General features: G+C 56.4%; 2 protein-coding genes across 2 annotated transcripts; both read left to right on the forward strand.

The window, feature by feature from the left end:
• Positions 1-22,533: 22,533 nt before the first annotated feature.
• On the forward strand, positions 22,534-31,291 carry MLN (motilin). The gene is made up of 5 exons (XM_012658422.1): positions 22,534-22,588; positions 25,229-25,352; positions 27,244-27,360; positions 30,329-30,410; positions 31,136-31,291. Exons 2-5 carry the CDS (start codon positions 25,236-25,238, stop codon positions 31,144-31,146), a joined length of 327 nt encoding a protein of 108 aa, XP_012513876.1. The 5' UTR covers positions 22,534-22,588; positions 25,229-25,235; the 3' UTR covers positions 31,147-31,291.
• Positions 31,292-37,382: 6,091 nt separating this feature from the next.
• Positions 37,383-54,175, forward strand: LEMD2 (LEM domain containing 2). The gene is made up of 10 exons (XM_012658455.1): positions 37,383-37,541; positions 37,578-38,154; positions 39,859-39,899; positions 42,164-42,239; positions 45,424-45,500; positions 46,331-46,410; positions 48,062-48,207; positions 49,219-49,320; positions 49,399-49,501; positions 52,698-54,175. The coding sequence occupies exons 1-10, from the start codon at positions 37,383-37,385 to the stop codon at positions 52,846-52,848; spliced, it is 1,512 nt and encodes a 503-aa protein (XP_012513909.1). The 3' UTR covers positions 52,849-54,175.
• The last annotated feature ends 15,030 nt before the right edge of the window (positions 54,176-69,205 follow it).

Here is a 69,205-nt window from a genome sequence, read left to right on the forward strand (position 1 = left end):
TTTTAACAGGACAGACAGTCGGGGCAAGGGGCAGGAGGCAGGGACACCCGGTAGAAGGCTGTTATAATCTTCAAGCAAGCTAGGATGCTGGTTGGATTGTGGATATACTTAGAAGACAGAGCTGACAGGATCTGCTGACAGATTGGATTTGGGATGTGTTCCAGCTATCCATTGCCGTACAACAAACCACCCCCAATCCTTGGCGGCTTAAAACGACCAGTCATTTATTTTGCTCGTGAATCTGCAAAATGTGAGCAGGGCTCAACGGGGAGGGCGCCTCTCTGCTCCACGTGACATCAGCAGGGAGGGTGGCTGACAGAGTGGCAGGGCCACTTGCCGAGGGGGTCACCACACAGCTGGCAGGTGTGTGCAGACAGACTGCGGCCGGGGGCTCAGCTACTGGCCCGAGGTCTCAGCCCCTCTTTACGTGGGCCTGTCACGGGGCTCCCAGTTCCAAGAGCAAGCACCCCAAGAAACCAAGATGGAAGCCGCGAGGCTTCTTAGGATCTAGTCTCGGAAGTGCCAGCACTTCACTTCCACTGCCTTCTACTGGTCAAGCGAGTCACCAAGAGCAGCCCCATTCACGGGGAGGGAGGTTAGACTCCACCATCTTTCAGTGGGGGCAGGGCGGGTAGCTAAGAATTTGTGGCCATCATTATCTGCCACAGGGTGTGAGAGAAGGGAGCAAGTCAAGGGTGACTCCAAGATTTCTGGCCTGGGACACTCGCATCCTTGTGCATGCCACCGGCGAGGTCACCTGCGTCCAAATTACCTTCCCCGCCAGAGACAGAGCAGGGTAGCCTTGTCCAAGCCCCATCCCTCAATGGACCTGTTTCTTCCTGTCAAATAAAGGGTTTGAATCAGAAGACAGCTGTCCCTTCCAGCCCTGGCACACTAGCCTCCAGGCTGGACGTGGATGCGCACCACCCTTGCCACAGTGGGCCGGGTGCCAGGCCAGAGCCACCACGGTGGCCTACACTCAGGAAAGAGGTGGACAGGACCAGCCCGCTAATGCCAGACTGTCGTTTCTGGTGTCTCCAAGCCTTTATCTATCAGGGCATGATCAAGGGTCGGGATACCCAAAGGCAGTCGGCCAAGCCCCTTCCCACTGCGGCCCCTCGTCTGTGCCCAACAGCCTGCGTGGGGGCTCTGACATGCTCTCCCGGACACAGAGAGGGGTGGGAGAGGGTTGCTGCCGGTGGCTGTGAGCACACAGCTCCAGCCTGTCTAGCACATCACCCTGTACACACATCCAGGATGGCCAAGGGATACACAGTCCCTCTCCTGGAGGCAAGACTAGCAGAATGTGGACCCCTCCACCCCCGAGAAAACACTCTAACACAAACTCTCATGTGCCCACAAATCTCCCAGGGGAAGTCGCTAAAATGCTGAATGTGATTCAGAGTTTCTGCATTTCTAACCAGTTCCCAGGTGATGTGGGTGCAGCTGGTCCACAGAGCGAGAGTCTGGTCTAGGCCGGGCGCGGTGGCTCACGTCTGTCATCCCAGCACTTGGGGAGGCTGAGGCAGGAGGACTGCTTGAGGCCAGGTGCTTGAGTGCAGCCTGAGCAACATATCCAGACCCTGTCTTTACAAAAACTTTAAAAATTAGCTGGGCGTGGTGGCACATGCCCATAGTCCCAGCTACTCGGGAGGCTGAAGCAGGAGGATTGCCTGAGCCCAGGAGTTTGAGGCTGCAGTGAGCTATGATAGACCAGCACTCCAGCCTGGGTGACACAGTGAGACCCCTTCTCTTAAAAAAAAAAGAAAAGGAAAGAAAGAAAAAGTCTGGTCTAGCCAGACCTGTGGCTTCCCAAATGGTCACCCTAGGGGACTGCAACACAGACAACCTGGCCGAAGGGATCACTGTCTAGCCCCATATGTCACAGATGACAGAACAGCAGCCATAGCACACTGAGCACCTATAACGTCACCACTAGGAGCACAGCCAGGCTCTGGAGCCAGACCACCCAGGTGGATGAGCTGTGCAACCTCTGGGAAGTTCCTCCATCCCTCTGGGTCTCTGCTCATCTGCAAAATGGACAGGCACCTGGGGAGTGGGAGACAGAAGGAAGGGCTGAGGGAGGGGGGAGAGGAGAGATGGGGAGGAGTATTGTACAGGAGAGGGAGTGAAAAGGAGAGGGGAGGGGGGAAGGGAGGGTAGAAAAAGAAGGGAGGGAGGAGAGGGCAGAGGGGAGGAAGGCAGCAAGGAACCCTGAGGACAAGGGGGCTTAGCAGGAGTCATAGCTGGGAGGCGGCACTGAGAAAGAGTGTGCTGAAGGGACTGGGGGCTAGGGGCAGGGGGTGGGCGGGGAGGTGGGCCCAAGGGAGCTGCAGCCCTCTCATCCCGTCCCAAGCTCTAAGGTACTGGGGAGAAATGAGATTCTAGCTGCAACCCTCTGGGACACGTCCTGCCTTTTCGTTTACGGGGAATAGTAGAAAAATGACTGGGGGAGGTGCCACTACTGTTTTTTTAGGCAATTGCAGCAAAAATGTCTCCGCTGGGAGCGTAAAGCCCATCGGGATGGTTACGTAACAGCCTGGCCGCATCCCTCGGGCTCGGCACCCACAAGCCTCACTCCCCAGGCCCAATTTCAGCCCAGGGCCCTGCGGCCCAGGAGTGCCTGCAACCCTGCAGTGAGCCGCAGGGCAGATGCGAGACACCAGCGCTGCGCGTCTCGCTGGCAAGCCTGGCCCTTCTGATACGAGATCCGGGACCGTCCCACCTCAGCTCTACAACACAGCCCCACGTAGGGAAACTGAGGCATGGGAGTAGTCTCAACCCCTCTCTGGACCACCACACCTGCTCATTCGTACTGGCATCCTCCAGCCATTCAGAGGCTTTTAGGGACCACGGTTGTCTCTGGGCTCGCGGAATGACAGTTTTGGGGCCTCCTTGAAGAAAACAGAAATGGATATCTGTGCCTTCCTGTAGCTCACCACCCCCTCAAATAAAGATGTTCTCTTTTGATTTTTGCCCAAAACAGTTCTTTGTTGAGTAAGGCTGGGAGGGGATGGGAGGATGGGGGGAGGGGTACTTGGAGGAAACAGAGGAAAAATGTCAACATGCTGCCAAGGGCAGAGGTTGGCATCGTGGGGCTTTAAAAGGTGCCACAGTGCAGAGGGTACAGTGTCGTACATACAGGGTGTAATAGACTCTGACCAGGCACTGCCCAAGCTCAGGCTGGAGGCCAGGGCAGCCCATGCCCTCCTCCAAGGGCAAGCAGCCCCTGCCACGTCTCGGCTCACACTGTACCTTGGCCTGGGCTGCCCGCTCCCTCCCATGCAGCTGTGAGTTTGCTCACACTTCAAGGCCCAGCACAGATGCCACCTCCTCTCAGGAGCCCACTCTGAGCCTTCCAACCTGCTGTTTCCCACCTTCCCTGGCTGCTGGAAGCCAGCCAGAAACAGAATCCTGTCCGCAGAAGAATCACACGGCGCCCCGGGGCTGGGCTGGTCGCTTTCTCTAAATACAAGAGAAGCTCTTAAGGGCAGAGCGGGCCCTCGCCCTTGCGAACCTTTGAAAACGCCTCTTCCTGTTTCACAGGAGGGGCCTGACGACCAGGTGTGCCGAGTGCCACTGCTTTATTACTCTCTGTGGCCTGTGTCCCCCTCTGACACTCTATAGTTTAGTTCTTTGTTTATTGTCTATTTCTCCCACTAGAATGTAAAGCCCTTCGGGGTGCTATGTTTGCCTGTTTTCTTCACTATCACATCACCAGCATTTGGAATAGTGCCTGGCACACAGTAGGTGCTTAATAAATGTTTGCTACACCCAGTTCTTCACAAAGAGGAATTTAGGCAGCAGAGTTGCTCCTTGCCTTGACCCACAAACGTGCAGCAGCTGATGGGAGGGAAAGCGCGGGGGCGAAGCGAGGTCTCATGCCATTCGGGAGTCTCGACACTCTCCCTTGAAAATCTTAACACTGGTAGCATCTCCCCATGTAATTCTCCTTATCCAGAGCACAAGCCCTCAGCTCAAAGAACAGATATTTTTTGCTCACATATTTTGCCTGGACACATTGGAGAACACCCAGAGAACAGCACCTTTTTGAGAGTACAGTGACTTCCCTGATGTCACTCACCAAGTCACTGGCCCAGCCAGAGTCCCACTCCCTAACCGCCCCCCCATAAGGGTGCTGGCCACCCACTGAGACGGAAAGAGGCAAAAGGCCAGGAAATGAGCCAACGCTGGAGTTTTGCTCCAAAACACAATTCAAGAGTCTGTGGTTCAGGCAGCACCTGCCACACCTCCCCTCCTGGCTGGGCTGGGGGCTCTGGGGACGGCCCCAGGTCCAGAGCTTGGGCACTAATGGAGCTGGTTCTCCGATGGGGAACCAGACCGCCTGGGCCAGGGGTCCTCTCCTGGGGGCTTGTTAGAGCACAGCCTACCGGCCGGAGCATCAAAGCCAGTAGGTCTGGAGTGGGGCTCAGAACCTGCATCTCTAACACACGCTGACACTGAGGGGTGGCGGGACCTGCTTTGGAAACCACCGGCCTAGAGAAAACACTCCCAGCTGTTTACCGCTCACGCTGCGGAGTTGGACCGAGCCGGGACGCGTGAGGGACGCTCGCTTTTCATTTCTCACCCAGGTATTGTTATGAACTTTTAAAAACTGTAGGGATTATTTTTGTAATGATTTTTAAAGTTTTAAAAGAAAACGAGCAATTCATGCATGGTGTGAATGGCAATTGTCTATTCAACCTAACAAGCATTTATTGTATGCCTACTGTGTGCAGAACAAAGTTTTAAATGAATAAGACATAGTCCCCATTGTCAGGACACATAAGAGCCACGATGGGGAGCTAGACAGATAAAATAGCATTACTAGAAAGGAGGAGGAAGCACACTAGGGGTGTCTATAGGTACAATGGGAACACGGTGACAATTAATTCCACCTGAAGAGTCAGGAAAAACAGCCAGAGGGAAGGCGGCACTTTCACTCGGCCTTGAAGGACCCCAGCCAAGGGGACCAGCAGGGACAGAGCCTGAAGAAAGCCATACCCGCATTTGTGGGGAACTAGATCACAACCCCGGGGCGCTGGGCGGCCTCCGGATGGAGGCTGGGAAGGCACTGGAGGCAGTGCCTTCCCAGGGGGAAAAAGCAGGGGCTGGCAGGTGGTGAAAGTCCCTATGCGGCTGTGACTTCCTACAAAGCCCTCAAAGTCCTGAAGCAGAAGGAGGAGCCGTCAGACCGCACGTCCGTCCGAATGGCGGCCTGGTGACTGAGGGTGGAGGGTGCGGGAAGAGGAGGAGGAGGAGGAGGAGGGCGGGAGACCAGGGAGGAGGCAGGTGCGGATGTCCCAGGGAGGGGTGATGGGGTCCTGGACTGGGGACAGTGGGGCAGCAGCACGGAGGCTGAGCGTTGTCGAAGCCTGGCCCAGGTAGAGGGCGCCGTTCCCTAGGGTCCCCGCCTGGCCACAGGCTGCGGCAGCTCTGGGGTCGAGATCACGTGGTCCCGGATCCCGTTCCCTCGCCACAGCTGATTGGTCCATGTCCAGGCACGTGATCCAATCGCGCATGGGGGCGCTGAGATTCTGCCGGAGTCGGGTTCTACGGGACTTCTTGCAAAGTATGTGTAATGAAGGACTCTGCAGTGATGCCCCCACCGTCCTTGTCCCCGTACAGGACTGGGCACTCAGCCCAGTAGTCAGAGAAAAGGAGGGCGGAAGGGCAGGTGCAGTCCTGGGGACCTACCTCCTAGAGGGAAGAGCTAGATTTGGATGGTGGAGGGCAGGGCACAGGCCCAGGTGGGCCGTTCAAGTGCTGCTCCCCTTCTGCCGAGAGGAGCCCCGGTGCAGCCCTGCACCTCCGGGAGGGAGGTCCAACTCCCCTCTCCCCAGCGCTCTGGCCTGGGGCGCCCTCTCAGCCGCGGGGAAGTGAGCCCAGGGAGAGCAGTGTCTTAGCCCGTTTGTGTTGGGGCAACAGAGTACCGCAGACTGGGTGATTTATAAACAAGGGAAGGTGGTTTGGCTCACAGTTCTGGAGACGGGGAAGTCCAACATCAAGGTGCTGGCATCGGGTGAGGGCCTTCGGCCTTCCTGACCCCGTGGCGGAGGGAGGAAGGGCAAGGCAGCGTGACAGAGCAAGAGCAGAGGGGCTGAGCTCACCTCTATGAAAAGCTCACGCCCGAGATAACTACCCAACTCCCACTATGACAGCACTAATCCATTTGTGGGGCAGAGCCCCCATGGCCTCTTACTAGGCCCCCCTCCCACTTTTGGATTGAGGATTACATTTCCAACACATGAACTTTGGGGGACACATTCGAACCACAGTAACTTGCCTCAGGTCACACAGCCTGTTAGTGGCCCTGCAGGACCCCAAATCCAGGCCTCTTTCTGCCGGGGAGGTGATTGGGCTGGGCAGAACGCCGTGTGGCAAAATCGCCCAGCCTATATGGGACAGGGGGGACTAGCCCAGAAATGCTGACTCAGAGCCCTGTGGGACGGCTGTGGCACTGAGCCTGGGAGGGCTCGGCAGACCTGGCGTGCACCTGCCCAGAAATTCCTTAAGCTCCAGCCTGGAAGAGGAGTCTGGGCCTGGTCAGGAGGTTAGCAGTGCTGTGGCTTCAGAGCCTCAGACTGATGCCTTCCTGCCCCGCTTCTAGCTACCACCCATCCGGCTCGGAGGCTTCTCTAAACCCTCCCTTGGAGCATCAGCCATGAGCTGCCAGGCCACACGGGGAAGGTGGGAGCAGGGAGAAAAGAGGCTCTGCTGGTGCCAGGCCAGGTGCCTGTAGAACGCTCCTCAGTGGCAGGGATCCCAGTGGAAGAGACAGCAGTGCCAGGCACCAGGTGCCAGACCCGCAGATCAATCCGTCGGGACACAGATGGGTAGAAGTGTGCTACAGCCGAAGGGGGATGTGGATGCCCCTACGACTGGAGGCCTCCCAAACCAGGACTAACCCTGCTCCTGCGACAGCTCCAGGCCTGGGTGGCAGCAGGAAACCCAGCTCCTCCATTTCCTGCCTCGTCTGTATCAAACTGTGTTCTCCCCCCAGCACACATTCCGTCCTTCTCTTTTCTCTTCTTTCCGTCCTGTTTTCTTCCTCCCTCCCTTGGCTCCTCCCCTCCCTCCTCCCCTCCCTCCTCTGCCCCTCCCCTGGCCCTCCTCCCCTCCCTCCTCCTCCAGAGCTGTTACTGCTTTGAGTTAAGCATTCTGCTCCTCCTGTGTCCTCTTTTTAAAGGCCCCAGGGGAAGTACTCGGGGCATTTCAGTGACTTCCCTGAAAGGAGGCAAATGAGAACACAAAAGGGGTGGGTGGATGAGGAGCGTCTCCCCCCCACCCCCAGTTCCCATGTGGCCTCCTTGAACCCACTGGGGTTGCAGTGACAGGAGGAGAAGCCAGACAGAAAAGGTGAGGCCAAGAAGCTGAGAAATCATCAACACCTGCCCAGGAAGGGGTGGGGACAGGCAGGGGGAGAACTGGGCTGACCCCAAATTTCAACCCCAGAAGTACCCAGAACCCCACCCTGGCAGGGGCAGGGACCTGGTAGGGCCATAATCCTCCTCATCCCTGGCTCTTCCCTGGGCCTGAAGAGTGCTTGCCACCTGCCTAATGGGATGCAGCAAGTGGAACTGGGTTGCGAGGTGCAAATGAAGCCATTTCCCGCCACATGCACAGTGACCAGATGCAGCAGGTCCTCAGCAGGGACGGTCGGGCGGTCCACTGCCCCTGTCACCCCTGAGAACCATGGAACCCATCCCCCACCCAAAGAGCCTTGGGTCACCACTGCCCACTCTCCAAGTGTGTCCTCAGCCAGCCCCCAGATGGCTCTAGCACTGTCAGAGATTTCCTGCATTGCACGCCAACCGAGCGCAGGCAACGGACGGAACGTATTGTCCCACACACTTGCCCTGCCATTTTTCGAATGTCTGAAGATGCTATTGTGATTAATAAAATGCAAATTCATCCAGAACGTTCCTGAGTCCGTAGTGGATTTTCATCACTGAATTTTCTACGCAATGACAGATACTGAAAGAGCAGTTGAAGGTTTTTGTTTTCAAACAAAGTGATGCTGGTTTTTATTCTTTTATTAATTTTCTTTTTAACATTTTTATTATGGAGAACTTCCAAAAAAGACAGAAGTGCAGAAACTAGTCTAAGGCAGCCGAGATACCCATCACCCAGCTCAGGGCCAGTCTCGTTGCACCCACACCCCCGGCCACAACCCTCCCCTGTTAGCTTGAGGCCAGCCCCAGCTCTCGTATCACTTCATAGGACAAGATTTCACTATAGATCTCTAAAAGATAAGGACTCTATTTTTAAACAGAGTCAAAATTCACGTGCAGTCGGTGTTCAAAGCTGTTGAGAGTTTTGTGTCAATCATGCACCCTTATACTTGGAAAGGCGGAAGACACTGGGCTGTGTCTTCCCTTCAATTGATTGTAACTGTGCCCGCCTCTTATTCCCCACGCAATCTCCTCCCCCTACACAGCAGGTAGGAAAAATCTTAGGCCAGAAACCGAGTCAAAATCCTCTTCCTTCCCAAACCCCTGGGGGAGAAGCGAGCAAGGACCAGCATCTGTGGACCCCACAGTGGATATTCCGTAAAATACGTTCAGTTCCGATGAGCCGCATGTTTATGCTAGAACACAGGTGTAGACCCAAGGCCTTAAAGCTCAGAAGGTAGTGAAAAGCAGTGGGCACCCCACCTCCAGCAGAAGCAGACCCACGAGAGGGGGTCCGGGTCCAAACACTGGGGTGGGACATTCGGCTCCCGCTCCAGCTTTCCAGAGCAGAGCCCGCACCCCCGGCCATTCCGCTGGGGCCTTGCCCACCTGACGTCTCTCCAGCTCCGTCAGGTCTTGTGAGAAACTATCTGTGTGCACCCTGCTCTCCACTCTGCACCTAAATGCCACTTCCTCCAGGGAGGCCCCCTGGAGCCCACCTACCACTGAAGTTCCCCGGATTTTTGTCCTCTCTGTCCTCTGGATGTTGCCTGGGCCACCCTTTCGTGAGGCCAGGGGTCATTTGCCTCCCTCCACTGTAAGCTCTTAGTAACTGCGTATAGCTGAGCAGGCGTGGACCGTCTTTCTGCTCTGAGATATTCCTTCTCCCTCACAGCTGTACTGATTCTCTCTACCCCTTTGGTTATTTTCTTGCTTTTTAAACCTGGGCTTCTCCCCCACAAGTCCATTTATTTCACAAGCTCTTAATGAGCACCACTGTGTGCCGGGTGCAGGGCTAAGCAGTCATTCCCTAAGGGCGAGGGCAGCGGGGCACGAGCGCAGGTGTGCGTGCTCGCAGCTTCTCCAAACCCGCTACACCCAGATGGGCGCCACATCCCCGCGAAGCCTGGCCTTCCTCACACCCAGGCGTTGGCAACTCAGACCTGAATCAGACACTTAGGCCCATCCTTGGTGGAGATGACACTTCAGTTGGAGTAAAATTTTCACATTCGCTCATTAAATTCTCAGGCCAACCCAGGAGGTGAGGGATTCGGGGGGACTAACATGCCCGGTTGTCGGCTGATGAAAGTGTGACACGTAGAGGTTGTGCCTTCTCTGAAGGGAGACAGCCTGGGCCTGGACCCAGCTCTCAACACATTTCAGGGGCCCGAGGAGCCGACCTCCAGGAGCCCACGTCCACAGTGCTTAGTCTGGTCCCCTCCAAGCCCTTTGTTGTCACCCTAAAAAACTTCCCTCCTCCCTGTGTCTAGAGCTCAGAGAGTTAGGAGGGAAGTCTAAAGCCCCCAGAATGGCCACCCCTCCAGCCCCTGGCCAGCTCCTTAGGTTACAGATGAAGTAACCGAAGATGGGAAAATGCCTCAGCATTTATTGAGCACCTACTGTAGACACCAGGCTCTCCACATCCATCGTCTATTCAATGCTCACAGTGCCTGGGGGAGGAAGACTTTATGACACCACTATTCACAGGAAAAGGGGCTCCAACCAAGCCAAGCCCCAATATTTTTGCAACCTCATTGACCAGAAATGGGAACAAACTTCTGTGTCAAAGCTATCAGCAATTCTCTGATTCATGTTGTAGAAAGAGCTCTTTTGTTCCGGGAAAAATAATTTAGCAGATTTTTTTGTGCAAAAGCATAGCCAAACTCCTCTTCTGGATGGGAGCGGGTGGATCCAATGAGAAGAACATGCTTTGGGAGGCAATGTGGCCTCTCTCAGCTCAGCAGAGGTTGGGGGCCTAGACTGTGGGTCACAGGGCTATGGCCAAGGCACTCTCATTAAAGGTATGAGTGGCCCCTTGGCGTCAGGTCCAACCTGAGGCGAGAGCCGCCCAGCAGGAGAGAAGTTAGGAGGTGCCCATGGAGGCACAGGGCCCTCAGACTCCAGGATCAGGGCACCTGCTAACCAGTTTTTCTTTACGCTGGCTAAGCCCTAAGTAAAGCTTGCTTAAACCTCAGAGCCTGGTCTTAGCCAGACTTTGCAAATTAAGGGAATTAGGCATGTGTTCCAGCTTGGAGGGAAAGGGTTTGACGAGAAAGGAATTGGCCTGAAAATGCCCACAGTGAGGAGGTGGTAGGCAGAGCCCAGGAACAGCTGTCAGCCGGAGCAAGATGCTGGCAGAGCCGCCACCTCGGATTTTGGGAGATGTGCAAGAATTCCTTGGGGATCCCAAGAACTGCTTTGCAGGGGAGCCTGGACAAGACTGGACTTCTCACAGACAGCAAGCAGGAGAGGGGCTCAGAGTACTGTCGCATTGGAGGAAGCACAGTCCCCACAGACTGGAGAAGACGAAGGCATCTGAGTGACTGCAGATGAGTAAACCGAGGCCCTGCAAGGCCAGGCGGGTTGCCCAAGGCTCCCCCAAAGCCCCTGCCCTCTTGCCTCAGCCCTGCCAGTTCCTCCCCCGCTGAGAGGTTGCTTGGCCCAGCTCCCCTTGTCTCTCAGTCAGCGCCGCCACCTTGAGAGGGGATGGGGTTCTTGGTGGCAGCCAGCCCTGACACGCGCGTCTGCCCTCCACGCAGTCTGATTGACTTTTCCCTGCCCTGCCCGTCCAAGCAATAATTAGGATCCCTTTTCCGTGTTAAGCAGCTGCTGTCATCACCATTTCACAGCTCTCCTAACCACATTTCTCCTCCTCTTTATCCTGCAGGCAGGTTTCTGACAAGTCCGCTGCTCCCATTTCCCTTCGAAAACAGCAGAAGGATGTTGGAGACGAAGCCTGGAGGTGGCAGGGGTGGGGGTGGCTTTGTTAGAATACGGACAAGGCCCATTCTGACTTCCAGGACAGACCAGCCTAGAAGGAACAGGTCACACCCCGCAGGGGAACAAGGAAGGACCTCATGACCCCCTGTCTCCCTGTCCCTGATGCTGAATCCCCTCATTGGAGATTTATCCCTTTGCATAGGGCTTATTAAAATACAGACATTCCTGGAGTGGTTTCTGGCAGGCGTCTGTGCTGACCCCTGCCTCCCTGACAGCCCTTCCCGCCCTGCTGTGGGTCACAGAGGGCTGCCCCCGCAAACTACATTTCCCAGGCTCCTAGCCTGCTGGCTTCCTGTCAGGCTGGACCAATGGGAGCCATGGCTGAGGCCTGTGGGCGGGAAGAGGAGAGAAGCCAGGGTGTTTCTTCCCCTGTCTCTGGTTTGTGTTCTCTACGGGAAGCTGTTTATCTGCCTGTTTGTCAGCTTCCACGGGTTGCCCTCCACAGTTCCCGTTCAGCCTGGGAATCCCCCAGGCAGCCCCTTCCCTGCACCCCGACTCCCACTGGGCAGCCAGCTCCGGGGCCCTGGCCCTTGTTCCTCCATCCCAGGGGGAGCAGGTTCCTGCCATTGGTAGTCTCTGGGTCGCCCGCTCATACCATGTCAGCTCTTCCAGCGCCCCAGCAATTCATTGTGCATATTATATTTCTTTAGTGAACTCCCTGGCAAAAGTCCTGTGTTCCTGCTTGGGCCCTCACTGATACAACGTCTCACACTTAAAATATTCAACACAGGGCCGGACGCAGTGGCTCACGCCTGTAATCCTAGCTCTCTGGGAGGCCAAGGCGGGCGGATTGTTTGAGCTCAGGAGTTCGAAACCAGCCTGAGCAAGAGCGAGACCCCGTCTCTACTAAAAAAAAAAAAGATAGAAAGAAATTAATTGGACAACTAAAAAAAATATATAGAAAAATTAGCCGGACATGGTGGCGCATGCCTGTAGTCCCAGCTACTCGGGAGGCTGAGGCAGGAGGATCGCTTGAGCCCAGGAGTTTGAGGTTGCTGTGAGCTAGGATGACGCCACGGCACTCTAGCCTGGGCAACACAATGAGACTCTGTCTCAAAAAAAAATATATATATATAAATATTCAACACGGAACTGTTGACTTCACCTCCCCAACACGTGTCTCTTCCTTCCTCAGTTCTCTCCAGCTCAGTATTACCACCACCATCCACACCATAGGCAAGCCAGAAACCCAAGCATCATCCTCGCTTCTTTTATCACCAAATCCGCTTCCAAGTATGCATCTTGAGTCCTTGGCCCCCATCATCCTCCCAGCTCTCCCCTGGCCCACGGCCTCCCAACCAGTGTCCCTGCTTCTCTTCTCACCTCCCACAATCCACTTGCCACACAAAACCTGGCACGATCTTTTAAAAACATAACTCGGACCACGTGCTCCCCTGCCTGGCGTCGCTCAGTGGCATCCCATTCAAACTCCTATCCACGGTCAGTCGGGATATGTTCATGCATGTGTAGCAACACCCGTTTCTGGCTATCTTAAGAAAAAAGGGCTCTGCTGGGGATGTTGGGGCCCTCGAACTGATGACAGGAGACTCTTGATTTGAAAAACAGGTGAGAAGCATCTTTTGGCAGGAACAGCCTGGGCACGACACGCCCAAGGCATCCTCCTGTCACCACCGAGAGGGAGCCTGACTTTCTTTCTATCACTGGCCACTTGAAACTCAAAGTTCAGGCCAGGAGTGAGCGGTTGGCCAAGCCAGGCCACGTGCTAAATCCTGGCTGAGAGAGAGAGAGAGAGAGAAATGAACCTGTCCCTCTGGCTTCCCTCTCTCTGCCCCCACATGGGAGGAATGGCTGCTGACCGTCAACGCATGATAAATGTCCTCATGTGGCCTCCAGGGTCTTGTGTGACTGCATCTCTCTCCTTCTCCCCACAGCTCGTCCACCTACCCCAGCCCCGGGCTCACTCCATGCCATGCTGAAGTGTCAGTTTCTGGAACACAACCAAACTCTCTCTTGTCTGCACAGTCTCCGACAGGGCGGCCCCTGGCAAAGGAGCAATGCCCATGACCCTGGCTGTCCACAGTCCTCTCTTGTTCCCTCCACCTTTCCCGCTGGAGGGGTGGGCGAGCTAACCCATGTCCCACAGGGGCCAGGCCATGCTCCAGTCGGCTGTGTGGGTGACCCTAATCCAGCCTCCAAGGCCAGTACATGTGTGGACCCTGGGTGTTGTCAGGGCAGCTTAGGGCTCTGGCTGCTCCCCTTGGGGGAGCATCCTCTAGTGCCAGCTATGCCACCCCCAGGTCTGGGACCTGCCAGCGGGGCATCTTCCAGATGCAGGCTCATTGTCAGTGGAGGTGGAAATCCTGTCCCTCTGTGTCCCATCTCCGGAATGCATCCCCTCCTGCCTCCCCCACCTCCTTTGCCACCAACAGCTGCAAAATTTCAGTGGCGAGCATAAAAGACAGGTGCTTGTCTTTGGCTTTATTCTTTTAAGAAGAAAAACAGTGAAGAGACAAACCCTAGGAAATCGAGTGGGGAAAAAAACCCAACCCTGCGTTCCGAGGAAATGTTAAATCAGCGAGTTGAAATGCAGAGATGAAAGCAGGAAGGCCAGGCGGGGCCTGTCACATGGGCTCTGACAGCCACAGGGTGGTGACAGTGGGGGGTGGTGAGACGTGACGTCAGCACCCATGCTGGGGGCCTAAGTGCCCTCCCTGTGGCCCCCTCGACGTTCCTGACCCCTGGGCTCTCACAGTCTCACTTCCTCTAGCAAGGCAGTGTGGTCTGGGGGAGCTCTCTTGCCTCAGCCGCTCCCGTCACCCATATGACTAAGTCCCCCACCCCCTCATCATGCAGGAGAGTGCCCCCTGCTGGTGGCCTCAGTGAGTTGGGCCATGAAGTGATGGCCTCCTTGGCTCCCCACAACTGGCCCCTCCATCTGGACCTCCTGGAGGGGAAGCACCCCCCACACCAGAGCTCTCAAGGAGGTGGACTGCATTCCTGTCTCCCAGGGTACTGACACTCAGCCACCTGGTCAGCGACTTGTGACCTTGCATCTGCTGGACACGGGAGGGTTCCAGCTGGCTAAGCACGCAGGGGAAGGGGAAGGACAGAGAGGGAGGCGGCCGAGGTCTGTGGGGAGAAGCCCGGGAGCAGCTACTCAGTGCCAGGCTGTGAGACGGGTGTGAGGGAGGAACAAAGAACAGAAACCCAGACGGGCAGCCAGCAGGATGGAGTGGGGTCCCCTGGGAGGAGAGGGGAGGCTGTGGGTACTATCCGTGGTACCTGAGCTGGACCTAGACCTGAAGGGGCCATGCAGGACCTCAGGGATGGCAGCCTGTGGGGTGGAGGCGGAAGGAAAGTCCTGCTGCCCACTCCGTGTGGTTAACGCTGTACCTAGACTCTCCGGCCTCTAATGAGCTGTCTTCTCCCCGAGCAGCATCTGCCCGTGTGGTTCTGTGCGGCGCCTCCACACATCAAGCTGGCTGGGAGAGTCTTTTAGGACAAACTGGGGCCTTCTCCTTGGCATAGCATGGGGCCTGTCACCAGGAGCTTTGAGGAAAAACAGTCGGGGGACAAACTGGACCCCAACAGAGACCTGACAAGGCCAGTGGCTGAAGGAAGGAGAGCTGGGCTTGTCTTTTCAGGGTGCCCCTCCCTTGAGAGCTAATGGCAGACCCTGCCCCCCACAGGAAGGCCACAGCTGAGCCGGCCCACACTCCTCTCTCCATCTTCCTGAATCTCTTGTTTTCCTGGGTGCCCTTGAATGAGGCGTAATCATTCCAGAGGCTCAGCTGGGGATGCTTTGCTGCCCTTAGGGAAAAAGGAAATATGTCCAAGTCTATTTGTTTAAATTATTCAGCCCTCCACGTTTCAAAGCTGCATGGAGTGCCCCAGGGTGGCCAGGGACATCAGCACCACGGACAGCGCACCCCGGCCCAAGCGGGCAGCTGGGAAGGGGGTGGCTCTAGGCCTAAGAAAGCCCAGTTCTCAAGACCCTGAGAGCATGTCCCTTCCACTGCAGCTTGAAGGGACATCGGATAAGGAATGTCACTGCCGGGCCCAGTTGCCTGGTGATCAACCATTCTGAGTGCCCTGCATGGAAAGGCAATTAAAGCAAGAATTAAAAAGCCATTGCATCATTTAAAATCCAATAACACGGCTGGCCTGAAATGTGTCCTCAGTCTCTGGGGAGGGTGGAGGTGGGATATGGGAGGTGCTGAGGGCAGAGGGATGCGACAATGAGGGAAGAGGCAGGCAGAAAGGGAGAAGGGATGGCACAAGCTTGGAGGTTTCTGAGGCTGCACGCCTTCCCACCATGCGGCTGAAGTCTGCCCATCCACCCCCTCTCGCGAGCCCTCCCCGTGACTCTGGCCTTGCGGATGTTCTCTTCTGCGGAGTCCTTCAGAGCTTGCTGCCCATGCTAAGTGCCATCTCGTGGCATTCAGCATCGATTGCCGGCCGTTCCTCTTTCCCTCTCAGGCAGAGCAAGCGCACCTGCCGGGCGGCCGAGCTTGCATCACCGGCGTGCGCATCCCGGCCCAGTGCCTGGCTGGACACTGGCTGGGTCACCGTTAACTGCTCTCCGATGGGTTCACTGGCTGCAGCTTTTACTGCCCTGAACTAAGCACGGTCCGGCCCTGCCTGGCCTTTCCTCGTCACCGCCCAGCAAGGCTGTGCCGCAGTGAGGACCACAAAACTCGTGATCCTCATGAGTCTGTGTTTTATGCCCAAGACAAACCTGGCCATTCCCCCTCTCGTTTCCAGAGTCTAGAAAGGGTTCCTGCACATCCCTTCGTGTAAAAGCTCGGAATTTGCTTCTTACTCCTAAGACAGCCAGAGAATTTCTAATCTACTGAGATGACGTTAACCCTTTTCACATCAAATAAAGCCCTCCTGCAGGTAATCTTCCTGTCACTAGCTGACTGCCTTGATGTGACTTGGAAGGGAGCGGGGATGCTCCATTCCCTTTCATTTTCCGCCCTTCTTAGTAAAATCTGAAACGGGGAGGATTCCAGTTTGATTGGAGCTGTTCTTGCAATTTATACCTCCTATCCCTTGAGGGCTTACACGTGTCTATTTTAAATAAAGTCCCTTTTTTTTCTCTCCTTTTTACAAAGAACAACTGCAAATCCTCTCTGAGGAGAGCTTTTCTTCGGGGTGGAATTCAGTTCTGACAGTCAAACATTCGTAGGACCATGCCCTGGGTGAATAATGATTAAATGAATTATCTCTGGGATGGGGTCTTGCCTGAGAGCTGCAGATACTCTCTCAAAGTCCTGCGGTGTTTTTGGCTGTAGTTTCCTAATAACTTGGCTGCATTTTCAAGAAAAATCTTATTCTAAGAAGTGGAGAAGGAAGAAAAGGAAGGGATGCTGTCAGGGAAGGGACGGGTGAGCTCTAATGCCCCCTGTCTTCGGAACTGCTCTGGGCGGCTCTTTCTTGTTTTAGATCTAGGCGAGGTAGCTGAGGCCTGCCACTATCTAAAGCACTTTCTCCAGATCCATCCTGCCTACGCCCTGCATGCTGCGGCGTGAACACAAGATCATCGTGCCTCTGGCTCCACCCTTCGATCCTGCCTGAGATTTTAGGACCTGCCCACTCGGTGCATATCTCAGTTAGAGGCGGCACACCAGAGAGCACAGGGATGAGCGACTGAGCAGCACGCTCGCTCATGGTGGCAGACCAGGCCTCCGCTCAGCCTAGGAAGGGACTGGGGCCTGAGGTCCAGCAAACTGGAGCTCTGAATGGCCCCCGGGCACCAGACCTGACCAGAATTTCTGGGTGAACTCACCCTCCTTGTCAGCCTCCCACATCTCCCCAGACCCCACTCAGCCACCCGGCCCTAGCCCTGGACCCCACAGGAAGCAGGTCCCTCCCCCTTCCCCTGCCACTCCAGAGTGGGCTGGTAGAAGCAGGCCCCAGTGATTGCCACCCACAGCCGTCACCAGCAGAGGCTGCATGTGGCCTGCTGTTTCCGTATGCAGCCGCTGGCAGCCCCCCAAATCCAAAAGCCATCAGCCCAGCAGATGTGGGGAAGTCGACGGCTGAGGTTGCTGATGCAATGGAAGAGAAAAAGTTTGGACAGCCAGCACCTTTTACCTGAATCCACCCTGGATAAGGCTGACATTTGAAGCAATTTTGGCTTCCAGCCCCATGGTGTCAAACCTCTACCAAGACTTCTTTCCTTCTTAAAGATGAAAGTGCAAACTTTTCTCCACCACAGACTTCCTTAATCATTTATGAAAATGTGTCAGCTGTTCCTGCCTCCTTGTTCTAGTGCCTCGGGTGCCCTCGGATCAGGGAGCCAGGAGCTGCCTGCCCTGCAGGGATTGAACAGAAAGGGGAGGCTTTGGCTTAACAGAGGCCAACCCTTCCTTAGAATTACTTCATCACTTCCAAAGCCATCTGCTTTCTCTTCACACACTTCCATCATCTCCATAAAAATATATGTACGTATATTTAAAATTCAATTAAAAGGAGATCTGGTATCACACACTCAATTCACGGAAGGAACAGGAAAAAAAAACCCAAATCCCACAGCAGTCCAGCCCACAGACCCTGCTCTTAGCACCCACAGCCTGGCCCTGGAAAAAAAGTTATGTGACCTCTTCTTGAAGTTTTATAGCAGCAGCTTTTGCGATAAACCCCCGTAAATAGAAAGGAAACCCGGAAGCAATTTGGTGATGGAGACATTTCTAGCAGTATTTTAACCACCCGGAGAAACATTGACCAGGAAGTTGGCAGGGAAGCTATTGTAAAACTCAGCCGCGTCCCTAGGTTGTGTGCACACTGTCAACAGTCCACACGCTGAACTGAAAAGGAAAGCATTTTATCGGATTGTTTCAGGTCCAGGTTGTTGGTGCGCATTGAGTGAACTCCACGGGAAACTGGAGATGCAGGAATATTAATCTGAGTAGCAGATGTAACACACAAACAAGAAGCTCAGCAAATTGGAAGTTAATTCTGGATGGACCCACCGTAGGTCTGTGTTTTCGTCTCCATTTGCACCGTCTGTACCATGGGGTTCTCGGTGTATGGTTTCTGCTGTGTATCATTTCTCAACAAATCATTTGTGATTTCTGATAAAAGACCCTGAGCCATAGAAGGAAAAGAATATAAATACCCCACAGGTCACCAAAGCCTTTGTCCCTCGGGCCGGGGCACAGTCATTGCCCAAAATACATCTCTCAGTGCTTTGCTTGACCTAGTTTTAAATGTCGTCACCATTGGCTCGTGTTTTTGCTCACGAGTGCAGTCGCACACTTCCGGCCTCTGTAAGGGACATCCAGGACCTTAAACACGGGGCTTAGGAACAGCTCTTTCTCCTGGGCCCCTCCTTCCCGAGGCTGGTTCTCTGCCTGTCCCCGGCCCTCGCTCACCAAGAGCAACACACACTTAATTCTTACCGCGTTCTGGGCAAGCCAGCCTTTTGAAACCTTTCATTTGTCATTTTTATTCCTTCAGCTTTGACACTCCCAGAAATCCCTGGGCTATATCAGCTCATCTGAACTCCGTCTTCCTTTAGCCGCCGTCCTCTGCCGCTCTGAGGGAGCCATCTGGAAAACAGGGCAGTGCCCGAGTGGCCCCCTCCCCTGGGGCCCCCAGTTGCAGCCTTCCTTCTTCGCTTGCCCCTCTCGCCCACCCACATCCTCCATCCTGTGCCCTCGGGGCCTTGGTGACATATGTCCAGCAGCTCACCTGACTGTTTCCAGCGCATAGTTCTAACCTCCCGATGTCTTCTTGTATTAGATCTCTGTCCTCCCTGATGTTCGCTACATCTCCCAATTTAGTATCATCTGCAAATTTAATTAACATGCCGTTGCCTCCCTGTTCCGGGCCGTTAATGAAGACGTTATGGCAGAACCCAGCAAACAATATTTTCAAGGTCACGAGGAGAGGAGAGCGGAACTGCTAATACCTCTGCCCAACAGGGGGAAGGAGGCCATCGAGTGCCCACGTGCAGTTTGAGCCGTTTCCTCCGAGCTTTGCGAACTTCCTTTCCCAGACTCGGCTTAGGTCTTCAGGCCTCCCTCTGCCTCAGCTGCGGCACATCTATGGCGGTTCCCGTTTGGAAACGGAAGAACACCAGGTTGTGCCTTCCTTTTATTTTTGTCCAGTCTCTGCAGGAGAAACAGCCACTAATTGAGTATTTGTAGGCAGAGCCGATGTACGAGGTAAAGACGAAGTGGTCATTATTAGGCTTGTCACCGCCCAGCTCTGTGTTTCTAAAGCGCTGGCTGTGCCGTGGAAAACACCCTTGGAGGACCCAGGCACGTGGCAGAGAAGGGAGAGAAGATACACCTGGTGACATGGTTCCTCAAGGGCTGACCCTTCACAGACCTGCGGCCCACAGGGGAACACGGGGAGGCCACTCCATCCCAGCAGCTGAGACCCCAGAGAAGCCCGGAGCCTCCCGTTAGTTCACCCTCCCCTCTTGCATTCCAGGGAGTAGCTCACGGTCAACCCTGGTTTGCCTTCCGTCCACACCCAACTGCAGATACCATGCTGTAGTGTTGCGAGTTCCTTGGGTCAGAAACGCCGAATCACGGGAGAGATCCCTGGACGGTCCTGCTCACGCCCAGAACATTGATCCCGGCTTATTTACTGCTTCCACACTTCCCTTCTCCCCAGCCCTCGCTACAGACCTGTCTCGGGTTTGGAGGCTCCTGATCATTTCTCAGACAGCGTCCTGAAGGCATGTCTGGACCAGAGCCCAGACTGGCCCAGCAGAGGCAGGACACGGCTCCCAGAGCCCGAGTGTGGTGGGGGCGGGGAGAGGCCTAAGGAAGTGGCTTCAAATGTCTCCTTGTGCTCAGTGGACAGGCCTGGCTCACCATCTGCAGCCCTCCTCCCAGTCCAGGTCTGGCTTCTCCAAACCTAAGGACACACGAGAACAGCCTGCACTCGTCCCAGCTGGTCAGCTCACACTGCGTCACGCTCAGACACCTTGCAGGGGTGGCTAAGGAGCCAGTGGCAGGTTCGTGGAATTTGTAGCAGGCCACCGTTTTGTGTCTTCCCCAGCTAGAGACACCCATACGCTCACTCACCAAAGGCTGAGAGACAGAAAGGTATAGTGGCGAAAAGCTTTATTCTGAAGCCAGATTCTCTGAGTCTGAATCCTGGCGCAGCCATCGTGATAGATGTGACCTTGGACCGGTTGTTTCACCTCAGTTTCCCCACGAGGAAAACAGGATATAACCACCCGATGTGGTGTGGTACCAAAAGAGCTGGTACGTGCGCTATGTGGCCGCTGCGGACACTGCTGAGGTCAGGGGCCAGCAAACATTTTCCACGAAGGTCCAGATAAGCAATACTCTCAGCATCGTGGGCCGTCAGGTCTCTGCCACAACCACCTAGGTCTAGCTGTTGGAGCCCCAAAGCAGCCATGGGCAGCACGTAAATGAACGAGAGGAGCTCCGTCCCAGAGAAACTGTATTTATGGATATGGAAATTAAATTCGCATGCCACCAAATATTATTCTTTTGATTTTTTTTAATTATTAAAAAAAAAAAACTATCCTTAGCTCACAAGATGTATAAAAACAGGTGGTGGGCCGGATTTGGCCACGGGCTCTCTTTTGCCTGCCCTGGTCTGGGTGTTAGAGATGCAGGTGTTAGCGGCCCCACCCTAGCAGCCCGCGGTGCAGATGGCGCCTCCTCGGAGCTTTCCCGAGCCTCAGGAGTTGGCAGGCTGCTTCACGACCCTTGAGCAACCTCGCCCCCACCTAGACTTCAAAGCCCCTCTTGAACCCGGCAGCGAAACTCCAATGAAGCCCAAGGTTGAGGGATGGCAGCTCAGCGGCAAGCCCTGGAACGTCAAGCTCTAATTCCTCTGAGGTAAATCTCGAAGACTTCGGAGCCACACTGCACATGTGACAGCAGTCACCGCGCAGCGCACAGGAGGAGCAGAGTGGAGCGGAGTGCAGCGCGGCACACACAGGCCCTGCCGGCGGGACACGAGGACACCGAGCTGCCGTCTGTTCTCGTTAAGCCTTGCTGCGCAGGGAACCTAGAGGTTATCTGTGTTGGGCTGAAGCCCTGCAAACATTTGCTCCTGTCTGAGCGGAGAAGCCACGGCAGACCAAAGGACCGACAGGGTGGGGTCTCCTGGGCAAGAAGCAGCCCACGTCTGCATGTTTGGGGGAGCCTCTCTCGAAGGCGCCAGCAGCCGCTGCCCACCCAGACCCTCGGGATTTCACGGCCAGACACTGCTCCCCACCTCGGCCTCCCTGCTCCAACACCGGCAGCCCACCATCGAGTGATCTTCCGGCACGATGTTTTTGTCACATCATCCCTTTCAGGGTGTCATGAGGACCCTGCTATTCCCCCGTCACATCTAAATCCTTCTGCTTGGATCCTGAGGGCCCCATAATCAGACCCCACTGAGCCACTCCCGGCCCACACAGGGGGCCGCCTGGAACACCCCATCCTCCATGCCATCTGTGCCCCGTGTCCCCAACTCCCCCGCCCCCGCCTCTGCTGCACCTGACCATGTCCAGCCTGGACCCTTGGATGCAGAGACCTGGCAGTGGGGTCACAGATGAGCTATTTCACTGTGCCTCTGTCTCTTTGTCTGTTCAATGGCACTGTTAACAGGAGAGCGCTGTCAAGTGGGGGAAACAGAGGCAGCAACCTCACGGGGTTGCTGAGTGTGATTAGGACGTGCATGTCGAGCATTCCCTGAGCAATGCTGTGTTCTGGAAACAGCACCGGCCCGCAGTGGCAGCGAGTGGTCTGACTCCAGGTCACATTCGCCTCTTCCCTCTTGCCTTCCCGAATCTTTAAACTGTTTGACTCCCGTGATCACCATAAACCTTTCCCAGATAGGCGTCCAGTCTCCCTGTTTAGGCTACAAATGTGTAGACCGGCCATGCCGCCACCCTTACGCGTTTCCTCAACCCCCTTGCGCATCTGGCCCCGCGCACCCCTGGGTCATTTTCTTTTCATTAGTCGATCGAAACGCTGCCACATTCTCTCGAATGCTTTCTCTCGTGAGGAGCTTCAGGGGAAGACTGAAGAGAAGTTATCTTTCTAATACAGAGCTCCGACAGGCTTACAGAGAATCTGATCACTAAAGAGTTGGCCTGGAGATGCTACACAATGTCATAAATTTAAGGAACAAAAAAGAAAAGGCTTTTGTTAAAATGACCCCCTGAGCGGCAGCAGAGTTCTCAGTGGACAGGAGAATGCCACCTGGGTGAGGCTGGCTCTGCTGGTCCCTGACTTTCTCGCACAAGAGGCCTTCCAGGAAAGCCCTGGAAGCCCATAGCGTGGTTTCCACGAGCTTCAAGAATCCAGGCTCCCCAACCCAGGGCCCCCAAAGGTGTGGCCAAAGGTTAATGGGGTCCAAGGGGAGCTCCAAGGGATGGGAGGTATATAAGGGCCCGTCAGACCAGCCGGACACCAGAGGACAAGCGGAGAGACTCCTCCAGGCCCACAGAGCACGCTCACGCTGTAAGTAGCCATCACAGAAAGCGGGTGAAGGGGTTATCAGCAAGACGCAGAACCACGCAGCGAGCCGGAGCCAGCCGGTCCAGAGCTGTCTGGGGCGAGCAACCCGCTCCTGTGTCCCTCTGCCACCTCTGATACCCAGAGGGGCTTCAGGCTGAGCGCCTGAGCTAATTCCCAAGGGAACAGGGGAATCGGTTAAAGTTGCAGAGTGAGCAGAAGTAGGGCTGAGGCTTATTTTTTTTATTGATTGATTTTTGTTGTTGTTGCCCGGGCGTCAGCCTAGCTCACAGCAACCTCCAACTTCTGGGCTCAAGTGATCCTCCTACCTTGGCCTCCCAGAGTGCTAGGATTACAGGCATGAGCCACTGTGCCCAGCCAAGGGTTCAGGCTTAGAGGCTGGAGGGAGGCAGGCGGTATAATTCCTGCAAAGCAGAGGCTGTGTGCATGGGTCTGGCAGGCCAGGAACCCAACCAGAGCTCAGCAGGATGCAGGGCCCCACTTGGCAGGCAGCTCGGCCCTGGAAAGTTCAGAAACAGCAGGTCTCATGGGGGATCCCATGGCAAGGCAAGACCTGCCTGGCTGGCGCCGCTGCAGCGCAGGGAGGCGGCCCCCTCAGCAGAGCTGAGCACCTGCGGGCTGGGGCCCTGCCCTCGCAGTGGGAAAGGGAGGTCAGCCCCTCGCCATCCACTAGAAAGCTGCCTCTCCCACGCCCAGCTCGCCAGAACGCAAATGAACCTAGGTGACACGCCGGTTGGATCAAGAAAATGAGCAGCAATTGGATTTTGCCTTTTTTTATTTTAAATTTTTATTGATTCTTATGGAGTGAATTAAACAAACGCCAGAATGAAAAGGGATCTATAGCATCTCCGTGAAGGAAATGGGACGCCATAAATGTGACATCCGTCTTCTCTGGGCAGAACACGGGCCCTAGAGACTCTGCAGGGAAAGGACGGGAAGGAGGGGAGAACGGTGCTGGGGCTCACCTGCCCCACTCATCCTCCGTTCGGCACAAGCTCCTCTGGGGCTCCGCACAGGGCCTTGGCTTCCCAGGTGGTCTTAGGCGAGCAAGTGGTCCTTCCAACCTGCCGGGAATTTGTATGCGGCTTGGATGGGGAGACTCTGGCTGCCTGAGCTCTCGTGTTCTTTGCTTATGGAGTTTGAACCAAAGGAAGAGAGAAAGCAGGAAGCGGTAGGAAGAGAGTGGGTGAGGCAGAGAGAGCAGGAATGGCAGGAGGCAGAAGGCTTGTCTGCTAGGTAGAAGTGGTTTCAGATGGCTGAGAAGACAGGCCCTGGCTGAGAGGCAGGATGCAAGCTCACAGCTGGGAAGGTTCTCTTCAAAAGGAGAGCCGGGCTGAGACCTGCAGAGAAGCCGCGAGGCCAGCCCAGAGCACAGCCTTCTCCTACCCACAAATCCAGGCTGCCGGGGGCTGGGAGAGCTCTTTATCTGAAACCCGGTAACTACCTCCAGCCCCCCGCTACTGCCACGGAGGCCGCCCTAGTCTCCCCTCCCTGCTCTGGAGGCCTGGCCCCTGCACTCAGCAGTCCACCTAGAGCAGGAACGGTGGTGCCCAAGATGCATTCAACAGGCCTAACCCCTTCGATGCCCTCCTCCTCCCTATGGGCAAAGGCAATGTGAAGTTGGGTATTGGGGAGCATGCCAGGCCTCAGAAGGCCAAGGCTCCAGCTCCTGCTGCCTTTGAGTGAGTCAACTGAGGCTGGCACCCAGCCAAGCGGTGCCATCCCTCCCCAGGACCACCCTGTCCCTGCCCAAAGTCTGCCCAACAGTCCCCCCTTCTCAAGCCTGCAGTCACTGCGCCAACATGTTCCCTGGCAGGACCTGAGCCCTGAAACCGCCCCACGGTCTGCCATCCTGCCAGCCATTCCAGACATACCCACACATGCCAGCGCCCCGTCAGTACTCACCATGTCCCAGGGTATCGGCGTGCTTGCAGAGAGGAGGCACCCTCCCTGTTGTTTCTGGACGGCGGCCAGTAGGGAGCTAGCTGCACTGGAGCTGGGGAGGGGCTTGTTCCACAGCCAGCGCTAGCCCCTGGGGTGTGGGGGCTCTAGGACGCAGGGCCACACTACAGATTTCCATCTGCTCCTCCTCCACATGGGCAGAGGGTCTCAGAATTTTCCTCTACAGACCCAGGGTCTTGGCCTGGTGCTCCCAGGTAGAGCCCTGCTCATCTGGACTTGGGTCCATCCCTTTCATCATTCTAATCGGCATATGGAAAAGGGAGGTCTCCCTGGGTCTTGGCACGTGGTTCTGTTGAGAATCTAGGAGTTCTTTCTCTGAGAGATGAGGTTCCTTGGTATGACCCCAGCTGGCCCCAGAAGACCTCTCCTGTAACAAAAAGAAGGGCTGACGAGTGGAATGATTCTTCCCTGGTGTGTGGCGGGGGTCTGGGTGGCCTTTCCCAGGAGCTTGGTCGGCTGTCACAGCTCTGAGGCAGGGAGGGTGCTCAGAGCTCATCTGGTAAAGCCCTGATACTAGACCCAAGTCCAGAGAGGCCAAGGTCTTACTAAAGATCACACAGCTGTAGGTGGGGCATGGACCAGAGCTGAGGGCTCCTGCCTCCAATGCTGCAGTCCTCCACTGTGCCCTAAACCTGGTGACAAGAGTTCCTTGTCATTGTCCAGCTCCAAGATGGTGTCCCACAAGGCTGTGGCTGCCCTGCTGGTGGTGCACGCAGCCACCATGCTGGCCTCCCAGACGGAAGCCTTTGTCCCCATCTTCACCTACGGTGAACTCCAGAGGATGCAGGTAAGAGATCCCCACTGCCCACCTCGCTGACACGGCTGGGGTAACTCACAGCCCCGCTCAGCCCTGAAGTGGTTGGTGTCTCTGAAGCATGCATGCTCCTTTGCAGAGAGGAGGCACCCTCCCTGTTGTTTCTGGATGGCGGCCAGTAGGGAGCTAGCTGCACTGGAGCTGGGGAGGGGCTTGTTCCACAATCAAGCCCGCGTTGATTACCTGCGCCAGTGACACCAAAGAGAGCGGAAAGAACCAGGACCCAAGACCCCCCGGGCTCCAGCCGTCACTCTGGCCGCCTCCACTCCTTCACCAGCATCCCTCACAGCTGTCAGTGGCAGCATCTTTCTCACCCCTGCCCACCCTTTAGAGGAAATTTTAAATTAACAAGCTGATGAATATTTACTGAGCTTCTCTGCAGTACAAGGGGCCACCCCGGGAGATGGGCCAGAGCATGCATGGAAACCTCAGCACCTCCCCGTCTTCAAGGAGCAGGCTAGGGTGCCATGACACAAACACATGAAACATTAACTAACAGTCGCGTCGATGAGAGATGTCACAACAGGACATGACGAATTGCCCCATAAGCGATGCTGATGGTGAGCGCTCAGGTTCAGAGGAAGGAGAAGTCACCAGGGGCTGGAGCTTGTTTGGAAGCCTGCAGGGGAAAGGTGACACCCAGCAGGGGGCCCTGAGAGACCAGGAGTGAGGGGCCAATGGGAGCCAGCGCCTGGAGGTGGGACACAGGGTGGCATTCCATGTAGCGGTGGCAAAAGCCTCGTCTTCAGAGCCCAGAGCAAAGCAAGGCAGGCCTGCTGGAGCTGAGGCAGCGCGGCCTCAGGGGACTGGGCTGCTGGCTCTGTCTCCCCAGCACCTTCTCCTTTGGGCTTTAGGGGACGCCGAGTGTCTGTGCAGACGTTTGTTTCCCTTTCACCCAAGGAGATGAAGACATGGGGGTGTCGTGCCCCACCGGCCTGAGACCCAGCCTGCGATAGGGACGAGCACACAAGTTAGCTCCCTGGGAGGTGGCAGGCTCTGTGGCACAGTCTGCCTGTGGCTGCACGGGGGGTTCCGTCTTCCCAGAGAGCAGGGCCCTGCTCGGAGGCTGAACCCAGACCCCCTGCTTCAGGGGCGGACGCGGGGCCTGGGGGAGCCGCTGCAGCAGGCCCTACGCACCTCCCTCCATGCTGCCTCACTCTCCCCAGCAGAGTCACGTCTCGGGGCAGGCCCACAGCAGGATGCCAAGAGAAACCAAAGGAACAGGGTGTGTCTAGTCTCTGTGCTCAGGGACCTGGCAAGCAGCACGCCAGGCAAGACTGGGGGCTGGACAGGAACAGTCAAGCTCAGTAGAATATACACTGGTAAAATGGCAACCAAAGGACACTTTGCATTAATCTGCTCCTTGGTTTTGCTGCTCATAATTGCCAAGCATGGGGATTTTTATGAAGAAGCTGCAAACTCCTTCCTCCGTAATTCATCTCCTGTCTTGCCTCTTATAAATCACCTCCCAGGGACTCTGAGTTCCCAGGCCACCCCACGGCGCCCTCGCAGGCGAGGCTGTCTTGCTACCTATTTTATAGGCTCTCTGCTAAGAAAGACACATTTTCACACTTAATATGCACGAAGCATGGCCATAATTTTCAGCTCTTTAACTTAATTAACAGTAACAATCTGGGCGCAAAGAATGGGCTCCTCTTCAAGTTGGCCCATTGGTGGGCAACCCCGAGGCCATCCTTAAGCCCCTGGCAGTCTGAGACCCTCATGCGGGGGCACCTGGGGAGGGGGTTCCTTCAGCCCGTAGGAGCTCCGCGCAGTTCGCACCCTGGGCGGACGGAGACGGGCGAGGGGCCAACTGGGGGGTTGAGGGAGGGCGGTTTCGTGCAATTTCATGCTCTGCCCCCAGGAAAAGGAACGGAATAAAGGGCACAAGAAGTCCCTGAGTGTGTGGCAGAGGTCTGAGGAGCCAGGTCCTGTAGGCCCCATGGAGCCCGCGGAGGAAGAAAGAAACGAGGTGATCAAGGTGAGCAGACAGTGGGGACAATGGCGAGAAACTCGGCGTAGGACGTGGCTCCCCGGCCTGGCCAGGAGGCAGGGCCCACGAGCCACCATCGGCCAGGGGGTGTCCTACAATGGAGCAGTGAGCGAGACACCCAGGCAACAAGTGCCATCCTAAGAGGGAGAGACGGACACCAACGGTGGGGCAAATCGATCATTTTAGGTACCAAATGAGGAAGTAGGACAGAGGGAGCCTGTGTGGGGTTTGGGCACTGCTTTGTTTGGGGGTGTGGTCAGGGAAGGCCTCTCGGAGGAGGTGGCGTTCGATTTGAAACCTGAATGAAGAGAAGGAGCCACCTGTGCAAAGGACTGGAGCAAGGGGAAGGAACAGAGGAAGGAACAGAGGAAGGAACAGCGAGTGCAGGGCTGTGCTCAGGAGCACCTGGTAGGTTTCCGGCCCTTGTGGCAGGGGTGCTAAGAGAGGGCAAGAGGTGGGCAGGGCCTTGGGGGCCACCGGGGGTCCAAAGCAGGGAAACCACTGATCCGATTTAGAACTGGGGCAGCACGAGTGGAGGCAGGAGGCAGCCACGGTGCTAGGGGAGAGGTGGCGAGCACAACAGTTCCCCGCATCCTGGACTGGAACCCAGGAGACAGCTGCGGGTCAACGCTCCGGACCCAAGTTAGGACACGTGGGTTGTCAGGGCTGGACAGAGCCTTGAGTTTGTCCCGTCCAGCTCCTTTATTTCACACACTCATTTATTCGAGTGATGAATAAATGAGTCCCTACTATGTACGAGGCACTTTTCCAGGCACTGGGGACAGAGGAGCGAACAAAACAGACAAAATCCCTGCCCCTGTGGCACTCACGCTCCAGTGGGCAAGCAGAAACAGGATCCCAGGACCAGGAAAACACCACAGACAAGGTACGCAGAGCGAGCAAGCTCTGTAGGACGGCAGGTGGTGACAGGTGCCATGGAGGGGACAAAGCAGGGCCAGGATAGGAGGAGGGCTGCAGTTTTAGACAGGGTGACAGTGCAGGCTTCACAGGGAGATGGGATTAGTGCAAGACCTGGAGAGAGCAAGGCAGTGAACCAGAAGGACGTCTGGGCGAAGAGCACCCCAAGCAGCAGGCAGACTGAAGGGATAAAGGCAGAATTAGGGAAAGCGCTGAGAAGGCTGCTCTAGCGTAAGAGAAGCAGAGAGAAAGAGAGGGAGGGAAAGGCCCAGCCTCAGGTGGTCATGGTGGAGGCAGGGCAAAGTGGTTGGATTTTAGAACTATTTTGGAGGTAAAAGCTCATGGGATTTGCTGAAAGAATGGATACAGGATGTGAAGAAAGAGAATAGTAAAAATTGACTCTAAGGGTGTTGGCTGGAATAGCTGGAAGGATGGATTTGCCACTAACTGAGACAGTTTAGGTCCAGGGTTGGTTGCAGGTTGTCAGGAAGAAGATCAGGAGGTCCGACTGGACCTGTGAATTAGGAGATGCTCTTGGGCATCCAGGTGGAGGCACTGCATAGACAGGTGGACAACCAAGTCTGGAGCTCAGGACAGAGGTTAGGGCTGGAGGTGTAAACATGGGAGCCACCAGCGATTGGATGGAGTTTCAAGCCAGGACTGGGTGAGCTACCTAAGGGAGCAGGTGCGGATGGAGAAGGAGAGGCCCCAGGCCTGCGTGTGGGCACCTCCACGTGAAGGGGCCTGGGGGTGAGAAGACTGGCATCCAGAGAGATCGAGGGCCTTGCCAAGGTCACACAGGAGGCAGGGCAGAGCTGGGCCGGACTCCTGCCTCCTCCCACTGGACACTCCGGCCACTGACCTGTCCTGGCTGGCAAGACATGGCCCAGATAGTGACCTCAGTGCGGTCCCTGCACTCAGCGGGGTGGGGCCCCTTTCCTCCCCATATGCACCCTGACCTCCTCGGGCTCACGAGGAGGGAGCTGGGAGTGAGTCCTGCGGCCAGCAAGGGGGAGCTCTCAGAATCACTATCGCCCTCTAAACTCACCGGAGGCAGAGTTTGAGGCACTAACTCCAGGGTTTCCATGGGACATGATACATCCAGTGTCACCTTTTTGGGGGAGGTTTGGGGAGCGGTACCTCTCCTGCCCTTTCCATCTCCCCAGAACCATGACTCATGGGGCTGGAAGGTCCCTTCTGGACTACCCAGTCCAGCCCCCCATTGTAAAGTGGGGACACAGAGGCCTAGGGAGAGGCAGAACTACAGCAAGGGGGTGGCACAGGCAGGACTCACACATACTGAGCCCCCGAGGGTCTAGAGGACCCATTCCCCACACCCAGGGGGCCCGGCGGGAGCTGGGGAGCGGGCGCTGGGACTCCTCCATGCAACTCTCCACAGGCAGGGAATCTCCGAGTCTGCCAGCTACTTCGTGCAGCAAGACCACTGAGCCAGGACGCTCGGGGGGTGACAGGGAAGTCAATCTGCACCCTGGCCTCCCCCTTGAGGCCGTAAGAACCCCTCCTGGAGGAGAGCCTCCAGACAGGGAGAGAAAGGTAGCCTGGTGGTCATGGGCACAGACCCTGGAGCCAGGCTGGTACTTACTACCTGTGTGGCCTTGAGCAAGTTACTCAACCTCTCTGTCCTCAGTTTCCTCGTCTGCAAAAGGGGAAACTAATAGTCTCTACTATTAGGCTATTGAGAGGCTTAATATACATAAAGCATTTAGAATGACACCGGCACATGGTAAGGCTCCTCGATGTTAGCTATTATCATTGAGGGGGGAGCAAGTTCCCTCCCCATATGAAAAGCCAGGGGGGTTCCAGCCGCCCCACCCCTCCTGTCCCAGCTCCCCATTAGGGGAGGTGTGCGGATCTCCCGGGACTTGCAGGATCCACCCCTCTGCTTAGAACTGGGGAGAGGTGCCAGAATTCTCAGCGGGCCCTAGAGGCCAGATCCCTCCCACCACCTGTAGGGCACCCAGGGCCCAGCGCCCACTCCGCACCTCTCCCTGCTTGTTAACTCGGCCTTATTTCACAGCTCACTGCTCCTGCAGAAATTGGAATGAGGATGAATTCCAGGCAGCTGGAAAAGTACTGGGCCTCCCTGGAAGGGCTGCTGAGCAAGGAGCTGCTGTCCACGCAGAACGGTACTCGCAGGCGGGGTGTCTCCGTGACCCATCGGGGGTTAATATTCTAGGAGCAGCCTGAGCAGGGTTTGAGGCAGTGATTTGTTTTTCTGCTTTGCGCTTGAGAACAGTGGTGCTTTCTCCCCAGAGAGCAACCTAATCACAGAGGGGTAGGCTCCGATGTCTGCAGGGAGGGGTGTCTCAGGCCCGTTTCCCAGAGGCCCTTCCGGCAGAGGGCCTCCACAGCTCGACAGCAACCCACCCAACCCTTCCCCGCTCCAGATATTTCCGTTCCCTCCCAAAACACCACCAAGGCTGGGTGGCCACTCTGAAGGAAACCCTGGTGCGGTTTTCTTTTCCCCGCTAGTTCTGCAAATCGAAGTCCTAAGCCCCATTTGGCCTTGCAAAGTTCAAGGTCTGTCCGAGTTACTTGTGCAAAGCCAGATCTCCTCTGACAAACAGCCACTAATTACTTCTCATAGTCCCCAGAAAGACAGGAGAGAGACACTGAGGAAGTGTCAGAGATGGAGAAAGTGGGAGGTTAAATGACTTGCCCGGGGCTACAGCCAGCTTCCTAGCTCCTTGCAAAACCTCCCACCTCCCAGTTCCCCTGCCTGCCTGAATGGCCCCTCTTCCCCCACCTGCAGGCAGGTTTTAGAGGGCAGTTTCACGAGAAACCTGCTGACAGCACTGAGCTGCAGCCCTTTTCTTTTCCTCAGCAGCCAAGTGACAGCCCCGAGCAGGTGGGCAGATCTGGGAGCCCCTCCTGCCTGAGTGAGGCTCCAGAAATCTGCACCGCCCACCAGCGGGGCTCGGAAGGAAAACACCCTTTCCAGAGCAAATCCCCTCCAGCAAATAAAGCATGAAATTCACAGAAAGGACTCTTATTTAATATTTTAATTTCCAAAGGGCAAACTCAGGTCATGAGGAGGCGGGGGAGTAGAGCTCAGAGGGAGCTGGCTACCCCGGTGCACACACAGCAAAGTGTGCGCCTTTCCTGAGTTCTAAATTCCAAGATTAACTCAGACCTGCACAGCTGGAAGATTCTCACTGGCCCTGCCAACACAGGAGAGGAAACTGAGCCTCGGAGAAATGGCATTTTTTGCGCGCACACCGAGTCTGTGGCAAAGCAAGGGTTGGAATTCGGGTCTCCTGAATCCTGGTCTGATTCCTGTTTACTGGTTTTCTGTTGACTGATGGGCCGCAGGTCTAACGGGCCAGAGGGCTTTAAGGCCTCTCTCTGCACGCGACCCCTTGCTGAGCAACTTCCAACCAGCCCTTTAACCTCAGTGAGGCTTTGCGGAAGCAGGTGGCAATATCTGCCTGGAAACCTGGGGACTGAGGCACCAGCAAGGAGCAGGTCACTACTATTATTAACACCTGGTAACTACATGCTCCAGCATCCACAGCAAAATCACACAGCCAGCCCACTTATTTCTGCCTTCTAAACAAAACTGGATGGGGGATTTCATTCTAATTTAATTTTACATTAATGAATGTTCATTTATTTATAAACTGGGGCCGTACGGAAACCACAGCTCCCTCCATCCGTAGGTCACCAGCAATTAGACACAGTGTCCGATCTGTATTTCCACCACCCCAATTGCTGCCAGGCCTTAGCCACGGACAGCAGTTGCCAGAATAACACTAACCCTTAAAAAGGACCCTCATTTGGGGTGCTCTGAATTCTCCTGAGGAACACCCAGACCTTCCGTGGGCCTGAGACTCTGCCACACTGCACCTTCGCGCACGTTTCCAGCGCACACGCTGATCGACCCAAGAGAGGCTGCGGGTTCCCAGGAAACGCTGCCGAGACGTCCGGTAACAAACAGAGAGAGGGCTGCCGCAGCGGGGCACGCGGGAGGAAAGGGAGGGAACGACACAGAGACCTGTAACGCGTGCTGCTCCTGTGAGCTGGAGCAAGACTCCTCCTTGCCCTTCCGCGCTCCCCCATGCCAGTTCACCCATTATCTGTAACACATTCCAAGAAGCAGAAAAACAAGATGCTCAGTCTCTTTCCCGTGGAAGGCACAGGCTCAGTGTCCTTCCCTCACCCTCCGCCGGAATCTGCCCCTGTAGCGAGACCACCTTCCCCCAGCACCAGCAGGGGGTGCCCACCTCTGGGGCTGGAGAGTTTCCCCGAGATCCTGGGCGTTGGAGAGCAGTGTTGAAATAGCTGCTAGGAGGGAAATGGGGCTCCTAGGAGACTTCGCTCCAGGTGGTCTGCATTTTTTAAAATGGGAATCGGTTCAGCAAGCACAGCACTGGGGAAGGGTGCGGGTGCTGTCTTTTCTGCAGGAAAGCCTCATTCAAAGCTCAGCACCACAGCCCAATGTCCCTGACCCTCACCCCTCTGATGTGCCTCTGGATAATGAGCCGAAACAGAGGCCCAGCTACCGCCTACATCTGTATGCGCAGTGCCCCGGCGCTTGTTTAGATGTGTCGGCTCCTTTCTTCTCGTTTTCCTCCTCCTGCCACTGTTCGATTTCTCACAATCTGCTCAAATAATTCTTTTTCACCAACGAGCTCCTCCAGTTTCCAGGACAGCAGACTCGATTGCTTATGGGACATGCACAGCCCTGGAAGAAATTAAAATTGGGGGGAGGTTGGGGAGGATTCTGTGAGCTGAGCCAAGATAAAATGACCATGTTTTCACAAAACAGAGGAAAAGAGAGACACCCTCCTGGTAAAAGCTATAGAATGAGGAGGACCAGAAACCAGCCAGGATCAGAGACAGGGAGGGTGCCCAGAGTAACGGCAGGGCAAGGATGCCTTTCCTCCGCACATCTCACTGAGGGTCATCCAGCAAAATCTGCAAGAATCTCTGCAGATACCTGGCAAGCACCGAGAGGTACAGATCACCCTGTCTTTATTCGGAATGCTCTTTATGCTTACCAGGACCACAGGTAATTACAGGGCAACTTGAACCTCGTTTCACAAGATGGAGATGATGAGGTATTTTCTCCGTAAACACACTGGTGTGATTTTGGAATTACTGAGCTATGTGGATTTGCCATGAAATTGAATAGTTAAAAGCAAAGAGTAATTGCCTGATACCTGCACGCTGTAATTTAGTATAATCTAATCATGAACAAAGACCAAAAGAAAATGTTCTGAAGGCATTACACTTCCCTTCATACACAATTTGTTACTGACATTGGGTAATTTATTCCATGTCTCTAAAGAACTCTTACCCACCGATATCAAAGTGTGAGAGTTGTCAAAAGAGTGAGAGTTTTGTTTAATTTTTAATAGATTATGAAAAGCAGGTGGCATAACTGCTTATTAAACCCACTGTGGCATTTCTCTGTGACTCTACTGACCCCCCTACATTGACATACCCTGGAACCTAGAGAGTGATGAGGAAGGTGACCTCCTCTTCCACAAGGGCCTGAGATGAGGCAACAGGAAACCGGGTGCTCCTGGGATCATTCCAGTCAAAGTCTGGGCCCAAAATGGCACCCCGTTTTCAACCACACTCTCCCAGTGCCCCGGCCCCACTGTGATGCCACCCACGACGTGGCTTGAAGGAAGCCCCGAGGAGCCCAGAGGCCGTGACGAGGTGGGTCAAGGACAAGTCCATGGTCCCTGAGCATCTCTGAGGACCTGACAGATGTCCTGTTCCAGGGCTTTTTGCAGCAGGAGGAGAATGGAACCCACTAAAAGATTTATGGCCGTTATTATTACCAGGCTCGGCGGAGACAGAGAGAGGTCAGCGGGGCGGAAGGGAGCGTGGCAGCCCTCCGGGAATCCGGCGCCTGCTCCGAGCAGCCCTTCACCTCCGCTAACAGTGTGGATGTGGTTACTAAGTAGGCTGAGACACTGGAGCTTGCTTTTCCTCTCTTGCCTTTAATAAATCAGGAAGAGCGACCACAGCCTGAGCTGCTCACCTTTAAAAAACCCGCAAGGAAGCGATGAGGGAGGAGGGCGTGCAGGGCAGCCGTTGACGTTGCAATATGGCCCTTTTCTTTCAAACAGGCCTTCCTGGCTTGGACAGGCCCAGCAGGAGCGCCACGCTGACCACACAGAAAGGCAGACTGAGGGGCCTGGGGCCTGGTGGGCAGCTCGAAGCAGCGCTGAGGCTGAGGCCCCGCCCTTCCGAGGGGCAGGGAGTGTGCGGAGGAAAGTAAAAAGCAACAAACCAATTTTACTAAACTGGGCAAAAAGGCCTTGCGGGCAGAGAATGTTGACGGAGGACGAGTAGGGGATATAAATCCAGGCAAGGGGCGCGACTGGAGCAGGGAGTTCAGGAGGAAAACAGAAAGGCCGAGACCTGGGAGGAATGACTGACAGTTGACTGACGCGTGAGCTTTCTTCTCGGAGGTGGTGGGGAAGGGGGCATCGACCAGCAAACACGCTGTGAGTGGCTCAGGGCCTGGGTGCCTGCTGGTGCACACACTAAAGGCCTGTCAGACCCAGCAGGACAAGGCCATTGGCAGCCAGAAGCCACCATGGAGGCAGAGGGATGACCGTGGGTGGCAAACAGCCACAGCTGCAAATATGATGGGTTCTATGCTAGGGAGGAAAGAGGGCTCAGGGGAAGGGGCTGGGCCATTTGGCCCCGAATGTGTGTAGTAGCAGCGGCAGCACTAACCAGCCTCCCCAAACACGAGGGAGGCTGACACAGCCCACACCACATACCACTCTGGGGGTGGCCCCAGTTCAGTCCATATTTTTAAATCGCCCTGAGATCCATTGTGATCAAATAGACCATAGCTCAGTGAAATGCTGTGATGTTAACTTTGTTTAAGCATTAGTTTCAAGCCCTCTTAGAATACACGGGGCCAGTATTGACGCCGAAAGGCTCATTCTTTATATATCGAACTGCACAGCTGCAAGGAGTTGCACAAATGTTACCAACTCATTTGTCATGCAAACAGTGCTTCAGAAAGAAATAAAATACTATTATGTGGTATATGTGTTAGGCAATCACTATATCAAATTCATGGCATTCCGTGCAAACACAGGCAGAGAAAAGGAAAACAACACTTGGTGAGAGAAATCGCACCACATGGGAGCAGCTAAGTCGGGGAGATGGAGAGGCCAACACCGGAAGCCTGACCAAGCTGAGGCTGTAATTTTCCCAGCAACTGTGGCCAGTGTTGAATACCCTTGAGGTAGAGCAAGTGGCAGGCATGCCAAACCCCAACAGGGAAGCACTGCTCAGGGTGCCGGGGAGAGGAGGGACAGGTGGGGGGTGGTGATGTGCCTGTTGGGTAAAGCTACAGGGAGACCCCAGGAGGGAGGTGGGGGGACAGAATTGTGGGGGAGGTAGAAACTACAAGGCTGGCAATAAATGTTGGGAAGGGACGTGCAAGGAATACAAAGAGGGGAGGCAGGTGGAAGGAAGACTATGAACTATGGCTCTGTTTCCATTTGCCGCAACTTCCCTTGCTTACCTTATGGGTTTCCTGCTCAGAGCCTTTGTGCAGGCAAATCACCTGCCCTGTGGGGGGGCTCTACACAGCAACGACGGAGATGCGGGTTAGTACAAACACTGTGTGCACGTGCCTGGCACTGCCCTAAGCACCAGACTTACACAAACTACCTCTTCTAATCTTCACAGCAACCGTGCCGAGGTTTACTGGCAAACAGGCTAGAAACGTTAATTGGATATGCTCACACATCTAACAGTTGTGGTATTGGGATTTGAAATCAAACTGTCCAGCTCCAAAGCCCACCTCCTAAACTATAAGGGATGGCAAGACTGTGGGTCTCCGGAGTCTTCCTCTACCCATCTCTCCTTATGAAAATTCCACTGTGCAGGAGTCACACCGCCTCCTCCGAGAAGCCTCAACTGCACACTTTTGGCTCATCTGCCTCCACAGTGGATGCAGCCTGGGGGCCAGTTTCTGTCCCAGGGCAGGGCCCACACCCCCGTGGTACCCAGTGTCCGCAGAGTGAACCAGCCCAAAGTCAGGGACAGGGGCTGGGAGCACGCCTGGGGCCTACTCCACGACCCCAATAAAACCTGATCACACATCAGTTCCCAAGCGGAGAGAGAGGAGGACGGTAGCGTCTCCCCACTTGTGGCAGTGGCTTGTCTTCCATCATTAAGTATTTCATCCCTTAAATCAACGCGACTTTATTAAATGCTTACTGTGCACCAGGGACTACGCTAGAAGATTATGAAATAAACACCACTTGGTCTAAGAAAGGGAAAGGGAAGGGTGGAGAGGAAACCACCCTTTACGAATCAACAAAGGGGTGCAAGGCAAGAACTGTGGTAAGGGCCTAAAACTCTGCAAAGGCACCGGCCTAGCTAAAAATATTGATAATTATCAGCCACCGTCCCCGTTTGCTTCTCTATAATTGCTGCATCACCTTCTAGAAACCTAAAGGTAGTTTCTGAGATACCTTCCAGGCCCCCATTCTGGTGGATTGGCTGACCCACCCCGACTAGCAGCACATCCCAAGAAATTGACTCAACTGGAATTGTGACCCCAACCCGCAACTGACTCAATGCAAGATGATTTCTACACCTCTGTAATTTTGCCCGGAACCTAACCAATTAACAAACCCAATAGCCTAATCCTTTGCCCACCAAACTATCTTTAAAAATCCTGTCTCCCAAATTCTGGGGGAGGCAGATTTTAGAAATTCCTCCTGTCTCCCTGCTTAGCGCCCGCAGAATTAAACCCTTTCCCCATTGCAACTCTGACTGCCTCAGTGTATTGGCTCTTCTGTGCCGCGGGCAATACAACCCGGTTGGGCAGCAATAGAGCAAGAGGGGCAAATTAAAAATAAAAAAGTAATATCGACCTCCACACCGTGGCAGCCCTGAAAGCCGAATCCGACCTCCTCAACATGGCTGACCCGTCGGCGAGGCGCGGACCTTCCCAACATGGCGGCCTCGACCGACCTTCCCATCATGGCGCGGGGCCCCGCCCGCTCAGCCGCGGCAGCCGGAGGGAGCAGTTCCGGGTGCGGTGCGCGCCGGGGGCGGGCGGGGGCGGTGTCCTGGCCATGGCCGGCCTGTCGGACCTGGAGCTGCGGCGGGAGCTGCAGGCCCTGGGCTTCCAGCCAGGACCCATCACCGACACCACTCGGGATGTCTACCGCAACAAGCTGCGCCGCCTGCGGGGCGAGGCCCGGCTGCGCGACGAGGAGCGGCTGCGGGAGGAGGCCCGGGCTCGGGGCGAGGAGCGGCCGCGGGAGGAGGCCCGGGCGCGGGGCGAGGAGCGGCTGCGGGAGGAGGCCCGGCTACGCGACGAGGCGCCGCTGCGCGCCCGGCCCGCGGCGGCCTCTCTGCGGGCGGAGCCCTGGCTCTCCCAGCCGTCCTCCGGCTCGGCCTGCACGACCTCAGGGGCCTACGGCGACCTCGGGGCCTCCTCGGCTTCCTGGGTAGGGAGCCGCGGCCTCGCCTATTCCGCCCTCCCTGCGCCGCTCAGGCGCCGCGCCTCGGTCCGGGGCAGCTCTGAGGAGGACGAGGACGCCCGGACGCTCGACCGGGCCGTGCAGGGACAGGGCCTCGCCGCCCGCCGCTGGTGGGCCGCCTCCCCGGCCCCAGCGCGGCCGCCCTCCGCCCTCCTCGGCCCCGACCCGCGACCAGGCCTGCGGGCGACGCGAGCCGGCCCTGCTGGCGCGGCGCGGGCCCGGCCCCAGGTGGGGCGGCGGCTGGAGCGCTGCCTGTCTAGGCTTCTGCTGTGGGCCAGCCTGGGGCTGCTGCTCGTTTTCCTGGGCATCCTCTGGGTGAAGATGGGCAAGCCCTCGGCGCCACAGGAGGCAGAGGACAACAGTACGTCCTGGGCCGGCACAGGGGAGGGCCCTGGGGGCGCGTGTGTCCGCCGGGACAACCACTGGTTCTTCTCAGCGCCAGGCCTCACACTCCTGGCCTTGTCAGCTGCTTCTGCCTTCCCACCTCCAGACCTTCGGTTTCCTTCTTCCAGCTGTGGGAAGAGAGGACCAGGACCCTTGCATCTGTAATAAGTTTTGCCTTCACTTTGTCCTTTTCTCCTTTTCTGTCCTAGCCCTCCCTTCTAATGTCTCCCTTTCACCCACAAGCAGGGAGCAGTCTTTGCGTTCTCTTTTCCCCCACCCTCTGGTTTTCTCTCTGGTGAGAAAGCCACACCTCCCTCCCACAAACAGGTCCACGCATTCCTTTTTAGTTCTTCCCTTTTGATCTTTTTCTCGCTCACACATTAGGGCCCATTTGAAGGCACCCCAGATTTCACTGGCCCACAGATGGGATCTAGCTGGGGTCCCAGCTCTGCAACACCAAAAAGCCACTCTCCACTTCCTTGGACCACAGGGCCCTCATTTGCAAAAGGAGATTGTACTAGCCCTACCTGCTAGTATAGACAGGTGTTTAAGAACATTTTGAAGAATTTAAACTGATACCATCGGGAGACATTTATCATTGCTTGCAGCATCCACATGGAGTGTAAGAGAGGGTCTGTGATTCAAGGACGCTCCTAGCCATCCTTCTGACCACACTTAGTTACCTAATTAAACATGCCAATGAGAGGTCTGCAGGATACAATATGTCTCCTGAATAGCTGAGGATCTGTGTGTTTTCTAAAAGGGAAGTTTGCCTCTCCATTAACTCTGGGCTCTAATCGAACAGAAAATAACATAGACATCATTTCATTATAAATTTAGGCATAAAGTGACACTGTAGATCACCAGCTTTTGACATTCTTTGCAAAGCATGAATGTGATTAATACTGTTCCCAGACCTGAGCCAAGGCCGCACCTTTTATGCCTACCAGGAACAACCAAAATAGAGGAAAAAGCTAAATTATGTCTTAGCTATTGTGGCAGATGGATAGTTGGGTATGTACAAGTCTGTGAGCATGAGGATTACAGTCTTGTGCAGACACCCCAACAGTTTTCCACTATGAGAGCAGTCTGTCAACTGTGTGGCTAGTTTGTTGACCTAGTAGAGAAAGTAAGCAGACCTGGGAGTGTCATGGTACTGTAGGTACTATAACTACATTGGTGATGTCAAACAGTATCATATTTGAACTCACTGCTGAGATGCTTTAAGACACAGCTCTGGGATATATACGGGGAGTTACATGGAGTCCCCTTCCCATGATGATGTTATTCCTGTTTAACATATTGCTTTTACAGTTTACAAAACTGTTGTATATGTTGTCTTGTTTGAGCCTAACTCCCTGAGTTAAGAAGGGATGGCCTATTTAATCCCATTTTACAGATGAGGAAACAGAGGTTCAGAGTGGTTGAGTTGCCCAAGAACCTTTGACTAATTATTTATAGCTGGAATAAGGCCCCAGCTATATTAATTCCTAATCCAGGTTTTAGAAACCCTTACATTTTACTATCTGCATTTTAAAACTGCCTATTTAGATGACATGTTTCTAGTCCCTACCCTTGGGTCGGTAATGTTTTATTCCCCCTGAATTTTGAGAGTGGTCTCTGTATTCTTTTCCTCAACCCACACTTTTAATTTCCTCTGTGTTTCTTTTCTTGATCTCAGTGAAATTATTGCCAGTGGACTGTGAGGAAAAAACAGACGAGGTGAGTTTGAGTTTCTCTGGCTTTTATTATTCCTCCTGAGGATATTAGCCTCCATCAGGAGGTAAACTTCCCCAGAAAGAACAGGATCATTTTTCAGGGAGTGCTTCCTGTAATGTACCAGAATCGTGTTGTGTTCTGTGATGTTTGTGTCAGACTCAATTGTGGCAGTGAAGGAGTGCTTGAAATGTAGAAAACTGAGCTCCCCAGATCCAACCCCTGGGCTTGTTGCGGAAACTCTCCCATCAGTTGTAGCATCGGGGACTTTGATCTTCTGCCTGAGTCAATCTAGGGGATGCGGTGGGTTGTTGCTGAAGGACCTCTCAAGCTCCCTTGCATCGGAAGGGCTGATGGTGTTAAAGCATCAGGAGGCCAGGTTCTCAATTCCACATTCTCCTCTTCGGTGGTACGTCTGTGGCTCTGAAAATAGTGCTCTGATTTGAAACATCATAGGAGTTTATTTGAAACACATCTTAAGTAGAATTAGCTCTTTTAGTCTATGTTTATATTTGTTTTGTGAAGCTCTGACATTCCCTACAGATAACATTGGGGGAAGGCAAGCAGTCCCATCCATTCGTGAATCATGAAAGCGGCATTGGTAGGAGCCAGGGTGCTGGCACTCGTGACAGTCTGGAGAAGATACGAGGCAGTAAATTCTCAGGTCATAAATCCCACCAGAAATCTTGTGCTGCCAGAAGGCATGACTTAGTAGTCTAATTATTGAGTATGCAATGCCAGGCCTCCTGAGCCCTTAGTTAACACCTCTGGTAGCCCAGGGACCAGAGAGAAATGATGCATGGTCATCTGGACACCCCTGCGTTGACTCTTACCCAGGCTCATGAAGGGGCGTCCTGGTGCAGATAACCGGATTCTGGTATATCATGGTTGGGTGTGTTTTATTACATCCATTTATTGCATTCATCCACCAAATATCTTTGGTTCCCAATTGTTTTGTAAAAACAGATCCATAATACGGCTAATCTGCCTTCCATCATAAAAACTGCGGTTGATGACTAGAGGAAGTAGTCCAGAAACAAGCAGCCAGCGGGGAAACTAGAATTTTAAAGACTGAAAACAAAAATAGGAAAAAAATAACTTTCTGTAAGACTTCTCTGTGCTGTTAGTTTGTCTTTTAATTCGAAAAGGGTTCCCTGGTTTCTGTTCCTTGGTCCTTGACATCTTTGAACGTATCAGACTCACAGGTGAATGATGCATTTGCTCCGTGGCCCTCCTCAGAGCTGGACACACTCACGCCCCACTTGAGTGAGCCCAGACGCACCCTCAGGTCCTCGCTAAAGATGTGCTCAGTGAGCAGACAGCATCCGGCACCTGCTAGACAGGCTTCAAGCACAGATGTTTGATATTCGTAACCATTCAAGCTAGCATCAGAGCACCGAGAAGCAGGGCCTGGGCCGTCTCAACACAGGAGGCTGAGATTTCACGGTGCCCTCGGCCTTTACGGAGCCACGGGTTGGGATGTGCTTCTTGGCTCTGGCGAGGCTCCTGCAGAAAGTCTCATTTTTTATGTAGCTCCAGGCTCACGGAGAACCCAGACGGGCATTCGAGTTTCAGATACGTGTTCTTTCCCTTTTCAGCCGTTGAAGACTGTGACACTTTGTGTTTTTCTTTCTGCCTTTGTGCTGCTGAAAACGGGGGGCCAGGCTGGGAGTGGGTGTATCGTCTTAATCAGACTGTCTCCTTATCTGGTACCTTCTGTCCTCCTGTTTCCTTTAGGTGGCATTAGCCTATGCTGAGTGGTTTGTGTGTGAGCTCACACTGAATCCTCACCACAGTCCTTATTCAGATGAGGGCCCCGAGGTTGTCCCTAAAGGGGGAGACAAGACAGCAGCCACTGACATGCTGTCCTGTCCCCTCCAAGCTCTGTAAGCTCCGACAGCGGTTGTTCTTCCCTCTAAGGAAGCTCGGCTATTGCCTGCAACCTCCAACCACACCACCTCTGCTCCACGGCCCTCCTACTGGCCTTTATTCCAGGGGGGCTGCGGGGCACAGGCGGGGAGCCCCTGGGACGCAGCCCCGTAGTACCTGTGTCTGTTCAGCTCTGCCTCCACCTCTACCGTGTCCTCTCAGGCAGCTAGCCTGGTGTTTATCATCTTGCGACCTAGGCCAGTACTTCGCAGAATTTCTTTCTGTTTCTTAGAAGTATAAGGTGTTCCTTGCTGCGTAGCACCTGACAGTGTGGCCAGAGAGGTAGAAGTGGGCAGACCTCCCTTCTCACCTCGCTGACTGGCTGTCCTGTGCCTTTTCAGTTCTGTCAGGCCAAGCAGAAGGCGGCCTTGCTGGAGCTGCTGCACGAACTGTACAACTTCCTGGCCATCCAAGCTGGTGAGTAGGCGGCAGAAGTCCTGAGACTCCTCCTGGGCAAGGTGTGGGCTGCTGCCCCGACCAGTCAGGCTGATTAGTTAGGCCAGGTGGCCGGCAGGCAGCTAAGACGCTCCCTGGTTGTCTCCCTGAAGACATATTCAAAAGCCGAACCTGGCCTTCTCACCTCCCCACTCAGACATCTTTGATAGGCCTTGTGTTTGGGCAAAACACATTTGGTGCTTGTTCCTGTTTAAGGGTTCCAGGGTCCTGGCATGTGCACGGGCATTTCAGCAGATGTTCTCTCTTCTCGGGGATGCCCACTACCTATTGCTTTGGGGTCTGTGTTAGCCCTGGAAGGGGCCAGGCCCCAGGTCTTGTCAGAGTCTGTGTCCCCTGCCCTGGAGAGCCTCCCTGACCCAGACAGTCGACGGGTTGGGGAGAGGCAGGCCGCAGGTGGTCTGTGTGGTGGGCCTGGTCCTGATCTCCCCATCTGGCTGCAGGATATCGGACAAGTCCCTGATCCTCTCAAGGCCTCTTTCTCCCCATGGGACCGAGGGATCTTGGGTCTGTCTTCCGTATACAAAACGAAAGTCAGCGCTGTCTTCTGGAGGAGGGCACGCTCAGCACCCCTCAGCATGCCCTCTGGAAACTAATGCAGAAGGGTCCTCCACTATGTCATGTGGTGAACTCGTTTTTTAAGGCCAGAGAGGTCACCTGCATTATTGTGCCCTCCCCACCCCTGGCATCTAGCAGGCTCTCAAAATCACTTGCTGCTGACATAGGTAAATGTCTAGGCCTTGTGCCTCGTGGCAGATACACTTGGCACAAGAACCAGACAGAGTGGTTCAGTCTTAACAAACGTTCGAGGGGTGCCCCTCACCTGTGCCGTCAGAGGGCAGGTCTTAAGCTCGTGAAACCTTGTCTGAGGTTTCGCTGGGAAGTGACGGTTGAGTGGACTCGTACGGGGCCCTCAGTCCTCAGGCTCAGTCTCGTGGGCATCAGCTCTCCCACCTCCTCCCTCTCGAAGGTGGAGATTGGAGACGATCAGGGAGGCATCCGCAAGCACTCGGAGGAGAAGCAGAAGTTGGGGCACTGCTTGCAGTGTCACAGTCATCATGGGAATTCCTCTGTGTTCTCGGGTGCTGGGGACGTAAATACTGGCCTAAGAGGGTGTTCCACGCCTTTGCATCTCAGTTGAGGTCCTAGGACCAACAGCATCAGCATCACCTGGGAGCTTATTAGAAACGTAGACTCTCAGGTCCCATCCCAAACCCATTGAATCAGAGTCTGTATTTTAACAGGATCCCCCAGGGATTTGTGTGTACCCTAAATTTGAGAAGCTTTGCTCTAAACTAGGTCCTAGTAGATATTTCTCCGCCATCCCACCCTCCAAATGTGGTCCTGGCACATGTTGTCCTCTGGCAAGCCTGGTAGGGGCATCCCTAGAGAGATACAGGGCTCACTGAGACAGGAGTGTGGCCTTTCAGAAAGGCCACACTCCCTTCACCCCATCACCCGTCACCCCCAGCCTCCTGTTCTGGACCAGCTCTGGGCTGGGCACTGTGCTGGCCCTCGTAGGATGTGCGATGACACTGTTTGGGGTCCAGTAGAAGAGACCACCTCCCTCCCTGACCACTGGGTGATATAAGATGCGCTTAGACAAGAACAGAGAGGCGAGAAGTTCTGGGAGGCCGAATGCCTTTTAGCTGGAGCAGCAGGAGGCAGCATCTGTGCCAGGCCAGGAAGCCTGGGTAGGATTGGTTATGTGTGGGGTGAGAAGGGGAAAGCCGAAAAGGTAGGAAATTACAGGTCAGGGATGGGAAGCACCAGCTTCATGGGGGATGAGAAACAGAGGGAATGAAGTTTGGAGATGCCGATCGGGCCTTGCCGTGGACAGCTGCGGCGTTGAGCTTGATCCAGTGGCAGCGAGCGTCAGGGAGGCTTTGCGCAGGGGAGTGACGTGCTGAGAGCCAGGTGCCAGGAAGGCAAATGTGGCAGTAGCGTGAGCGGCGCAGTGTCATTTAAGCAGAATCATTTTAAAACTTTATTGACAAAACAAGTGGATTGGAAAGGGAACAGGAAGAAACCAATCAGGAGGCCATTGCGGTGGTCCAGGCCGGCCTGGCTAGGGCAGGGATAGTCTAGGCGGGGGCAGGAGGATGCTAGAAGCCACCTGGGTCTTGGGGGACCCAGAGGGTCCAGATCAACTTTGAAGGAGGAGGATTTGGCTTTTTGGAGGTAGAAGGACAGGCTTCAGTTCATTCTCCAGATTGTTTAATATCTCCTTCATCGACTTGCTCCCCCAGCGCGCACACACGCACACACGCAGAGAATAGCCGTGCCAGGTTGAGGGCAGTCAGGCCATGCGTGAGCGTGAACGATGTTGTGTGTGCCCAGCCCTATGCTATCCCTGATCTCAGGAGTCTGGTGGACCCACAGCAAGCAGCACGTGGCAGGTAAACCACGGCACGTGATGGAGAGTCGAGGGCTGCAGCAGGCCACCAAGTCTGGAGTGATCTGGCCAAGTGAAAGGCCCCCGTGGGCTGGGGGCTTCCCAGCGGACGTGCCCCTTGGTCTGGGCCTGCGGGGCCGGCAGGACGAAGGGGGAGGCTCCCAGCTCCATCCTATGGGCACCGTCCTCCCAGGTTGCTCAGAGGGGGCTGTCCCGTGGCATGCCATGCCCAGGCCCCCTTCACAGCATACGGACACCCTCCTCCTCCGCAGGGCGGTTTTGGACATCTCTCCCCAGAACCCCTCAAAACAACGGGCCCGGCGCTCCAGGCCACCTGCCTGTGTTGTGAGTCACAGTCTCCGCGGTGCCCGCAGACTCCCTGCCTCCCTTTTTTCCCAGGCCATGTTTATTTATAGCGCCATTCCGGTATCTTCCGAAGCTATCTGTCTGATCCTTTTAGGCATCAATTGCCAAGAGACCTCGGTATTGGGCAGCTTTTTAGTCATTTAATGCAAATCGCCACACTGCTTTGCAGGTCAGGTTTTAATGATCTGGAATCGATCCAAGCTAAGTGGCTTTTGATCTTGCCGCGGAGTGAAGATGCCCCACAGAAGCCGGGGAGCCGCTGGGCCACATCTCCTTATTAGAGCTGATGGCTTGATTCTTGCTGCAGTTTTCGTCCATTTCAGAGTGATTTTTTTTTTTTTTTTTTACCTCTTCTTTGTGTTTGAACGTGTGTTCTTTTTCTTCTAGGTAATTTTGAGTGTGGAAATCCAGAGAAGCTCAAAAGCAAATGCATTCCTGTTACGGAAGCCCAGGAATACATAGCAGTAAGTAGGCCCGGTGCTTATCCATTCCCGGGAGGGCCTGGTGCTTCTGTATTGATCTTTCAAGCCCTACGGGGTTTTTTTTCCTCTTCGTTTTGTGTTTGCTTTGTGGCTTTTTTTTTTCCTCTTTTTCAAACTTAGTGGAGTGTTGGGCTACCTTAAGTTAAGGCAGCCATGGTGGCGCTGTGCCGAGCCGGGCCTGCCATGTGGCGTAGGTGGGGCTCACGCTTTAGCCAGTGGCCGGCGCTGCAGGCCGCCCTCCGCACGTGGGCCCCGTGCTTGCTCCTTCCTTGGTTCACGCTCCTCGGCAGCTTTCAGGATTCACGTTTAACGTGCCCTTGTGATTGCCGTGCAGACTGCTCGGGCCCGTTCGATATTGTGCGGTGGAATTATGGAACCTTGGAGCTGGCAAGCCCCTTATGGGTCGTCTAGTTCAATTTGCATTTCACAGATGAGGACACTGAGGCCTAGAGAGAGTCAAGGACTTGCCCGAGGCCACACAGCCGGGACTGGCAGCTGGGCCCATCCCAACCCCAACGCGCTTTTTCATTTTGCCCCAAGATTAGCCACCAGCCCTCAGGCCTAAAGCTTCAGTCCTTGAGGAAATTATATTCCTTTGGCCGCCTCAGACCTGCATCACCTCCTCCGGTTACAGCCTCTTCCTTGGCTTTCATCAGATTCCCTCCCTGCCAGTTCGCCGTGCATTTAGCAGAACGGACCTTTGGGGCTGTGGAGGACACGGGAGAGGGCTTCCTTAATCCAGCCACAGAATAATGTTGTTCCAGCTGCTCCGCCCAGACGCAGAACTAATCTTCTCCCGCGCCCTCCCACAGAATGTGACCAGCAGCTCCTCTGCCAAGTTTGAAGCTGCTCTGACCTGGATACTGAGCAGTAACAAGGACGTGGGCATCTGGTGAGTGTGGGCAGGGCGGCAGCAGAGGCAGCACAGCATGGCACTCGCAGCCATTGTCCTGGCGGGGCAGCTGACTCCTGTGCTCTGACAGAGGTGTCTCCCGGCTGGTCGTGTGGGCTAGGTTTGAAGCAGGGCAGCAGGAGGAAGCATTTGGAATGCAGCGTAAAGGGGCAGTTTTGAGATGAGCCACAAAACCAGATGTCAGCCTGTTCGCCTGGTATTCCAGCTAAATCTTGTCTCAAGTAACTCAGCCTGTGCCTTTGCAATTCACTGACCTCGCATGCTTTGCTGGGGAAGGCATTCTTCTGTATTTCCTCTCCTCCAGTGCCGGTTTTCATTTGTAGAGGAAGTGATTCTATATGTTAGTTTTACTCAGTTTGGAAATGGTGCGAGGAAATACCGGATTTTATTCTGACCAGGCAGTTTCCGCCTCATTTTATCACTGGTGAGCACTGTAGCAGCAATAGCTGGCCCTTTCACAAGGCTGAAAAGCCCCGTCTACTGCTCAGCCCAGGGGGTGGGGCATACGAGCCGACAGCCTGACAGCCCCGGAGACCTGTCCCCTGCCGAAGAGCAGGCGTCACACAGCCCCTCCCCACTTCTCGGTGTTTGTCAGGCTCTCCGTTCAGGTCACAGCACTTGATATTAAAACACACTCCAGGGTTTTGTTCTCTTCCTCTCTAATCCACCCAAATTACTAATTCCGTCAGCAGTGCATCCAGCAGAAGCCCCTCGGGCAGCTCAACCTAAAGCTTGATAACTGGATGCGTGGCACGATTAAAATTCGTTGGCTTAAAAAAAAAGCTTCCCTGAGTGGCTGAGTGATTTTCCTGTGTTAGAAAAGGCGGGGAGAATACGGGTTTGATCCTCAGCAGCGCTCACCGAAGCTGCTAACACAGAGGAGTGATGGCACTCACCTTTTCCTGGGGGGGCAGGCTGCCTGGGGGTGGCTGAGCCACTCGGATGGCCAGTGCTAAAGTGGGTCGGGAAAAATCAGGCCACTTCGGATGCCAGCCATTCCAGCACGCAGCTTCCAGAGCACGATACCGTTGCCCTGGGTCGCCCAGCTGGACGAAGGCTGAGGCATTAGCCTCCCCACAGGTCCTGACACCGCCTTGCTGGGGGGACCAGGGTGGAGGCGCTGTGGCAGGGGTCTGGCCTCGAGAGCCTGGTTGTTTTCCTTCCCTGTGAACCTCACGGATGCCCCATGATCTTTACGCTTAAACAGCTTATGTGCCTCCTCGTCACGGAGGAAAAGCGCAGCCTCCCGGATTCTGCCTTTCATTTCTTGCCTCGCAATTGCAAAGCTAGCAATTCGGTAAACATTTCCATTTCTCTATGCTGGGAGGTGGGAAACCAATTTACAGTTTAATCTTCTGCACGCTGAGAGAGGCTGTCAAAGACCTGACAGAGGGGGACGTCACTTTATCGGTAGGGGTTCAAGCCTGCTGCCGTCTTTAGAGCTTTATTCTTTCTAAGTAGCCAACATGGGAAATTTCTGGAAAGAGTGCCACCAGGATACCAAGCCTATTCCATAAGCAAGTAGAGGTCTTGAGGCCTCTCCTTCCTTCGCCTCCTCCTGTTTGAAGTGGGCCTCATACCGCAGCTCCTCAGGGCCTTTCGACATGTTAGAGCCCTATGTCCTTCACAGGTTGAAAGGGGAAGACCAGTCTGAATTGGTGACGACTGTGGACAAGGTGGTCTGCCTGGAATCTGCCCGTCCCCGTATGGGTGTTGGCTGCCGCCTGAGCCGCGCCCTGCTCACTGCTGTCACCAACGTGCTCATCTTCTTCTGGTGTAAGTCCTCGGTTGCCTTCCCTCCCCTTCCATGCAGTCAGGCGCACTCCTAGGCATGAGTGATGAGCTATAGAAATTCCAGGCCCGGAGGGTTCATTTCTGTCTGGTGAACCTGAGGTCTGCCTAATAAAACAGAGGAGATGAACAAGTCAGCCTCTGCCCTGGGTTGTCTTTACCTTTGGAGATTGGTGGCAGGAGCAGGAGGATAACTAGAAAATGTCCTTGAATCAGAGCAGGGGACTGTCAGCTTCCCTGAGAGGGACCTGGCCTGGGCAAGAGCCAGACATCGCTCCTTCGGGCAGCTCTGTGGGGATCCCAGTATGCAGACTGGCTCCAGGCGGGAGGCACGGAGGGGCTTGGTCTAATTTTACTCCTGAAAAAATGTAAACATCTCCTGGAGAGTGACAGATACCTGATGAAAGCAAGAAGGACCTAGGGTGCTGGGCTGAAAAGGAGAGCACAGGTCTTACCTCCGACATCAGGGGCTGCCTTTGAGCAGAGACCTTGGGGTGCCTCTGAAGGCGAAAGGCCAAGTCACAGAAACCGCCGGCTCTCCAGAGATAGTCCGAGCTATGAATCACAGACCGTCTCGATGCGCACAGCTCCCTCCCCCACGCCGTCAGGCGTAGAAATCATTATCGGCAGCAGCATCTCAGAATACAAAGGGCCCCGCATGTATATGTGTATGAAACACTGTGTTCTGGTTCACAAGGGAGGAGATGAAAGCCCTGGAATGAGGCTGGGAGGAGCCAAGATCTGGACGGCCGGGGTTGCCTCCGTGGTGACAGCCGGTGGGAGGAGGATGATCACTTCATAGCCCGTGCTCCCTTTGTGTCCCTGCGTCCTTTGTTTGCTGCGTGCCAGCCCTGTGTCTGACACACAGTAGGCACTCGGAGCACGCTGGCAGATGCCCCGCAGCCCCCAGCAGTGTCTTGCCCGTAGTGAGAGCCCCTGCGAGTCCGAGCGGCCAAAGGAGATGTGAGGGGCTGACGGTGTTTTCTTCCCTCACAGGCTTGGCTTTTCTGTGGGGGCTCCTGATTCTCCTGAGATACCGGTGGCGGAAGTTAGAAGAGGAGGAGCAAGCCATGTATGAGATGGTGAAGAAGATCATAGGTGCGTGGCCCCTGGCAAAAGGGCTGCCTGACACCTGCCAGAGGGTCCTTGCCCTAAACAGTGTGCCCTCTCCTGCAGACGTGGTCCAGGACCATTACGTGGACTGGGAGCAGGACATGGAGCGCTACCCGTACGTGGGCATCCTGCACGTGCGCGACACCCTCATCCCTCCACAGAGCCGGTGAGTCCGCCCCGGCTGGGGCTGCTGGGCGTGGGGCGAGACGAGGTCTGACCCCACCAACCTCGAGCTCCACGGAAGGAAGCCCAGAGCCTCCTGACGGTTGTCATGGAGGGCGGCTCAGCCGCCAAGGTCACAAATCAGGGCACTGTTCACGCCTCCTGTCGCTCCTCAGCGTGCTCAGCTCTTACGGCAGAATGAGCCAGGCCAGACGTGTGAAAGCGCGGCCCTCTCCTCTGCACGGACAGTGCTATTAGTGGTGATGCCAACCGGGACGCTTTAGGCTGCCAGTTATGGAATCCTCCTCCCTCAATAGCTTGAGCAGCGAAGGCTCTGTTGTGTTTCCATACGTGGAAGTCCAAAGTAGGGTGGCCTCCAGGCACACAACTGTCAGATCTCTGGCTCCATTTCTCTCTGATTTTCATGGTCACTAGATAGTGGCCAACAGCTGGAGCAATGTCTGCCTTGTCCCAGCCAGCAGGGGAGAAGTGGGCTTCCTGTCGCTCTCTTACAAGCAAGAGAAAACATGCCCGGCAGCCTCCAGTGACACGCTCCTGGAGGCTCTGTTGGCCATAGTTGGTTACTTGCCTATTTGTGGATCAATGACCGACAAGGAGGAAGAGATTTTCAAAGTTTTTCAACTATGACTCACAGTCAGAAACATATACTACCTACAATATAGTAGTCCAGTTCCTGCACATACACGCACACACTCAAGCCCATGCATGTAACTGAAAGTAAAGTTTCACAGCAGCGAATAAGGTCAGCTTCCAGGGCACAGGGCTTCGTGGGAAGCGGTGGCTGGGCGTTGTCACGCACAACTGCGAGGACACCTTGCACACTGTGATTTCTGGAGTTATGGTCCTGATAAAACCAGGTGGGGTGGGCAGGGAGCAGAGCCCCAGGAGGCAGCCAGCAGGGCCCATCACAGTGTTGGCTCAATTGTCCCTGCATAGCAGACTTAGCTGCGGTCTCTGGCCAGATGGTGTCATCTGCAGATAATGCTAAGAGCTCATACTTGCTGAGTGCTTGCTGGGAGCTGGCACTGCTCTGAGCTCTCCATAGGTACAAACTTACTCACTTGGTCCTCACCACAGCCATCATTCTACAGATGAGGAAACTGAGGCACAGAGAGGTTAAGGAATGTGCTCAGAGTCCCATGGCTAGTGGCATTTCTGTGCTCCTGCCACCAGGCTGTACTGTCGACATCACCCCCTTCTGCGCAACCCAAGAGGAATCAGAAGAGTAGATCATTTAAGAGTCTATTTTAAACACAAAGGTGCTTGGTAACTTTCGTGCCCACCCCACCCGCTGGAAAGGTGGTAGGCAGGAAGCTCAGAGCAGACTGACAGCAGTGTAGGGCGCGTGCTGGTCCCCGGCAGGAGGCAGGAGCCGCACGGCCCTCCAGCCCAGGGAGGCCACTTGATGCACTCAAGACTCCCGCCTGATTCCTGCCCCGACAGGAGGCATCTTAGGACCTGAGCAACCCACTCAACCTCTCTGAGCCACAGTTGCCTCATCCTAAACGCAGGAAGCCACAGCCTTGCAGAGGGCCATGTTGAGGGGAGGGTATCATTCATTCATTCATTCATTCACTCAGCAAATGTTCATTGAGCACCTGCTCCATGCCAGGCACTGTCCTGGATCACAAGGAGACAGCAGGGAGTGGAAGAAGCACTAATCCCTGCCCGGCTAGACCATTTGTTCTAGGGAAGGTGACAGATGACAAGATGCGTAAGGAAAATGCATGATATCAGGTAGTGAGTGACAAGTGCTAACGGAAGGGGGAATGGGTGTCAGGGAGGTGGCCTCGAAGCTCACTAAGTCAGTACCTGGCATGTGAGTGCCCACGCAAGGGTGCTGCTATTACTTGAACTTAAACAATGTCTGCAACACCAGTTCAGAACAAGAATGTGAGATGGAATCGAAGCTTGCTCGCAGCCAGGGTAACTCACCCCGTGCTCTAGTGTAGACTCCAGAGCTGCCGCGCTCGGGTGGCCACCCTGCAGGGTCTGAGCCTGTCGAGAATCGCAGTCTCTGGACTCACCTCGCAAGGCACCCAGTCAGTCCAGGCCACGCTCTCGACACGTAAGGAGACATCGCTGGATCATCGGGGCTGGCCAGCAGTGGGGGGCCTGCTTGTGGAAGGCTGAGGGAGCTGCGAGGAGCGTGTGTGGTGAGGTCAGGGGAGCTGCCTGGAGCAGCTGGCCTCCCGTCAGTGGGAAGCGGGGCTGGGGCGAGGCACCGCCCACCCAGTGCTCACTGCCTCAGGGCACCAGCCCGAGGTGTGGGCGTCCTTGTCCTCGGAGCTCAGTCTCCAGGGATTGCGGCCCAAGTGGGGCTGCTGAATCAGCCGTGGGCTTTGGTTGGTGGCAGGGCCTGACCCAGGGGAAGAAAGCCCCTACACCCCCACCCTGCCCCCTGACTCACCGGCCACCTCTGTTTGTCCTCCCTGGTGCCTCTTCTGCCACACGTACGCACTCGTGTTCGCTCGCTCCCCACACGTGGCGCCATGGGCTCTGCGGTGCTGAGAAAAGGCTGAGTCTGTGTGACCAGGCTCGTCAAAGGGAAAGGGTCAAAGCAGCCCTCCCAGCAGCCTTGGAACCTTCCTGTCCAGTCTGAAAGGGGGGGAGAAGGGTGAGCAGGGGGCTGTCTGAGGGGTGCAGGGCCCCAGGGGCCCAGTGGAGCAGAGACTCTGGCCACTGGAAGGCCCTCTCCGGTGGCTCCGGTTCCCTAAAGCGGCTCCCCCTTCTTGGCCTCTTGGTCCGGTGCCTAGCCCACCCCCATGCCCTGTGGCGTCGTGGAGCTGGGCCTCGCCCGGTGGCCTCTGCTCGATGAGCACCCACGGAGCATTGAGACACAGTCGCACTGGCAGTGGGGCCCGCCCAGCACGGCCCTTCACACTGGAGACCTGGGGGTGCTCTTGACGCCCCGCCCCGTGCAGCTCCCCTTGATCGATTGCTTTTGGGCGGAGCAGGTTAAGGAATCGCTGCGCCGTGGCCCAGGACGTTGCTCTGCTCTGCAGTTGTCATTGAGCCCCTGCAGCTTTTCCTCCCCGAGATTAATTCCGTGCTGGAGCTTGGACGGGCATCCATCTCCTTTGTAGAAGGGCGTCCGCCGGCCAGCTTGCCTCTCGGCAGTGCCAGGCAGAGCTGGCGAGGGTGCCACTCGCCTGCTGAGCCCACCCCCCTCACTGCAGGAGGCGCATGAAGCGGGTCTGGGACCGCGCCGTGGAGTTCCTGGCCTCCAACGAGTCCCGGATCCAGACGGAGTCCCACCGCGTGGCCGGAGAAGACATGCTGGTGTGGAGATGGACTAAGCCCTCCTCCTTCTCCGACTCCGAGCGATAAGCCTGGACAGACACCCGTTTCCAGTCAGCCTGTCCCGGAGGTCCCCTCTGGGGGCACAAGAGGGTCGCTGAGACCTGCCGGTGCTGAATTCACACTTGCCTTGACTTTTTATCCTCCTCACAACCCAGTTCCAAAGGTTTCTCTCTGTAAGACTCTAGAGGAGCTCAGCTAGTTAGGAAACGTGGGCTTCCTTTGAGGGTGGAGGGGAGAAGCCAGGGGTGAGGGCCCATCCTTTGCCCCGTTACGCTGGCAGAAAAGGGGAGAAGGGTTTTTTTTTCGTGAATAGAAAAGACAAAAGAGCAGCAGCTGTCAGACCCAGCAGAGCTGCGTGAGGGTGGGTGCACCGGGGCTTGCCCGCTGGGCCATCGCTGGGCCTGGGCCGTGGGGGATGGGAGCTGCTTGGTCCATGTGCCTTCAGGGGGTGTTACCTGGGAGCTCAAGGGTGAGCCTGGCCTCTGGCTGGATGCGCCTCTTTATCCTGAAGGGGGAAGATGCTAGAAATTAGAACAAGTGACTGTAGGGGAGCTGTCTAGAAGCACTAGGCCCTGATGGAGGGGCCCTCAGGTCAGGGGAGTGAGCTGTTGGCATGGCTTCCTGGAAGGAGGAACCTGGAGGCAGGGCGGAGCTGAGAGCAGGGAGAAGGGTCGGGCTGGCTGCCCTGCAGCCGCCACCTCCAGGGCCGGGGGGTGGCCCCCTGCAGTGGTGCTTCTCACGGAAGTGGCGACTTTGCGCAAGGCCTGCAGCCCGGGCATTGCATCAGGCCACAACGCGCATTCCAGGACCTTGGGGGTCCCGCGTGAGCTGGGGCCTCGCGCTTCCTGTGTGGGAAGATCACCTTGTTTTACTGTGACCACAGCCTCCCCACCCGGGGCTGTTTAACCAGAACTTCGCACAGCGACTGTCTGTGCCACCCGCTGCTGTGGCTCCCGGTGGGCGAGGCGCGGCAGCCACACGCTGCCCCCTGCTGGCCACACGGTGCCGCTGCAGACCGCCAGCCCTCCCGCCGGCTCCGCTCGGGCTCTGCTCAACCTGCCTGGCAGGAGGAAGGCTCCAGAAACACCGCGGCAGGGGGCCTTGTTAGTTAAGTGAGAAGCCGCTCTGGCGAGCCTCGTCCTCGTATGTCCTCATCTGCAGCAGGCGGGAGAGGAGGAACAAACACGGGAGATGCCGCGCTGCCTCCGGAAGACATTAGCCACCCCTCTCTGGTCTTACTGGTGTTTTTGTCTCCTTAATAAAGCTCCGGTCTCCCTCACTTGAGCAATACTCTCATTTCCTCTGAGGCCGGCGCCGCCCGCGGTGAGGCCGCGAGGCTGCGTTCTCGCAGTCGGGCTCCGGCCGGAACAGGAAGAAACTCTGCAGCAGGCTCCAGTATCAGGGCTGAAACTGCTGGATAAATAAACTATTTATTAAAAATGGATGGTTTCTCGTCCGTGGTTCTTTCCCTTCCCCCAGAGCAACATCTAAGGAACGTCAGCTCGTGGAGCTCTTAAGCCCTGGCTCGGGGAGAGGGCTGAGCGGGACGCGGGCTCTGTGGCGCCTCCGCGCCTCGGTTTCCACATTTGTGACCCGGCGCGATGACCCTAGCCTGCAGGTGGCTGTGAGGATTGCAGCTCCAGGGAGGGTATCTGCCCGGCCCCAAGGGGCAGCTGGAAGTGGGAGCCAGTGGGGCCTTTTTCCCTCAGCTTCGTTTCTGGCTCCCACCAAGGCCACAGACTGTCCCCTGGAGTGCTCAGTGCCAGCTCCCAGAGGCGGAGGAAGAAAGCAGAGTGAAGGTTGGTGGGACTTCCCAGCAGGACGGGCAGGGTTTGCCGAGTGTGCTTCAGGACCCCGCTGCTGCCCACCAGCGCCGCCCCTGCCTGCGGGCACGCGGCGAGCCTGTGGGGAAAGCTGCAGGCCTCTAGGTTGGCGCCAGCACCCAGCCTGGGCCCTCCTTTCTCGGGGGCCCAAAGATCAGTGAGCGCCGCTGTGCCCCGTGGGGTTTGCCTTGCCCATTTGGGGCCTCCTTTCCCGTCCACAGCGAGCACCAGCCCGTTACTCTTCCGTCAGCTGTCGTCAGACAGCTGGGTCCACAGTCCAACAAAGGACCCAGAAACCACTGTGGGCGGGGGGCGGAAAACGAGCCCGTCTTTCCCCTTCTGTTCACGGCCCAACGTCCCTCGCCGCGCTTCGTCCGGAGCTGAGAAGGGAGCCGACGCGGCTCTATTTCTGTGAAGCTGTTTGGAGAGCAGCAGAGAGATCAAAATAAACCAACTAACAAAAGGCCCCCGCCAGCCCAGCTCCTTCCTTCCTGGAACACAGGCTGGCACAGAGGCCCCGAGGTGCGTCCTCAGCCTCGCTCTGGCTGCAGCCGGTTCAGATGGGGCTCCGCAGCCTCCCTCGCCTTTGAAGGGCCAAGTCTCGCTTCTGAGTCGCTCTTATTTCACAAGGGACAGCAGGGGGTGGTGGGGCTTGTCCAGGGAGGGGGTCTGAGCCATCTTGGGGCTGGAGCTGTTGTTGAGAAGTTCCATTCGTTCTGCCCGAATCCCTTCTGAGCGCTCCCCAGGTGGCAGACCTGTCTTTCCTGTGACAAATAGCCCTCCCGGCCTCGGTGGGCATGGCTAAAGAAGCTTCGGGGGCGAGGGAGGAAGAGGCTGTACCCCACAAATCTCAGCCATGGACATCCACCCAGGAGCTCCAGGCCACCTTCCAGAGTCTCAGCTCAGGAAAAAGGTAAACACAGCCATTTGTCACTGACCTATCATAAGAACCGCGGTAGCAGCTGTTCCCCTTAATTAATACACCATTGACTTTGAGCCTCAAAAAAAAAAAATGCCTTTGTTGAGGCAGGTGCGTGGACGCAAATCCATTATCCTGTCGGCCTCCCCCAAAGGGAAGGGCCAGGGGAGCGGTTACATGCTAAGTCACCCAATTGTTCCAAAACAGTCTGCTCTGGGCAGCCAGGCCAGCCTCCACCCTGTCCCCAGAGAAAGCACTAGAGACAGGAGATGTGCCAGAGATGAGAAGGGCAGAGCGACCGGTGGCGCGGCCAGACCCCTGAGCACTGTGCCACCTGGTGCCCCCAGGCCTTCTCAGGGACAGGGCTGCTCCAGGAGGGGTGGAGGAATGGGCTCAGCATCCTCAGGACAGCTCTGCCCTTCAGTGTCTGGGGACCTCGGGCAAATCACTTTACCCTGTATCCAGGGCACGTATTAAGTGGTAAAATTAGCCCACACGTGACAGCATCACTACTCGCTCCTAGCGAGCTGCGGCTTGAGGACTCCTCAGAACAACCCTGGCCTCACGCTGTAGGTGCCACTGTCATCCCCTCTACGTGGAGGCAGTCAGGAGAGGAGCCAGCGTCAGAACCCAGGCCACCTGGCTCCAGAGCCTTGCCTCAGCCTTACACACTCCACTTCCCCGAAGGAAGGAGGAGGGCCGCTCTCAGACTGGTGCTGCTACAGATTTGCCCAAATAAACAATTTCATTCCAGAGGAAGGCCAGTACCTCACCCCAACCCCGTGGCTGCCCCTGTGATCCCGCTCTGCTGGGCCCACACCCCTTGCCATCCTGCCCTCACCACCCCGCTCCTGCCTCAGGGCCTTTGCACCTGCTGCCTGCCTGTCCTGCATCCCCCAGAGCTCCATGCCTCCATGCAGTGCGCCCCCCAGTCCTCCCTCAGGTCTGGTGCCCTGTCTGAAGTTGTGACTGCACCCCCACCTCGCATGCCCTCTTGGACCCACCCCCCCTTTCTCTCTCCTGACACCTGACACCTGACAGGCTGCATGTTTTACTCATTCCCGTTGTCTCTCCACCCGCACTGGCCTGCCAGTGCCTGGAGGGCGTAACCTTCCACTCATTGCCATTCACTGCTGTCCCCAGCATGGAACAGCGCCAGGCACACAGGAGGCACTCAATAAATAGTCAAGAGATAGATAAAGGGAAACCGCCACCCCAGGAGAGCCCGGCACTGAGTCTCTGAGGTCTCTGTTCAGGCTGGTTTTGTTCCTTGTTTTTTCTTTTTTCAATCTGAGTGAACTGAGGTGACCCTCTCCGATCCGCCGTGGGCCCCACACTCCTCACTGCCTCCAGCACCCACCTTCCTGCAGGTCGTCTCCCTGAAGGGTCCGTGTCGCCAGCCCAGGTAAACAGCCTTCATTCTGGCCACAGAGGGGACCAGGCGGGACTGCCTGAGTGGGGGCAGGGCTCTCAGGTTGGCCAGAGACGTTGGACAGGAGCAGCCGTGTTTACCGTGTTTCCTCGAGTGGGACACCCGGCAGGGCACCAAGGACCTGCCCAGCGCCCAGCCCCGTGTAACGCGGAAGCTGCGGAGAAGATGGTCTAGGGCCAGGGCCTGCCCTCAACCAGGCAGCAACCCAGACACGCCTGGGATCTGTGTAAGACGCTGGTCGGGCAGCCCCCGACGTGTGATTTCTCGCCAGCCCTGGTGTGTGAGAGCTTGGGGCAGGTTTAACTTGATCTCCGAGGAGGGGCTGGGATGATTGTCCTCGCCAAGGGCGTAGTCCCGTTCTTCGCTGGGGTCCGTCCGCTGAGTCGAGGGCCGTCGTCTCCACATCGCAGGGTGAAGGGAGACTCCAGGTGTGGACAGCCCTTCGCAAACCACGGAAGTGCTGCCCGGGCCAGGGGATGGACAGCAGTAGTCCTGGGCAGGGTCTCTGGACGGGGCGGGAGCTGAACAGCCCCCTCTGAGAAGAGAGGGTAGAGGAGGTGGCCCTGGTGATTACAGCCCAATTTCTAAGCTGCTTCTGTTTCGTAAGGAGATGGGGGAAAGTACAGTAATTTCCTTCAATGAAAATAGGCAGCAGAATTCCCTTTGCCTCGCTCCCCTTGCAATTAAGCCCTTCTCTGCAAATGAAATGATTTGGTTTTCATCGGAACTAATTTAAGCACACCGGAAGGACCGCTGAACTTTTTGATTGCAAACACCAGCGTGTGCAAAACAGAACCCAGCGGCGATGCCAGGCTGGTGAGGCGGCCCTGCCCGCGGAGCCAGGGCTCTGACGGGGTGAGGGTGGACCAGCCCTGCCTGGGAGCCCAGCTCGGTCCCTAAATCTGTGGCCCTCTCTGTGTGGCTGCTCCTCTTCCCCTCTCCGGCCCCCACCTCCTCATCCCAAGGGAAGAAGTTGGACTAGATCCAGGGCGGTGAACCCAGAAGCCTCCGACACGCTTGGCAACAGCAATGGGCTGAAGACCTGCACCCTTCGCCACTCCTCTCAGCAAGGGGTGGGGGATCAGGGCTGGCCCGTGACTGCCGTGGCCAATGGAGCGTGGCGCTGGCCAGGTGTAGCCGAGGCCTCAAGAGCCCTTGTTGCTTCGACTTCCTCCCTCGGGGCCCCAGGCTGCCACAGCCAGAGGCCAGCTGCCCTGCGGGGGAGGCCTTGTGGGGAGAGACGCCGGGCCAGCCCCAGCTGACACCCCAGATGCGTGAGTGAAGCCACCTTGCACCAGCCCCGGCCGCGCCATGTGAACAGATAATCTGTCCCCACCGATCCCTGCCCAAATGGTAGTCAAGAGTAAATACACAGTGGTTATCGTTGTCTTAAGCCACTAACTTTATATTGTTAGTACAACTTTCTAATTTGAAAGAGTTTAAGACTCACAAGCTGATGGGAAAATGGTACAGAGAGTTCTTGTGCACCCCTCACCCAGCTCCCCAATACTACCCCGCGTCACCACAGCACCCTGTCACAACAGGAAATTGACTTTGAAACAGTCCTATTAACTCGGGTACAGGCCTTTGTCAGGTGTCACCAGTTTTACATGCACTTGTGTGTGTGTGTGTGTGTGTCTAGTTCTATGGAATTTTATCCCGGGAAGACACCCAGTTTCAGGGTGAATGCGCGAGACCCCCAGGCATGCGCAGTACTCGCACTCTTCAGTTGAAAGCAAGAGAAGCAGCTCAGACACTCGCAGGCACAGGGAGAATGCACCGGCTCACGCAACCCACACGGCGAGGCAGGGCAGGGGAGCATCGCGGCTGCGCATGGGCCCCACTTCCGGGAGGGCTCCTCCGGCGGACACACCTCCGAGGGAGGAGAGGAGGGGAGGACTCCGAGTGAGTCAGGGCCCACCGCTAGGCCGGTGCCTGGGGCTGGAGCACTGTGGGGTCAGGACGGAGCCCTGTGCCTCCCCCGGCTCAGGGCACAGGACGTGCTCATGGCTGGTCAGATCACAAGGGTGGGGGAGGAGCCATTCCCAAAGGCAGGGGCGGCGCTGCGACCAGAAGGAGAGAGCCCAGGCCAAACCCTGCCACGGGATCCCAGGTGGGAGTGGAGGGACAGTCCACACTGGACTCAGATCGAGTGCCCGAGGTGTCCTGGGAGCCCGGCTGGCCCTGAAGGGTAGGAACAGCTAATGTGCAGAGCAGTCACTGAGGCCATTTGCCAAAATTCCTGGCACAAGGACAGGTTACAGCCTTTGACATCAGGCACAGCAATAGGACTTGCTTTAGCCAATGAAATGTGGATGGAAGTGACAAACGGCACTTTGAGACGGAATCAGCAGGAGGTCATTCACGGTGCCCGCTCTCTTCCTCCGCCATGTGTGGGGCTGCCGCCAGGGCTGCCCCTCGGCCTGGGCCCCACAGGCCCCAGCTGCCCCGCAATGTGGGCATGAGCGAGAAACCCACCTGTGCTGCTACTGCAGCTCGGCCCCCCATGCTCGCTGACCCAGGTCACCAGCTACTGCCGTCTTCCCTGGGGGAAGGACCACAGCGCCTCACAGCAGGGCAGGCACGGAAGCACGCGAGTCCTGGGCACTCCTACTTCCAGTGCTGGGACGCTGGGGAATAGGCTAGAAAACTCTGGAAGGTCTCTCCAGGTACTGGGTTTTTGGCTCTGCTAAGCCTTGGTGCAGAGACCAGGGCGGTGTCTGGCAGGCTCTGTAATGAGGGGCTGAAGCTGGGTCTTTCCAAGCTGGCTCCCCCTGCCGTGCAATTACCGCCAAGACAAGGCCACGGTCCCCTGAAGAGAAGGATCAGAGAAGCGGTGCACACGGCAGGTGCGCAGGCAAGCGGGAGTCCTCCCAGCAGGTAGTCGCGGGGGCCACAGCAGAGAAGCTGGGGCCGCAGGTTCAGGCGCTGCATAGTGCAGGGTTAGCAGTGGAGGGAGCGCCAAGGCCCCCAACGGCTGCTGGCCTTGACCCAAGCTTGATGGAGGAAGCCAGTGGGGCGCGGTCAGGTCAGAGACTGCTGGAACGGCTCCCAGTGGAGGAGAGGAGGCCCCCAGGGCATCCCACCCCCTGCAGGGACACAGGTGCACGACGGACGGCTGCTGAGTGCGAGGCCCTCTGCGGGGCAGGTGCCCAGGGTCCCCACCAGGATCGTGAGGGTGACTGGACAGGGGTGATGAGCCCAGGCCAGAGAGGGAGGTGCGTGTGCTTGAAGGTGTGTGCGTGCACGTGTATGCGCACGCCTGTGCCCTAGCCACCAGTGCGGGATGGGGCTTCCTCTGGGACAAACACGCTCCACGCACTTTATCAAATTTGCAGATGCCACACAGCTGGGAGAGACGATGGCAAATACGCCAGATGACAGAGCTGGGATCTAAAGAGAAGTTGACAGGCCGGAGCGATGGGGTGGATCTAACAAGATGAAACTTAACAGGGACAAACGTGCTTGTTTCGTCCTATTTGTTTGTGCCCCGCCTCCCTGTGTGGAGGAGGGGGAAGGACAGCGGCTCCCGGGGCCGCAGACCGGACTGCCTGGGTAGGGAGGGCTGGGCGTGGGGGTTCGCGATGACGGTCAGCTCTTGGGCAGCAGTGGCTGTGGCGGGGGGCGAGTCAGTCCGTGGCCACATCAGCAAAGGGGTAGCATCCAGGCGGAGGCCAGTGGGGACTCAGGACTCAGAGCACCTGGGTTTGAACCCAAGGACCTGCTGGGCAGGGACTTTTCAGGCAGCTCAAGCCCAGCCCCCCACACCCCGTCCACCTGGGAAACAGCCCCCACACCCCGTCTCTCCTTCCCTGTGGCCAGGGCCCCCCGGCCCTCTCCTTTCAAACATGTCCCCCCAAGAGTCAGGCCTGGGCCTCTGAGATCCCCGAAGTGCAGAGGACACAGGTCAGTCTTGCACGGACTCTCTCCACTTGCCACCCGAAAGCTGACTGGCAGGGCTTGGTCTTTCAGCAGCAGCTGGGAGTTGGGGGTGAGATGGCTCTTCCTTCTGGCAGGCACGTCCCGGTTCTCCAAGCGGCTCTTACTGGCCCCCTGTTGGCTTCTGGTTGGGAATAAGACTCAGCAAGAAGACAGTCACTTGCTCCAAACATCATAAGAGGGAGGATCGGGGTGGTTCTGAGGACCCCTGAGGGGGCAGAGCCGGGTCATGTGAGTAGAAGCCTCTGAAAGACAAACCCCACTTCTATAGGAGGAGGAAGGCCCTCACTATTTTGAGCCTTGGGCTCCCTCAAGAGGTAGTGAGGCTCCCATCGCTGGAGGTATGTAAGCAGAGGCTGCATGACCACTCAGCAGGGACGCTGGCTCTGAAAGGATGGACAGAACTAGATGAGCTAGCACCGTGTGCTACACTAAGGTGGTGTGATTCCAGGCAGGCTTTTGGTTGAAGCTGGGTGGAGTTTCTTGCCCATGGGAATCCTCTTGAATGCGCTTCTTCTCCCTGGGGGAGCTGTCTGCCTGGTCTCAGCCGTTGGATTGAGAAACGGAAGGGGCTTGGGGTGGCAGCCAGGGTGAGGCGCTCCTGTGGCCACGGATGTGGCCAAGGGTCACAAAAGGAAGGAGGAGTCCCCTGGTAGCCAGAGCTGTCCTGCGTCTCGTCCCTCCACCTCCACACAGCTTCTCACCCTGTATGTGTCCTCGTGCTCCGGGGAAAGCTGGGACCCAGGAGGCTTCTCCCCACCCTTCCCTGCTCCGTGTCCTTCGAGAGGCAATGACGTCTGCAGCTCAGCCCTGCACTCCCAGCACTGCTGAGACCTCAACCAAACCTGGTGTCTGCCGGGCAGGGCCAGGCCATGGGCCTGCAGGAAGGTGTCAGCCCCATGGCCGCAGCCCTTCCCATCCCGCCACGGATCAGACTGAGCCAGGCCTGGGCCAGCCTCCCAAACGCGGACTCCTGGGATCCTGCCGAGCTTTGAGTAAGGGCCTCAGGTGTGGAGGGGAGGGGAGCAGTAGGAACAGACCCCGCTGCACTGCGGACCCACTCACAACACACATAGATGTGGCCCCCCCATCCTTTCCCTGTTAGAAGGTAACAGAGGGGGAGGGGGTGGCTGTGCCTGGAGGGCTTCCTGGAGGAGGAGTTGATCCACTGCGGGTCTGAGGGAGAAGGTGTGAGTCTGTGTGGGCAGTAGGAGAGGTAAAAACCCGCCAGAGAGGAGCAAAGGGGTGGGGTGAGGGGCAGTGAAGCCCACAGCACAGCCGGCAAGGCATGGGCTCTGGATTTGAGTCCCAGGTCCTGCGACTTCCTGGGGTGTGGCGTTAGGTGACACACTTCCTCTGGGCCTCACATTTCCCATCTGTATAATGGGATGACACAGGCACCACCTTCACAGCTGCCGAAAGGATTAAATGACATGATGCACTGTGCCTGGCACACAGTGTCTGCTGCTGTTGTTGTTGTCACTGTGATGAAAACATGTGACTCCAGAGGGTGTAGCTGGGAGCAAGCAGTATTCAGACTTCAGCTAATTACAAAGACCTTTTCTGGGAGGCACAAGCATCTCTGCCTGGAGCAGGCTGCCGTGAAGGGGTGAGCTCCCTGTGCTGGAAGCATTCAAGCACCAGGGCACTGTGCAGGGACACCCACGTGGGGACGTGCCTGAGGGCGGCCAGGACGTGCCTGAGGGCGGCCAGCAGCACAGTAGGAGGGGCTGGAGGTCGTCGGCCAACCTCCCACCAGCTCTGAGACTGGAGTGATGGTGGGATCGGGTGGCCTTGCTTTAGGACAGACAGAGTCCCCAGCCACCCTGGGCCCAGGCTGGGAGCTCTGGCAAGTGTCCTGCAGGGGTCAGGCCAGAGTCCCGACAGCAGCAGGCCAAGCTGGGGAGATGGGAAGGAGGGCTCCGAGCGCGTCCAGAGGGCCAGGGGCGGGGGGCTCCAGGCAGGCCGGGCTGGAGTCGGGGTGCTGGCGTCCCAGGAGAGGATGCTCTGCATGCAGGCCCCAGAGGGGTCACTCAGGTGTGGCTGAGAAGGGCCTACTGACCAGGCCCCCGTCTGAGGGCTGTGGCCTTTTTCCCCTTCTGAGCTCCGCAGTGGGGGCTGGCGGGGCCGTCGAGCCCCACCCGCACGCTGAGGGCCCTCAGCTCTCTGCGGCCTCCTAGGGCTGGGAGACTGAGGGTGAGGAGACTGGGCCCGAGGGGCCAGGGACTCAGCCGTGTCCCTAGACCCTCATCCCAGCTGGCACAGCCAAACAGGGCCCCCCAGGCCCTGTCCCTCCCAACCTGCAGGGACGAAGAGCAGGGGCCTGAGACAGGCCCCTAGAGGGAGGAGTGCGGAGGGAGGGGAGGGGGCGGAGGATGAAGCCCTCCCCTGGCTCCAGCGCGGAGGGGAGTGACAGGCCCCTGCAGCTGCCCTGGCGCGCACAGCCCTGGGGCCGGCTGCCAGGGCTCGCTCGGGGCTGAGGATGGACGAGGGCTCACTCCTTCCTTGGACGCTCCGAGGCCCCCCGCTCAGAGAGAGCAGCGCAGCCCCAGAGACGGAGGCTGGGAGCCAAGTCCAGGTCGAGGCTGACATTGTACCACAGCTGTGGGGCCACACTCAGATGTGGCTGGGGCGCCCTCCACCCGCGGGGCCTGGCCCAGCCCCAGCCCCTCAGGAGAGGGTGCAGGTCACTCCTGGCCCCTGGAGGGCACCCCACCTCCCCCTGGGGAGGGTGTGCCAGAGCCAGGCAGGCAGGAGAGAAAGGGGCAGGCCGAAGGCAGGGAGCAGAGAAGAGAGAGCACCCGTCCCTGGCGGGTGACCCATTTTGGAGCCAGAGGAAGCTGATGTCCCCTAGCCCCACCCCCACCCCAGAAAATGCTCTGGCTACTGCAGGGAAGAGTGACCTGGCCAAGTGTCCAGGAGGGATCCTGGGACTTCAGGGACACAGGGGAGATTCCCCGCCCAAACCAAGCCAAAGCCAAAGCAAATAAAGCCTCTCCTAAGAAGGCCCGAAATTCCACCATTAAAGATTCATTCCTTTAGCTCAACACTTTGTCCTTTTTAAAAGTGCAAACCTATCAGTTTCACCTACGAGTAGGTCTGTCAAAGGAGGGAGAGAGCGCGCGGCGTCTGGTGAGGAGAAGTGGAGGCGGCGCGAGCGCGGCCCGGGCTTCCCAGGACTGACTTTCCTGGCTACCCAGCTTCGGCCAAGGGCCAGCTCCAAAGACACCTGCAGAGGAGGGAAGCTCTGGGTCTCACGCCCCTCCGCCAAAGACACCATTCACATGTGCACGCGCCCTCACAGGCATGTGAACACATGCACACCTGTGCACACACATGTATGTGAGAAACTACACATGCAAACCTGCACCCCTCAACCTCCAGGTCGTGCATGTGACACGGGACCCAAGAAACATGACTCTGGGCCCAGATGACCCGTGGGGGAAGGGAAGGGGGCACAGTCTCCACTGCCTGCTCCCAGCACTCTCTAGGAGTGGTTGCCAGGAGCTACCTCCCACCCAGGAGCCACTTTCTAATTTCGGGTCAAAGCGTCCAGCCAGTGGGTATTTATGGAGTGTCTGCCGAAGCTGCTGAAGAGCCCTAGCGACAGCTGAGAGGCCAGCGATTAACCCATTAGCAGGGATTAGTTCTCGCATTAGCATCTGCGCTGACCTCCCCGTGGCTGATCCCTCTCTGAGTCCTCAGCCCTCCCTCTGCGCTGACCCACCCAGGCACGGCCGCCTGGACGCAGCAGACCAATACACCAGGGGCCCCTTCCTTTCCTTTCCTCCCTTCTTCTTTTTAAAGTAAGTTTAACTGTTGTAAAAGTGACACATGCACATGATTTAAACAGTCAAACAGTACTTCACGGCTTGTGAAGAAAGAACAGCTGTCCCCGCCCGCCCCAGCCCTACGTACCTGCGCTGGTCATCTCAGCGCCACGTAACATACATGTGCTGCAAATCGGTGATTCTTCTATTTCAGGCTTTCCCTATGATTTCTGGCAGAAGATCCCATTTTAACATCCCATTAGGATGTAACTACACCATCACCCACTCCCCTCCCGCACCAAATTGCTCTAAATTTGTAATTTGTATTCAATCTGAACCCATGTCGACATTAGTGTTACAACAGGTGAGTGTTATTCCAGCTGAGTCGTTCGGTGTATCAAGATCACATGTCCTTTAACGTAAAGCTTTTTGGGTTTCTAAAGTTAATTCATTTGCCTTTTGGTCCTTGCTGTTTATTCCCTGAGGCTTCTATGTACTTTGATCAGTTCACCCTCAAACGCTGCAACCAGACTTAAACTCCCCCCCGAGGCGGCCGCTCACCTCGGGTAATCTGCCCTTCCACCAGCGTGGCGTCGCGTTCTCCGCTTCCCAGACGCGCCACGTCATGCTTTTTATTGGTTTACATCCTCTTTTTGTGGAAGTCATCCCTCTAAGAGCTTTCTGAGACAGGGTGCATGGGAGTTGGATCTTTTGACATCTTTGTGGTGGCCACCAAAATCCAGTCTCCCTCCTCTCTCCCTTCTTGTATGGGTCTAGACTGTGGCTGCCTAGCTGGGCTGTTTCTCGCCTTCCTCTGCAGTTCAGAAGGGCTGTGGCTAGCAGACACGGTGGCGCACGCCTGTAGTCCTAGCTGTTTGGGAGGCTGAAGCGGGAGGATGACTTGAGCCCAGGAGTTCAAGGCTGCGGTGAGCTAAGATGGCACCACTGCGCTCCAGCCTGGGCGACAGAGTGAGAGTCTGTCTCAAAAAAAAAAAAAAAAGCGGCAGTGGGATGAGATCCGTCAATGGGATGCATATGAAAGTGACAATGGCCACTTCTGGACTTGGCCTTAAGACATTGGGTCTGCCTCCCGCGCTCCCCTCCCTTTCTGTCTGTGGGAACCTGGACGGGTGGCAGGGGGGCCGCAGCCACCAGGCTGAGCCGTCGGGTCCCGCATCTAGACATAGGCCGTCGCCAGCTCCCAGACCCGGGCTGGGGAGGGCACCTGGTCTCGCCCCTGCTCAGCTGCCGGGTGTGTGCGGGGCCTCCAGTTTCAGAGACTTTCTATCTCGTTTCTCGTTGCATCCCTTGGTGGCCGGCCCTCCCCGGAGAGGAGAAAGCTGGAGGGCGGTTGGCTGCCACTTGTCCACCTCTTTCCGTCTCCCGCCTGTAGTCCCCTCTCGCTCATTCTTGCTGTCCTTGTGGCACACGCCTGTCCATCCTTTGCTGTCATTTAGTCGGGGTCTCGGATGCAGTGTTTGGTCCACACCATGCGGAATAACTGGAAACACATCTCTGGTTTCTTTTTATAAATCCCTGAAGACCCAGCACAGTGCTTGGCACGGAGCAGGTACCAAATGGATGGATGAACAAACGAGTGAACGGCAGAGACACGATCCTCTACCCTCCAAAAGCTCTCAACCCAGGTGGGTGGAGGGTGCAGGTTAGAGGGGCGGGTTAAAGGTACAAACAACCGAATCAGAACTCAGCGTGGGACGGACAGCAAAGGCGCAGGCGGGGAGGTGAGGGACGAGGGCACTCAGAGCCGCCTGTCTGTGCAGAGCTGCGAGTGCTGGGCTTGCCCCGCGGCTGGGGGGCCGCCTGGGTTGGGGCATGAGGAGGGCCAGGTGTGCAGAGGATAGGGGTGTCCTCCGCGTGGGAGGTGAAGGCTGACGCCAGCATGGGAGTGGACAGGCGGGGGTGGAGGCTTCAGCCTGGCCACGGGGACGAGGCAGTGGCCAGAGGCGCCCGGCAGCCGGCGAGCAGCAGTGCCGGTGAAAACCAGGCAGGGAAGTCGGCAGGGAGGCCCGCGCTGCGGCCGCGCAGCCACAAGAGCCTCCAGTGCCCTGCAGCAGGCTGGGGGCTGGAGACCAAGATGGTGCCGCCCACAGAGCGGGGGACCCGCCTCAAACTGGGTTTTCTTCCTGGTTTGGCTGTGCACTCTTGGGCTAGTGACCTACAGCCCCCATGACTCAGTTTCCCCACCTATAAAATGGGGACAGTCTGGCCACATCTCTCCACCTCCACCATTTGTACTCCTGTCACCACCAGCTTGACAACTGCAAAACCTCCTTACTGGCCCCCATTTCCTCCCTTGACCCCAGGGCCAGCTCCATGACACAAAACTCACGCAGCCAGCCACACGCTCAGAAGGGTCCCACACTTGGTCTAGTGCTCTGCTGTTACCATCTGGAAATTCTTAATAATTTTTGAGCAAGGGTCCTACTCTTTCACTTTGCACTGGGCTTCACAAATTGTATAGATTGGACTTGGTTCCCAACTACTTAAAGTAGAAGCCAAAGTCTGTCTGTCTGTCTCTCTCCCTCGCTCACACACACATCTCTGACCCTCTCTTCTACCACTCTCCCCTCGCTCCCTCTGTTCCAGCCACACTGGCCTCTTTACTCCTGCCCCAGGACCTTTGCACTTGCTATGCCTCTTCCTGGCATCCTCTTCCCATATCTACACAGAGATGTCGCAGACACAGAGAGCCTAGCCAGGCCCTCAGGGTACAGCAGGTGCTCAGGATAGGGGACCCTTCTCAAGTCTCTCCAGAGCCTCACAGCGGGGACACCCAGTGTGTGTGGCAGGGAGCACTAACATCCTGCTTGACAGCTGAGGAAACTGAGCCTGGAGCCGCAGGGAGGGCTGCCACGTAAAACATGGGACCCCACTTAAATGTGAGTCACATGGGATGTTCTCACACAAAATCATTCATTGCTTATCTGACATTCGAAGGTGACAGGGCATCTTGTACTCTTGCTTGCTGCCTGGCCATCTTAGCTATGGGGACTTGCCTGAGGTCCTCTCTGGTTTGGCCTAGACCCAGCCCCCAGCCCTGCCCTGGCCTTTCCCCAGTTTCCCTTCCCGGCATTTCTGGGGCCGCTGTCTTCGCACATTCCAGACTGAACTTTAACCTGCACCCGGAGGGCTGGACAGGGTGCCAGAGGAGGCAGCCAGAGGCCCAGACCTGCAAGTGGATGATGCCACCTCAGAACCTGGGGTCCAGGCGGGAGGCGCAGGCAGCAGGTGGCAGCCGGGCTAGAGCAAGGCAAGAGGTGAGAGGGGGACAGCCTGCAGGGCCTTGCGGGCTCAGGAGGGCCCCGCACGCTGTGAGATCCTCGGGGCCAGATCTTACTGTGTCTCGCCCGACGGCTGCTGCAGCCTCCATGGGGCTCCCCAGAACCTCCCCGCAGATTCTCAACCTCGTGCGAGGAGTCAGGAGCCTGTGACTCAGTTTCTTCATCATGAAATCTGCAGACAATAATAGCACTTCCCCCACAAAGTTATTGGAGGATTAACTGGGTTGACACATATTAGTGGTTAGAATAGCGCTTAGCACATAATTAGGGCTTTCTACATGTCTGCTGTTGCTACCGCCACAAACATCATGACTTAAATCCCTGCTCCTGCCCCTCCTCCCAGGACCCTGCACTGTCTACAGCAGCCTCTGCGGCCTTCCTGGGGCGGAGATGGGGCCATGCGGAGTAGGCTGCCCCAAGGACAAATTCCCTGCCCACCAACCTGCCTGGGCACGCGGCAGCTGCCAGGGCCCAGGGTGGGGGCTGGCCGAGCGAGGATGGATGGCTGCTCCGGCCGCGAGCCCAGCTCAGCAGAAAGCAGGGCTGGCAGTAATGGGCTGGCAGCCCCCAGCTGCAACCAACTTCATTTTCTGCCACAATTAAATGATTGCAGACATTTGCTCACCCTCACTTATTCAATTACCTAGTGGCCCTGAAGGACTCTCAAAGAGACAGCCATAAATAACCCCGGCCAGCCACCCCCAGGCTGTCACCCTGCCCAGCGCTCGCAGCCCAGCACTGCACCTTCCTTCTTGCATGGCCACGCCGCCTTGCCCAGCCCAGGCCCCAGCTCCCACACCCGTGTCTGAAAGCCCAGCCCCGGGCCTGAGACTCAGCAGGTCTGGGTCCTGACCTGGCTCGACCTCTGCCCGGCTAGAGTCTCTGGGGCGCCACCCGCTCTGTGGGCCTCCATTTCCTTATCTGTAAAATGTGAGAAAATGTCCATGTCAGCTGTGAAGTGTTGACCTGGCAAGGGGCTGTGGTCCTGGCTGTTGAAATATGGGCACCCCCAGGAGAGAGGAGAGGTGAAATACCCTCCTCCACCGCCTCCACCCCACCCCCACCCCAGCTACCCCGAAGCCTTCCAAAAATGCGATGCTCTTCCATGCCTGTGTGCCTTGGTGGATGCTGTTCCCCTTGCTGTTCCCTTCATTCACTTCTCTGCCTGGGGGCTCCTACCCACCCTTCAAGGCCCAGCT

Source organism: Propithecus coquereli, unplaced genomic scaffold, assembly GCF_000956105.1.
Source record: "Propithecus coquereli isolate 6110/MARCELLA unplaced genomic scaffold, Pcoq_1.0 Scaffold587, whole genome shotgun sequence".
NCBI classification, from domain to species: domain Eukaryota; kingdom Metazoa; phylum Chordata; class Mammalia; order Primates; family Indriidae; genus Propithecus; species Propithecus coquereli.

Excerpts from the sequence above, each read along its gene's own strand:
- MLN (XM_012658422.1), top strand. The coding sequence starts at position 25,236 with ATGGTGTCCCACAAGGCTGTGGCTGCCCTGCTGGTGGTGCACGCAGCC. Across the intron at positions 25,353-27,243 it reads GTGAACTCCAGAGGATGCAG|GAAAAGGAACGGAATAAAGG; the intron begins GTAAGAGATCCC and ends CTCTGCCCCCAG. Across the intron at positions 27,361-30,328 it reads AAAGAAACGAGGTGATCAAG|CTCACTGCTCCTGCAGAAAT; the intron begins GTGAGCAGACAG and ends CTTATTTCACAG.
- LEMD2 (XM_012658455.1), top strand. The coding sequence starts at position 37,383 with ATGGCCGGCCTGTCGGACCTGGAGCTGCGGCGGGAGCTGCAGGCCCTG. Across the intron at positions 39,900-42,163 it reads GTGAGGAAAAAACAGACGAG|TTCTGTCAGGCCAAGCAGAA; the intron begins GTGAGTTTGAGT and ends GTGCCTTTTCAG. Across the intron at positions 42,240-45,423 it reads CTTCCTGGCCATCCAAGCTG|GTAATTTTGAGTGTGGAAAT; the intron begins GTGAGTAGGCGG and ends TTTTTCTTCTAG.